The 72,089-nt window shown below is 37.2% G+C and overlaps 1 protein-coding gene across 1 annotated transcript; it reads right to left on the reverse strand.

The window, feature by feature from the left end:
• Positions 1 to 10,259: 10,259 nt before the first annotated feature.
• ostm1 (osteoclastogenesis associated transmembrane protein 1) lies at positions 10,260 to 52,853 on the reverse strand. The gene is made up of 6 exons (XM_039747894.1): positions 52,421 to 52,853; positions 44,177 to 44,291; positions 42,101 to 42,192; positions 30,964 to 31,077; positions 27,188 to 27,353; positions 10,260 to 10,722 (listed from the first exon to the last, which is right to left on the reverse strand). Exons 1-6 carry the CDS (start codon positions 52,742 to 52,744, stop codon positions 10,667 to 10,669), a joined length of 867 nt encoding a protein of 288 aa, XP_039603828.1. The 5' UTR covers positions 52,745 to 52,853; the 3' UTR covers positions 10,260 to 10,666.
• Between the last annotated feature and the right edge of the window lie 19,236 nt (positions 52,854 to 72,089).

The following is a 72,089-nucleotide window of genomic DNA, read 5'->3' on the forward strand; positions in this document are numbered from 1 at the left end:
GGCCATTCCAGATCAGTGATCCTCCTTTGATGAAGCCATTGCGTTGTTGATTTTGATGTATGTTTTGGGTTGTTGTCATATTGAAAGGTGAAGTTCCTTTTCATCTTCAGCTTCCTGGAAGATGCTTGAAGGTTTTGTGCCGAAACAAGCAGATACTTGGAGTTATTCATGATTTCATCCACTTTGACTAAAGCCCCAGTTCTAGCTGAAGAAAAGCAGCCCCAAAACATGAAGGTACCTCTGCCATACTCACTGGATATAGTGTTCTTTTGATAATGTGCTGTGCTATTTTTGTGCCAAACATACCTTATGAAATATTGGCCAGATTGTTGAGACCAAGGTTGAACTATTAATACATTTTTGTACATGGTTGTGGGAGACTGTGTATACCTTTTTGTCAGAGTTTAGCTTAACTTTAGTTTAGGCTTTCAGTACTTACCAGGAAGTCCTGCAGCTCCTTTAACACTGATGTAGGCCACCCCGAGTAGTTTTCCCCTTGACGTCTCATCCTTGGTAGAGTCAATGTTGAACCATATTTTCTTCACTTGACGAGGACCGTCTTCACTGTACTCCATTGGATGTTTACTGCTTTCAATGGTTTTTGTACCCCTGTCCTAATTGATACCTTTCAGTGATGAGATATCATTCTCATTTTAAAACCTCTTTGCAGACCATGGGTTAGAGTATGTTGCAACCAAGACGATGTCAGAATAATCCTACAACTAACTAGCGTTATCTTAGCTCAGTCAGAGCCACTTGATGTCAGGTGTATAGTAACTACTGCTGTTTGAGATGACACTTATTGTGATTCGTTGATTCTGAACACAGCCACATGCTTGATTATTGAAGGGTGTGCACACTAATACAACCAGGATTTTGTAGGTTTTATCCCTTTTTCACCTTATTTGTATAGATTACAATTTTGCAAAAAGGTGGAATAAGTTCTGACAGAATTTATCTTGGCTTCATTTTTTTTCAAACTCAAAATCAATGATTTTGGCAGGGGTGTGTAGACTTTTTATGTGCACTATACACACAAGACAGAATGCCCAAGCCTCAGCTGGATAAAACCACCTTGGCTTCCTGTTGATTTAAGATCATTTAAAGCCCTGAAATTAAATTACCTAGAATACTGTTCTTTGCTAAACTGCTTATTCCGTATAATCATTTACTAAAATGGAGGTCCTGTGATGTTATTTTTGCATTGTGGCACTCGCTGTGTAAAACTCCCACTCTGTCTGTGATGGAGACGCTGTATCCTTTTATTTATGACTTTCCAAAAATGTGTTTATATATAGAATCTGTTCCCCATTAACTATTTTTACATATAATGCATACTGTACTGTTTATATCCATTTCATTAAAATTTTTATACCCTCAGTTCTAATTTGACTGTTAATATTCATAGAGTTACAAAGGCCTGGCGCCTCATCCTGGACAGGTCCCTGCCTTGTGCCTGCTAAAAGAGCCTCTGGTCGCCATGGGCAGGACTCAATTAAACAGGTTTTACAATGTTAGAAAATACAGAGTGACTATCCTCAAGATTTTAATCTGCAATTCAACAGTTTGTTCATTGATTGAATATCAGAAGGACCTCTCCAGAATATCCTTGCATTGTAGCTCTGCAATTAGTGAACCTGAATAAGTGTTATGACTTTCAAACCTACTTAGCAACATTGTGTTCAAAAGCCACCGATTACAGTGTCAAAGCTGTCATTCTTGAACTCTGCTCATACAAGTATGCTGTGCCAGCAAGAATAAAAGATTGTTTTCAGCAGTTTGCATCATATGACTCGGCCCATCGATATAATACTATTAGAAGCACTAACTATGCTACTGTTGAAACCACAAAGGCAAAGAACGTTAAACTGATTTGATATGATTTAGCCAAGTAACTTTATCCCATACATCAGATGTAAAGCTAATTACAGCACTGGAGGATAGGAAAACACATAGTAGCCATGCAAATGAAAAAGCTACTTACTCAATAAGGGGTTGCACTTTCCAGGAAGCTACTCACTACTCACACAGGCAGCAAACGTTCCAACTTTAAACATTCAGATTCTAAAAAAGAAACACAACATGTCAAGTGATGTAAATACTATGGTTAGAACTTGTGCACTTACAGTACTGATAACAGGAGACGACCAACAAAAATACAAAAGTGAAGGTACAAAACAGAACTGGAATGAAACAGTTTGTAATAAAGAAGTATGAGAATTTGCTTTACATAAAAACAACTTTAGAAAACTATGAAAAGTGTACTTTACTGAAATGGTCCTAAAATACCAAGACATGTAGGCACTTCAGTAAAATGAACACGGCTTCCGTCATTACCAACCAACTGTAACACTTTAACGTATACAGTAATATTACTTTTAATGTAATATTAAAGTAATTAATGCAATTTAATATACTGTAGAGTTGGCTACCTTTGCAGCTTTACTGAGAAAAATGCTACCATAAGCATGTGTTGCATTTTCTGCTTGTACTGAATGTCTAAGCCTGCACATTTTTACCTGAATAGATCTTAAAAAATTGCATAATGTCAATGGCCATGAATAAATCAGTTAAGTTTGCGGTCTGTCATGAATGGCCTAATGCATAAACCACGCTCTCTGGCTTTAGGAAAAAAAAATAGTAAAAATGCAGTACTTTGCACAAATGATCTAAAAAAATTTTTCCGAAAATTATGCATCTCCATTTAAGATCCTATATCCTAAAACAGTCCAGCAAATCTGGTCTATTGGTTGCAAATGAGAATTTCAATACAAAAAAGCAAAATTATTATTATTTTTTTTAAAGAAAATGATTTAAGACCATGGTGCAAAAATGAGTACATCCCTATAAAGTCTTAGGAATAACACCTGATAAAATGCTAATGAACAGGAATTCAAGATCAGCCGAGTGATAACCACCAGATTACGCACAGTAAAATAAACTCCCATTCAAGGCTGATAATAATGGCACCACATGGAAGAGAAATGTCACAAGACTTGAGAAAGTGATTCAGTGGCCATGCATGTCACCCAACCTCAACCCCACAGAACACCTCTGGGGAGTTCTGAAAAGACAGGTTAAGTATCATTATCCATCCAGCATCCCAGCTCTGAAAGAGCTCATTCTCCAAGAATGGAGAAAGACAGACATGGCAGTATGTTGCCAACTTGTTCATTCCATGTCTAGAAGACTTGGTGCTACTCTTACAAATTATTGAGGTCGTACAAAATATTAGACTTGGTGTAGGGTGTATTCATTTTTGCAATACCTCATTTAAATAATAATAATTATTCTCTATACTAATGATGTTAGTGACCAAGCAATTATGTTGTGTGGTGAGTGGCTGGGGCTGCTACCCAGTCGGGACGCCCAGGAGAACCGGAGGAGGGCTTGTGTCTCCTCCAGACCATGAGGGGGCGACCGCCCTGGTTGCTTTGGGGACCACGGGTAAAGAGCTTGGAAGCTCAACCCTGTAGGGGCCTGTGGTCACCGCCAGGGGGTGCCCCAATGCCTAGAGAGCCCTGGACCTCAGCACTTCCGCCACACCCAGGAAAGTGCTGGTTGAGAGGATTGGGGACACCCAGAATGCTTCCAGGTACACAGCCGGTGTTTCCTGCTACACAGGGGAGTGTCAGCAGAAGATTACTGGAGGACACATGGAGCACATCCAGGTGGCTATAAAAGGGTCCGCCTCGATGGCTGGAGTCGGGAGAGAAGGAAGGACAAGACCTCGGAGGAAGCACGGAGGAGGCCTGAAGACAGAAAAAGGCAGTGCGAGGCCTGGACTTTGGGGTGAATTGGGTTGTGTGACACTTTATTCTTGTGTAAATAAACGTGTGGTTAGTGCTTAATACCATGTCTGCCTGTCTGTGTCCAGGGCTCATTCCACAGTTGTTAATAACACATATGTTTAATAAAACTCTGTTTTGCCAAAATTCTGCAAATTGTTCTGGTGTTCATTGAGAAATAAATTAAAAAATGACATTTTCAAAAGGGGTGCACTCATTTTTGCCAAGTACTGTAAAGATGCAGGTATTTTTAAAATCATACACCAAGAGCAAAATATGAAGACAAGACATCTAATTAAGCAGTAAGTTCAACCTACCAGAATTTGACCTCTGTTTAAGACTATTGCCACTCTATAATTTGATGGTTGACTTAACGCTACTCAAACAAACATTTCATTCTTCATTGGGAAAAAAAATATTGAATGTTTTTACAAATCTAGTCTTAATAGCACCAAGTCATTTGCCACAGTCTAATCCAGGCATGCCAAACACGCGGCCCACAAAAGAAATCTGTGCAGCCCGCATGACAGATCCTAGCTAGCACTAAACTTGTACAAAATGATTACTATCGTTTGTGATTGAATCATTCTGCATCTTCGGCGTTACTTATTGACTTTTCTTACTTCTGCCTTCTGACAAAAGCACGTTTTCCCATGGCATTACGGTACCGGAAACGTCATCTGCTAGTATAATTGCAGCCGCGAAGTCGCAACTGAAGTGCTAGGCTACGGTCTCGGCCGACTACCGAGCCGCGAGAGAACTGCCAGCAACGGAGACTCACTCAGTGAAGGGCTACAGCAAAAAGGCTGCCCCCTTCACTGAGGACATTTTTCAGTATGCTAGGCGGGTGGGGCTTTGCAGCGGCGCAGAGAGAGGAGAGACTGCGGTGAGAGAGTATTACAACATTCACCAGGCTAATACAGTGGAGCACTTTAAAAAAAACTGCTGAAAACACATTATTTTAACATGGCCTTCTCATAACCTCACTGTAATTTAATCCTGATACTCTGTATATCCAATTTATTATAACTATTCATGGTGGCTCTAAAATCTGTACTAACCCCTACTCTCTCTTCTCCATTTCTTTTTCCGGTGTATTTTTGGTGGTGGCGCACATGATGTTCCAACAGTGATAGATTAAAAGCTATAAGTCTGCATGACCATCATCATTTAGAGCGTCCGTGAGAACCCTAAATACAAAGAGGACTATTTCATTTATGTTAGGTAGAATGCCCAGAGGGGACTGGCCGGTCTCATGGCCTGGAACCCCTGCAGATTTCATTTTTTTTTTATTTTTTCTGTCTTCCCTGGCCATCGAACCTTACTCTTTTATGTTATGCTGTCTTATTTTAATTTATTTTGTCTTTTATTTTTCTTCATTATGTAAAGCACTTTGAGCTACTTTTTTGTATGAAAATGTGCTATATTAAAAAAAAACAAAACAAAAAAAAAAAGTATTTTTATGTTTCTGACAGTTTCCCCATATGACACGAATCCACAGAAATCTCGTTACTACGAAGTCCATTCAGCAGCAGATACTTTCATTACAATGAAGTGACCGTGAAATGCTTGAATGAATTATCCACAGAGCAGTTAGTTCTGTGGTCACAGCTCAGTTGTGGACATTTACACAATGATCCCCAAAAAGAAACATTGTAAAAAATGTTCTTTCTTCGAACATTAATCGTACTGGTTTTTTTTTGCTGTTTTTGTTTTGTGTGGTTTTAAGCGATACCTTTTCCTTATTGCTCGTCAACATTTGAAAAACATCCATTGGAATTTAACTCATTGTCATCCTACTATAGAAACGGCATACTTGCTATATGCAGAAAACAAGAAAAATCTCGGGTTGCAATCGAAATCTCGGGTTGCAATCGAAGACGCAGAAAAATCCGTTTTTATGTGGTTGCAGTGATGCTTGTTCAAGAAACATTCCTATTAATGCGGCACTCATTCAAGAAAATATGAGGTTTTTAAACTCTCTTGGGACCCGTACAAACAATCTCACACGTGGCAATAGTGCTTCGGGACGCACTTCAGCGTGTCGTTCCCGTTGGGTGGGGGGGATCCCAGATCCCAAAAGAGTTCAGAAACCTCACAATATGAAGAAGAAAAGGATAACTGTGCTGACCACAACATGCTTCCGCAGTTAGATAATGTTCACGTTGAATTCCTCCCACCCAATTGCACAGCAGTGCTTCAGCCATTGGATTTGGGCATCATTCGCAACGTGAAAGTGTATTATCGCAAGGAAATGCTGAGAAAAATTCTCGTCAGCATAATTTGTAGATAGGAGAAGATTAAACTAATGCGAAAGAAGCTGTTGAAGCTGCTTCCATTTCCAACATCCTATCTTTGTGATGCAGTGACAGCAACCAAAACGAGATTATGGAGTAAACTAAACATAAGCAACACACTTCGCGTGTCACTGTCTTCCATCATCCCCAGATGGGATCGTCTGGTTGCAGGAAAACAAGCTCAGGGCTCTCACTGATTCTGCATTATGGTAAGCTGTATAATTTCTATTACTATATTATAACTTAATAATAGAAATATAATGTAAATTGTACATAAAACAGCCCTACAAACCCTCCCATAATCACCCCACAAACTCCAACCTCCAACAACCCACCCGTCCCTTTTTGGTGTCAAAAAGGTTGCGGACCACTGGGCTACACTACTGGCTGGGCTGCTGAGACAGGCCACTGGGCAGAACTGACCATCATGAGCAGTATAGCTCGCTATTTTCACTTTTTTTGCTCTAGTTTTATGTAATTTTGTGCTAGTATTGTAACAAACAGTGCAGACTACAGCTGAAGATCTGAAGTGGACGCGAGAAGTTGGTGAGTTGTTTATTAACAAATTTTTGTGATTTTGAGTTTGTATAATTAGTGTAGGTCAGGGGGCTTTTAGCATATTGGCTTATTTTACAATATTAACTTTGAAGTAAACTTAGTAAAGTAAAATTAGATTTTTGGAGGATTTGTTTTCCAACATGTATTACTGAACAATGAATTCAGTGAGCGTTTTCACGATTTCAGTTCACACGAACCAGGACTTTGTGCTGTTTACGTCACCATACTCTTACAACGCTGAGAATGCGCTTGAGAATATCCAAATGGAATTGATTGAACTGACTATTTGTTTGGAGGAAATAGAGGCATGGATGAGGCTCAACTTCCTTCAGCTAAACAGATCTAAAACAGAAGCCATTTTAGTTGGCACACCATACCGCTTGCTCCACTACCATCACCAGTATCACTTTTTCTGGAAAAAAAATACCTCTTTCTACATTTGTTACAAACTTGGGTGTTAAAATGGATTCTCAACTAACTTTTGACACCCACATTAAACATCTCTGTAAGTCATCTTTTCACCATCTCAGGAACATTGCTAAACTCCGTCCAACAATTACCCTGGCAGATGCAGAGAGGCTTGTCCATGCCTTTGTCTCGTCCAGGCTGGATTACTGTAATGCGCTCCTCATTGGGATTCCTGGCAAGAGTATCCAGAGACTCCAGTACATTCAGAACAGCTGCCAGGATCCTGATGAGGGTGAAAAAGCATAACCACATCACTCCTATCTTGAAAACCCTTCACTGGCTCCCTGTACCACTTAGAATTGAGTACAAGGTTTCCCTCCTTACCCATCAGTGCATTTATGGATCTGCTCCCCTGTATTTACAGGAACTCCTTATCCCTCATACTTCCTCACGCACCCTCCGCTCTGTGCATACCAACACTCTTCAAGTTCCCAGAACTAAACTTAGCAGTATGGGTGATAGAGCCTTTTCTTCGGTGGCGCCGAGGCTGTGGAATTCCCTCCCCAACTACTTGAGAGCCCCACAGTCGATCGATGCCTTCAAACGAAACCTAAAACGTATCTTTTTAGAAAAGCTTTTTGTTAAATTATTTCTATAGATTTTTTTGTTTGTTAATTTTATTCTTATTTTGTAGCACTTTGAGATTGTTAAATTTAAAGCGCGATATAAATAAAATCTATTATTATTATTATTATAACTGCAGTCAGATTCTATTCTGATGGCAAAATATAACAAAGTTGGAGTGCCAGGCTTGTATACTTACCTGCCACCCTCGTATGTGCAGATCCATAAGTTGGCATCGAGAGTACTGTCTATGTTCGGAAGCACTTACCTTTGTGAGCAACTATTTTCGTTAATGAAAGCTACCAAAACCCCACATCGCTCAAGACTTACTGTCGAGCACCTTTCATCCCTCATAAAAGTTGCAGCTGCACAAGATTTCAAGCCTGATATTGACGAACTGGTTAATAACAAGAGATGCCAAATCTCACACTGTAAGACTCCTATATAAGCAATGAATATAATATAATGAATATAATATAATAATATAAGGACTTAGCTAAGAGGCTAAGACTCTAATTGTATGCTGTTGTGCAGAGATTGTATGGAAATAAATTTATTTTCTTTAAACTTTAAGTGTTACATTTTTTAAAGTTTTCAGTATTGGAAAGAAAGCTACAGTAACTTTGTATAATAGTATTTATTACAGTGCGGCCCGCTGACGCACATATGGCAGTCGAAGCGGCCCACCAATGGTAGCGAGTTTGACATGCCTGGTCTAATCTGTTCACACATTCAGAATAACATTAGAAAGACAAGAAGACAAACAAATATACATAAAATATAAAATATTTTATTGTAGACATCACTCTCCGGTATTGATAGAAGGGGAAAAAAAAACATACAAAATAACATTAAGAATATATTAAGGAAAAAACTGTCTATATTAAACAGTGAACCTATGGTGTCATATCTCAACTGCTTCTAATTCAAGCAAAGTGGTTATCAGTTTCAAATCAACTGATATCATTCAACAAAATAGTAAATGCTAGTTAGAGGCTTACCAGGGTGCTACCTTATAAATGTGCTTGTAAACATCCTAAATAATCACTGGATAAATTAACATTCATATTATTTATTCATAAAAGGAAAAATGTAATTGTACCTGTTCTAGGATATCAGAGCCTCGCTGGCTATATAATTGAAATTACAATGTTTCTCAGGGAATCTAATGATGTAAAATATTAAAAATAAAAATGGGCAACACTTTTCTTATTCTTTCTATATTCATAAATAGCAAGCATTATAGAAGCTACAGACCACAGTAGACTTTTTACACCTTGAAAAAAGAGTTGGTCAGCAGCTTTGTCTGACCAAGAAACTTCCATAATGAAACTGAAAGGTGCATATATCAGAGATGTAAAAATTAAATAAGCTCCACTAAACCATTTTCACAGTAGACTTATTAACTGTTTTAACAGTTATAAATAAACCCAAATTTCTAGTGATGTTATAAATGTTACAGGATTCAAAGATTGCAGAGCACTCTTCAAACAATAAACAAAAATATTTAAACCTGCATCAGTTTAAAAAAAATAAAAACTGCACCAATACTGCACATCACCTGAGAATACTGTACCACATTATAAAAACTGCAAAGCCAACAAAAAAATTTAAAAGGATTAATAATCAATAAAATCTGTTAATGAGGAGCAATTATTTTGTCTTAAATGCTACAAACAACATATGAAAAACACAAGCAATTCTTGGAGTAGAATATTTTAAACACCACATATATGATTTGGGATTGTCCCATACTATGACCATAGTGAGGAAAAAATCTTTTGCCTATCTGTCAGACACAGTAGGAAACACTATTACTCCTGATCCTTTTACAGCCATATTTGCAGAATTTCCAGATGGGATAATATTGTGTAACATCTCTTGACACATTTTATATTACATTTCTTGCTCACCAACTTATCATATTTATTTGTAAATTTACTAATCCAACCTCTATAACAAAGTGGGATAAAGGATGTCCTATTCTCTTTGAATTTTAAACAAATTTAAGATTTTCATCTCAAGAACTGACCAAAGCTTGTTTAGAATTTGGTAGGAATTTATTAAAGGTCTCCTTATGTGAGCATGCTTAGCCTCTGTTAACCATTTAGAAACTTAATACAGTATGTAGTTGTTACTCATAGATATTAAGCTATGCAGTCTCATAACTTTCAAGAAGGGGTGGGGATGTAAATTATGCTATTACTTAATGTTTGATCAATCATTCTGGATAAACTAATAATAATACATTTATATATAGTGCCTTTTCCATGCTCAAGGAGAAAGAAAAAAAACTACAGAGACCATAAAACAAATGTGTGTACTTACATAAGAAAACATTACAAAGGTGACACTTATTGCAATGCACCTTTAACACCAACTTAAACATTAAAATCTACTAACTTTCATTTAAATATTGAACAGCAATATATAAGTAAAAACAAGTGAAGTAATAACTAAGTTTTTTAATATCTGTATACATATGTAATGATTTAAATAAACAATCTTTAAAAAAAAATAAAGTTGACACAGAATTGTAGTTTCCAGAACTGGAAAATAACTTGATTAATAAAGAACTGAAAAATACATTTTAAAGAAGATTTTATTGGTATCATTTCATAATATTTAAGAATAAGTTGTGTGTTTTAGTCTTCCAAGACCCATTACTTCTTACACACTTCACACTTTCTTTACTTTGCCAAGATCACTTAATTTTACGGGATAAAACCAAACCAAAAAATTGCTAATATAAATCAATAAAAAATATAACATGAATGGGCTCATGTTTCTTGCTTTCTCATCATTACAGAATCAATTTTCAGCTTGTTCGGTACATAATAAGGCATTTCATTTAGCTCCCATCTAGCCCAGTTTACTGCTTTCTCAGCTCATCACAGACTAGGAAGCCAAAAACCTGTTTCTTCCATAAGCAACCCCTTCAAATATGCTTCATATAGTTTAGCTTGTCTTGTCCATCAATTTAGATTGTGCTCAGCTGTTCTTTTCTTGAATATTCATCAGATTACTACTCGATGCAGCACGTTTAGCTAAAAGGAGAGAAGAATGAGAACATGACTGTTAAAAACTGTGTGTGTATACAGTATATATAAAATGGTTTAAAAATGTTAGACTATATTAGACAATAAAATACACTAAAGACAGTTCAACAGGATTGTTTTTTAATATTACAAACTGTATGCAAGTTCCTTTTATTTTAAACCCAAACTCTAATTAATTAAAAAACATAAATGTACAAATAAACGTATAAATGACTAATTGCGATGATTTTACAATCCATCATCAATAATTAAAGCTACGTAGCTCTAATGTATCACAGGAACAATGACAAATAATATCCTAAGTGTATTGCATAATAACATTCTTAATTCGGCTTATTCTAATTCAGCAATGCTGGGGCCTGGAGACAGAAAATGATCATGGAGGTGGCATTTGTCGATCACAGGGTACACTCAAACATTCACAATGGGCCAACATGCAGCTTGCATATAAATATGCATGTAGAAGTAAAAACCTCCACAGTGATAAGGACAAGAACTGTACAAGCTTCACACAGACAGTGCCTGGGCTAGATCTGTACATAGAACTCTGGAATAATAGTATTAATAATCACTGTCTCACTCTGCTGCATAGCATTTCAAAACACGCATGTGTCTTCAAAATATATACCATAATGGCAAAATAAGTATTTAAAAAACATAAATAAATAAATACATAAATAAACAAACCGAGCATTAATTAATACAATTTTTGGCAGTTGCTCAAAAATGCATAAACAAAGATTTTATTCCTTGCATGGAAAGTGAGTGCTGAAAATGGATTACACAATGTTTGTGTATATACGCAAATACACAATGCCTGTAAAATGTTCACCCACTTGGAAGTTTTACTGTTAAACAACATTGAATCTCAATGGATTTATTGCGACTTTTCAAACACTTCACAGAAAAATTTCAAAATTAAAACAGAACCCTGTGAAATAGTCTAAAATATATCAAAATATAAAAACACAAAAAAGCTGATTGCATAAGTATTTACCTCCTTTATTATGACATGCCAATATAATTACTGTTGCAGCCAACTGGTTTAAGCCATCACTTAATTAGTTAACTGGAGATCATCTACCTGAAATCAAGGGGTTTTACATTGGTTGTGCTATAAATGCAATTGTATGAGGAAGATCCAATTGGTGTAGATTAAGGGTGTACTCACACTAGGCAAGTTTGTTACATACTGTGCCCAAGCACAATTGTCCACCCCCTCCCTACTACAGGCTTGCCTGCACTCATACTGTGCATAATGCTCTGGGCCCAGTCACGCTTTTGTCAAGACCATGTGACGTCGAGTTAAGCCAAAACCCAATCCAACATGAGTGACGGCATGTATATCAAAATAATTTTACTTATTTTGCGGTGGTTTGGAGTTGTGTAGAGCGGGATAATGCTCTGCCCTCGAACAGATTTGTTAAGTGTGCAGTGCAGCGTCTTGCCGTTAATAGAGTTGAACGTACGACATGATTTTTACAGCGACAAATGATGTTAAGGCAGGAATTTGCAGCTTCTCTTTCCAACTATAATTCACGCTCATGTGTAAGGCAAAAATAAAAACCTGTTTTTAACTGAAATGGTATTGAACGAAATAAGAATTGCACTGCCTGACTTGTCGCATCAATGACATCATGTCTGTTTTCCATGCTCAGGCATGCTTTTCCCTAATGCTACTGAACTGGGCTCGCCTCTTCCAAGTGGGCCAGGACAGGGCACTGTACGGTTGGCGCGGCACAGAGTGATCACACTAGTCAAATGAACCTGACTCTGGGGGAGGGGCAAAAGAAAAGATAGGAAAAGAGTTGGGGTTCCACCCTGTATATTGTACACACTGCAAACAAAAAACAAATAACAATTAGCTCCGGAGAACTGTCTGAGTCAGCGTCCCAATAGGGACAGGATAGGAAAGGAAGGTGCTGGGCTTTTATAGTTGCAGGGGAGGAAGAGGCGGGTCCATGAGGGTTCAAACTGAACTGAGGTCAGAAGGAGGGGTTGCTAGGAAGAAAGTGCAGGAACCTTAGGAGCTTTATGCGAGTTTCTGTTCAGGTGATCTACAGAAAAGGGAGAAGAAAGGTTTGTGCACTGCAATAATTCCTGACCTCGTTTTCTGCCCTTGATTAAGCCCTTTGCCTGCATTCCAAGTGCACGCGTGTGACTGGGGTTACATGTGGACAAACGTGCACAGGCACGGAACAAATTGCCAATGTGAGTACACCCTAAATCTACTGTGATTCAGTGTTGTATAATAAAAATATAAAATTCCAAGGCAGTGAAAACTTCATAGAAAAGAATATTTCATATAAACTTTATATAAGGAATATTTATTACAAAGAGTTGTTTAATATACTGTATATAACATAAAAATAAAGTCAGAACCATGACAGTGATTTGTGCTGAAATAGGACTACAGTAATCCCTCCTCGATTGCAGGGGTTGCATCCCAGAAGCGATAAGTGAAAATCCGCCAAGTAGAAACCATATGTTTGTATGGTTATTTTTATATATTTTAAGCCCTTATAAACTCTCCCACACTGTTAACATTATTAGAGCCCTCTAGACATGAAATAACACCCTTTAGTCAAAGGTTTAAACTACTGTACTCCATGACAAGACAGAGATGACAGTTCTTTCTCACAATTAAAAGAATGCAAACATATCTTCTCTTCAAAGGAGTGCCGTCAGGAGCAGACAATGTCAGAGAGAGAGAGAGAGAGAGAGAGACAGAAAAGCAAACAATCAAAAAATCAATACGAGCTGTTGGGCTTTTAAGTATGCACACCGCGATAAAGCAGCCGCAACAGAAGGGAGCAATGTAAAGGTAGTCTTTCAGCATTTTTAGAGTAGCGTCCGTATCTTCTAGGCAAACAGCCTCTGTGCAAACAGCCCCTCTGCTCACACCTCCTCCGTCAGGCGCAGAGAACGTCAGAGAGAGAGTGAGAGACAGAGAAAAGCAATCAAGCACCGCTTGGGAAGCACATTGCATATCACTGAGGAGTTTTATTTAATACGCAATACGTGCTCTGATTGGGTAGCTTCTAAGCCATCCGCCAATAGCGTCCCTTGTATGAAATCAACTGGGCAAACAAACTGAGAAAGCATGTACCATAAATGAAAAGACCCATTGTCCGCAGAAATCCGCGAAAAATCCGTGATATATATTTAGATATGCTTACATTTAAAATCCGTGATAGAGTGAAGCCGCGAAGGTCGACGCGCGATATAGCGAGAGATCACTGTACAGCAAAATCACATTTCACCCTTTTTGACAAATAAATAAACAACAATAATACTTGCTTAGGGTCTGTGTCATCACAACCAAACCATTACTTCAATAAGCTTAGGCCATAGCTCCCAACAAATGAAAACCAATGACAAAACATATCTTACACACATTGTACTTTCCAGAAATTCCTGTATATCAAATCATGGCACTTTTTAAAATTATTAGCTGTTCAAAATGGTGTCATTGTGTTTAGTGCACATTTTAAAAAATATAATGTAACAAATATTTTCATTTTAGCTTAAGAAAAACATGCTGTGCCACCACAACACTAGGATTGAAGAAAAAAAAAAAAAGCAGATATGTCCATAAAATACATGACAAATCCCTTTTTGCTCTAGTTATAAATCAATTTACTTTTTGAAAGTTTTGCAAAATGTCTTTCACTCGCATTGTAGCAGTGTCTAACTGTTGGAGCAGAACAACTTAGCTTCTTGTTTTACCTCCATAGGATTCCACCATGTCACAGTTTCTCAGTCTCTTTTAAAACATATTTGTCAATGCAGTTTATGACTTTTTAAAATTAGTCATATTTTTTTTCCTTTAATTGAGCTCCACAGACAGCCTCTATCAATTAGGCACTTGCTCTTAATAATTAAGATACATTTACATAGAACGTACGGCATGCTCAAAGCGCTACACAGAAACTCAGAATGAACAATAGGGTATATAAAACATTTCATCCAAAAACATCTACATGAAACATTAAGTAAAGATAAATACAAAGCTTGCGGTGGGTTGGCACCCTGCCCTGGATTGGTTCCTGCCTTGTGCCCTGTGTTGGCTGGGATTGTCTCCAGCAGACCCCCGTGACCCTGTATTCGGATTCAGCGGGTTAGAAAATGGATGGATGGATGGATAAATACAAAGCTTTGAAAAATAGAATAAACAGGAATACAATAAGAGACAACAAACCAGAATAAAAATAAAAAAATCTTAGATATCATCAAAACAAACATCATCATTTGTGATATAGACTAGTGCTGTCACAGAGCAGCAACATAATCAACATGGGCAAGTATGTAAATGTAAATCACATTTTCACCATCTTTCAAGTGGGCAAGATGGCAGCACCTAGTTCTTCTGCAGGCCTTCTGTGTAAAAGACACTGGACTTCTAAAGTATAGGAATACTACTATACAAAAGCCAAATAATATGGTGTTTGTGTACACTTTGTAAATATGAAATGGCATATCATAGCAGCACAACAGCAATAAAGGAACATCTAAGATGGAACCATTCTGGAGATTTTTTATTTTTTTTTTAAAGCAGACACCAATTCAGTGCTGTAAGCTCTAGTTACTTTTGTCAGTTCTGATTGGTGTCTCGCTGCATCCTACAGTTTGTTATATTCCTCAACATTGGACATAATAAAGAACTGGTCATCCAGTCAACAATGCAGTAGTTAGGCTAGTGCCAAGTAACAGGACAATTTATTTTTTGGAGAAAGTTTGTAATTAGCCAAAAATAATTAAAAATTAATCAATGGATGTTTTATTCAGTGACTGATTATTGTAAGTTTTATAATACATTATTCCCTTACTTAATGTTAGTTAGCAACTATTAATATATAATCATATACATACAGTATATATATTCTATGACTCCAGTGACAGAGAAGTGGCATAGAAACTGTAAAATATGCCACTAATATAGTATATTATTTTTAAGTGACAAGGCAAAGCAGTACAGTTGATTTTTTCCAAAGAAGAAATACTATGTGCATACCACAGATGGCTGCGGATTTCTCGAAAACAGCATCCTTCATAAATAAGGAAAAGAGCCCCTTGCTACTGTGAAGGGTGAGGGTTTCCATTTGATGATCAGCAAATTTCACCTAGGGAACACAATACTCTTAGGGCACTATTTTACAAATTTGATGGAAAAAAAATATACGGATACTCTACTGAGTATGAACGCAGCATTCAAAAGCATGGAATCGAATTCAAAAATCACATTCGCCACAGATGCCTGGACAAGAATTGCCACAGAGGCATAAATAGGCCGGGTTTATACTGCATGCAACGAGATGCATGCAGCTGTGGACGATACTGCTATGCAAGCAGTGTATGGTTTATACTTGCGCATGTACTTTATGTAAATATGGAGGATTCCACCGGGTGGCAGTGCATGATACCATCATGGTGAGAAAACAACGGTTGGCTTTGCTGTGTTATGAATATCCCAAAACATCCATTAAATCCCAAGGACACCTTTGTCACAATATCTCTGAAAAGAATGGATGCTTAATGATTACATCCATCAATTCAGGGACACACCCATTCCAGCAAGCATCGGGTGCGTGGCAAAAACAAACAATCCCTGGAAAAGGCATCAGCTCATTGCAAGGTGCATACAAGCACATACACACACTAGAGTCACTTTAGCATCACCAAAGCCCCAAACCTGCATGTCCACGGAAGGAAACCGGAGCACATTGTGGAAACCCACCAGGAAAACATGGAAACTCCAGGCTGGGAACACCAGGGACGAGACTCCCTGCGAAGCAGTGCTACCGCTCCTTTACTGTGCCACCCCCACACGTGTAATTATTAACTTCATTTAAATAAAAGCATGTATGTTACATTTTACAGATAAATCATTAACAGTATTAACACATTTCATTGTGAAAATGATATAAAGTATAAAATTTAAGAATTCTAAATGGGCAGAGAGCTGGAATATCAAATTTAAAGTGTTCTGTGCGGCAGCTATATCAATCAAGTAGTTTTTCAAATGTAATTTAAATAAAATAAGTGTTAGCATTCCTAAATATCAAAATACAATGCAGGGCATGGATTCTTAATGTGTCACAGAGGACGAGATTCCTCCAGTGTAACAAATGGAGAGTTTATAATCTTTGGTAGATTTCACTAGTGTCACATTAATTAAAATCACAGAAACTCATGTTGTTTTAATATTCCAAATCTGTTGTTGTTGTTTTTTTTATTATATATAAACATTTCTCCCAATTTTAAATCTTCCTGTGACAGCATTACATTCTTTAAAGTACCATTCAAATATCTGACACATGCTTTCACTTACTAATACTAATGATTTGTTGTTTGCCTTCAAAAGCCAAGAGAACGCCATAAATTCAGTGTTTGAAAATTTGTATTTAGCAAAGAAGTATGCCGTTTTGCTTGCTTTGCTAACTGCGTGTTTTGGTGATTAGGAGTCTCTCTTAACACAGTGGTTGGTTGGTTGGTAGGTAGGTAGGTAGGTAGGTAGGTACTTTATTAATCCCAAGGGGAAATTCACATACTCCAGCAGCAGCATACTGATAAAAAACAACATTAAAAAGAGTGATAAAAATGCAGGTAAAACAGACAATAACTTTGTATAATGTTAACGCTTACTGAATTGAACAGTCGTATATTGTGGGGGAGGAATGATCTCCTCAGTCTGTCAGTGTAGCAGGACAGTGACAGCAGTCTGATGCCGAAGCTGCTCTTCTGCCTGGAGATGACACTGTTCAGTGGATGCAGTGGATTCTCCATGATTGACATGTCATTCGAAGCACACACTAAATAAATTTTACTTTAATAATAATAATGATATTTTATTTACTCATAGGTGCCTTTCTAAACACTCAAGGACACTGAACAATAGATAAAAGTCACATTATAAACAAAAACTAAAAATACAAATCAGACAGAGCAATTGTAATCAAAGAGAGAAAGCAGTCTTAAACAGACAAGTTTTAACTTTTAGATTTGAAAAGTGAAAATGATTCAATATTTCTAAGCTCGGAATGTAGCGAGTTCCAGAGCAGGGGAGCACAGCAACTGAATGCTCTGCTCCCAATGGTGGTAAGACAGACGAAGGGGGCAGTCATGTGGATGGAAGAAGAGGATCTAAGGGTACGGGAGGGAGTGGCAACATGGAGGAGGTCAGACAGATATGGAGGGGCAGGGTTGTGGATAGCCTTAAGTTCTGCTTTGATTTCAAAATTCTCCTGTTACAATTTAACTAGAAACCAGTGAAGCTGCTGCAAGACAGGAGTGATATTGTGAATAGAGGGGGTTCTAGTAATAATACGGGAAGCAGAATTCTGGACCAGTTGAAGCTTATAGACGGATGTGAAGGTAAGACCAAAAATGAGGGAATTGTAATAATCCAGGCGAGAAATTGACAAGACTATGAACATGGATAGCAGTGGTGTGGGGAGTGGGGGAGGGATGGATATGATTAATGAAATGCTGGTGGAAATATGCAGACCGGGAGATGTTATTGATGTGGGACTGAAAAGACAGAGTACTGTCAAGGATAACACCCAGACTCTTAACCTGTGGTGAAGGAGAAACAACAACAACAACAACATTTATTTATATAGCACATTTTCATACAAACAGTAGCTCAAAGTGCTAAACAGAAGAATTAACAATAAAAAATGAAAAATTATCAGTTTTGGATAATGTTGATTATGTACCAATGAAGAGAACCTCAGTTTTATCACTGTTTAATTTAAGAAAATGTGAAGAAAATCAGAATTTAATTTCTGTTAAGCAGTCAATAAGCGGGGAGGGCGGGAAGGAAAAAGTAAGTTTGCTAGTGAGGTAGAGCCGAGTGTCATCATTGGAACAGTGAAAATTAATGTTATATTTCCGAAAGATATTGCCGAAGAGAAGGAGGTAAATAATAAAGAGGAGGGGCCCAGGACAGAGCCCTGGGGCACACCTGAAGTAACAGCAGAGGGCTGGGATATAAAAGTTTTAAGCTGAACAAAGTGTGGCCTAAGAAATGGAATCTGAACCAATCTAGTGGAGTACGTTTAATGCCAATCGAAGATAATCTATTGAGAAGAGTGGTGTGACAAATGGTGTCCAAGGCCGCACTCAGATCAAGAAGAATGAGAATAGTGATTAAACCAGAACCAGCTGCTATAAGGAGGTCATTAGTAATTTTGATAAATGCTGTTTCTGTACTATGGAGGGGGTGAAAACCCAGACTGGAACTGTTCATACAGATTATTATGAGATAAATGAGAAAGAAGTTGAATAGCTACTACTTTTTCGAGAATTTTGGAGATGAAGGATAGGTTAGAAATAGAACAAAAATTACTGAAATCAATAGGATCACCACCAGGCTTTTTCAGTATTGGGGTTATTGCAGCCGTTTTGAAAGATGAAGGAACAGTTCTAGTATTACGAGAGGAGTGAATTATAGCAGATATAAGGGAGGCCAGAGAAAGGAGGCAAGCTTTAACTAGAACTGTGGGAAGGGGATCCAACGGACAAGTGGATGGCTTAGACTTACAGATAAGATCTGAGATTTTTGAAAAAGAAGGAAGTTTCAAGGAGGAAAATGAGTGAGTAAGTGGACGAAATTCAAATGAAGTACTGGAGAAATCTGAACTGAGATACAGGTGTATCCTTTGGCTTTTTTAATTAAAAAAAAGACATAAGGCAATTACGAAAAACAGCCAAATAAAGGTGAGGTGGTAAAAAGTCTGGGGGTTGTGTCATATTACTAATCAGTGAAAACAGTGACTTGGTGCTACCTTTATTGGAAGAAATTATGCGAGTGTAATAGTTAGGTTTGATTTGAGCAATATAAACATTGTAATATACTATGTGATTTTATGCATCTCCTTGTGAACAAAGGGTCCAGTTTTTTTTTTATACCAACACTCAAGTTGCCAACATTTGGCTTTCAAAAGCCTAAGTTCAGGCATAAACAAAGAGGCAGACAGAGCAAGGGAGTTAAAAATACCATAGAGTCCAGTGTTACAGTGTGAGACCAGTTCTTCAGAAGTGGACAGATTATGAATGTCCATGAGGGAATCAAAACTAGATGAAAGAAAATTCAAATTAATATTAATATTATTAATTTACACAAGACAGGGAAACTTAGTAATTGAAAGAGTAAGTTTAACATTGAATGAGAGGAGAAAATGATCAGTTATGGGGAGTTCATCTGCTGTACAGTCAAGGGGGAAACTCCAGAGCAGCAGATCAAGTCCAAGATATGTCCTTTAGAATAAGTAGGAACATCAGTATGCTGCTGAAATCCAAAACTGTCAAGGCAAGATGTAAAGTCTCTAGTAAGAGGGACATTAATATTATTGATGTGTATATTAAAAACCCCCAGCAAAATTTTGTTTGGTGAGACAGTAGGTCGGTGTGTAAGAAAAGCAGCAAAGTTGTTCACTGGAGAGGAGTACTGTTACAGGCCCATTGCAGACTGGATAGCGAGCAACAGGACAGACCAAACAAACATGAACCAAACAAATATCCCACCAGTCTACACTGCAGGCGAGGACACAGGCAACCCAGACGTACAGATTAAAAAAACCAGGTCAGTCTCAAAACAGGGTTGGGCTGAAATTACTCCATGCACAACTGCAAAGAAGTGTCAACGAAGTCACCAGTCAAGCTAGAAATAACTGAAAAATAATGCTTAAAGAATAAGCCTGAAAACAGTTGGTCAGTCCATTAAATCATAAATTGTAAAAAAGTTAAAAAGTTACCGGCGTGCAGCAGCAACCAGTCTCGCCAGCATTTGCTCAACCACAAGTTGACTGTAATGACTATAATTTTGATATTAACTAATGCAGCAACTCACGTCATTGCTAGTACAGGCAAGACAAATAGCCACTTCAGCTGAAACTTGCGTTGATGTTTCTTGCTACAACTGTTATTTGCTCTCTTACAAATGTTTGACAATAAAAGTTAAATAATTACACCTCAATTGATCAGTGTCATTTTCATTATTTCACTCTCATGACATGCAGAAATCTGTTTCTGAATTAATATCATAACAGGAAAAAAGTGGCAATAATTTGAGCCAATATGTGCATTTTTTTGTTTTAAAAAACAAGTACGATTGCTGCAGTTGCACACTCCTCTACTATATTTTTTTAATCATCAACACTGAGACATTTTTATAAAGTAATTTTTATTTAGTTTTTCATCATGTGTTATTGTGCCTCCAGGAGTAATTTGTCTACTTGCAGTCACACATGAGTGTAGTATCACCTTTCTTGGTTCTGATACTGTTTATATAAAAATAAAAATAAAAAAAAACCTGGTGCTGTTAAGTTTTCATAACTTTAGTACCGAATTAGTACTGAATTTCTGTTTTTCGTGACACCCCTGCCTAAAAGTGTGAGATAAAGTACAAGCTCTTGCATTTCAAGCAAAAGGAAAAAGAGATCCAACCTTCTTCAGGCAAGTATGACACAGTCACTCCGCCAGTGTGCAGTCACAAGATTCAAATTGGAAATCCAGTTTTTGTTACAGTATGACTACAGAACATGCTTACATTTCCCCACTGTAATGCATAACTTCGCCCCTGTGGTCTCCATGGCTCAGGATAGCTTTGTGTCACATGCAGACACAGAAAACAGACTCCGTTTGTACGTTGATCTAATTCAGACTGTCCTAGTTTGTTATATAATACTAAGTATTACTTGCATTGATATTTGGATGTGTTTAAGTGTTAACTAAACCATCCTTTGCACTGTTGGACTGTAAAACAGATCACATTTTTGTGTTATTAAATTCAGATTCAAATAAACACCATTGTTAGTTGAACTTGCGTTTCTGCACTTATGTTTTGCTGCTAAGCATATCTGATTTGTTATATCTTATTCAATCTGCTCTACATTTGTTATCAAACCTTTATTCCTTAATTGGCTTTACTTTGATTTATATGAAAAGATTTTGATTCAGCATACCTTTTTGCACTTTTACACAACACAGTTATGACAATCTAATGTCAAAAGTGTTTGACGTTTGCTTTTTTATATATAATTACTATATATTTAATGAAGTAATCCAAAAATAATATATTGATTGTTAAGTTAGTCACTAGATTAGTCGACTAATTGAAAAAATTGCTAGATTAATTAATAATAAAAACAGTCATTAAATGCAGTCATAATATAGACACAAATCATCCTGAGCATTGGGAAAAAAAGGGTAAGCTGAAAGAAGGGTCAGCATGTCAGGGTAAGTTGAATGCCTTCCTGAACAAGTAAGTTTTTAGTTGTTTTTTGAAAGAATGAATTGAGTCAGCTGATCTCATTAAATTAGTGAGATCATCCTAAAGTATGGGTGCAGTGGAGCTGAAGGCTCTGTGACCTATAGAGCACAGTTTAGTTTTGGACACAATGAAATTGCCAGAATTGGTGGACCTTAGTGAGTGGAGGGAAGCATAGTGATAGAGGAGGTTAATTATGTACTTCAGGGCAAGGCTACTTATGGCTTTGTAGGTTATTAAGAGAATTTTATATTCAATCCTGTATGACACAAGGAGTCAGTGAAGGCGGTGTTGTGGGTCTGTGTAAGGACTCATACAGCAGAGTTTTGAACAAACTGGAGCAATGATAAAATATTAGAAGGAGCACCTTCCAGTAGGGAGTTACAGAAGTTGATGAGGGATAGAATAAAAGCATGGATAAGGTCAGCACTGAGCAAACACAAGATATGTTAAGGAAGTGTTAGTAAGAAGGGTTCTTATTGTGATCTATTTGGATACAATAAGAAAGGGAGGAATCAAAAATGGCACCAAGATTTGCAGCAGAAAAAGGAGGTGTGATGACATCATCAACAACAGTGATTGAAGAAGAGCCAATTTCTTTAAGCTGAGCCTTAGTGGCAATTAACATGATTTTGGTCACAAACAATATGGCAAAGGGAAAGCATGTAGATACACAACAGCAGAGGGCCAAGGACAGAATCTTGAGGAACTCCTTGTGTGACTAGCTCTGAGCCAGCCTTGCTGTTGCCAAGATTAACAAAATTTTTCCTTTTAGTAAGACAGGATTTAAACCACTTGAAGACAGTGACAGAGATATTCTAATGTCCACAATGGTGAACATTCTGTGTATTAAGCATGACAGCATCAAATGCTACACTAAAATCTAACAGAACATACTCGTTTGTCCAGCATCTACTACCATAATTAAATCATTAGTTACTCGAAGCAGAACAGTTTCACAGCTGTTAAGTATAACATACTATAACATACGCAATGCAATTCCAGACAATACTTTCTAGTTTCTTTGCTTATGTTCATGTTTAAAACCCTGTTGTTTATAGCTGGCTTTCAGGATCATTAGGGAACATTGCCATGTGGTGCATGGATAGTATCAGGTTACAGTCTTACTTGTTGACTGCCCCTTCATTTTCACCAAGGAGTAGGTTGACGTAAACAGCATTTTTTTTTCAGTTACATTACCTTTTAGCACTACTTACTATTTGGAATTTAATTACAGTGGGATGCAAAAGTTTGTGCAACCTTGTTAATAGTCATTATTTTCCTGTATAAATCGTTGGTTGTTACGATAAAAAATGTCAGTTAAATATAACATATAGGAGACACACACAGTGATATTTGAGAAGTAAAATGAAGTTTATTGGATTTACAGAAAGTCTGCAATAATTGTTCAAACAAAATCAGGCAGGTGCATAAATTTGGGCACCGTTGTCATTTTATTGATTCCAAAACTTTTAGAACTAATTATTGGAACTCAAATTGGCTTGGTAAGCTCAGTGACCCCTGACCTACATACACAGGTGAATCCCATAATGAGAAAGAGTATTTAAGGGGGTCAATTGTAAGTTTCCCTCCTCCTTTAATTTTCTCTGAAGAGTAGCAACATGGGGGTCACAAAACAACTCTCAAATGACCTGAACACAAAGATTGTTCACCATCATGGTTTAGGGGAAGGATACAGAAAGCTGTCCCAGAGATTTAAGCTGTCTGTTTCCCACAGTTAGGCACATATTGAGGAAATGGAAGACCACAGGCTCAGTTCAAGTTAAGGCTCGAAGTGGCAGACCAAGAAAGATTTCGGATAGACAGAAGCGACAAATGGTGAGAACAGTCAGAGTCAACCCACAGACCAGCACCAAAGACCTACAACATCATCTTGCAGCAGATGGAGTCACTGTGCATCGTTCAACCATTCAGCACACTTTACACAAGGAGATGCTGTATGCGACAGTGATGCAGAGGAAGCCTTTTCGCCGCTTGAGGTATGCTCAAGCACATTTGGACAAGCCAGCTTCATTTTGGAATAAGGTGCTGTGGACTGATAAAACTAAAATTGAGTTATTTGGGCATAACAAGGGCGTTATGCATGGAGGAAAAAGAACACAGCATTCCAAGAAAAACACCTGCTACCTACAGTAAAATATGGTGGTGGTTCCATCATGCTGTGGGGCTGTGTGGCCAGTGCAGGGACTGGGAATCTTGTCAAAGTTGAGGGCATGGATTCCACTCAATATCAGCAGATTCTGGAGACCAATGTCCAGGAATCAGTGACAACGCTGAAGCTGCGCCGGGGCTGGATCTTTCAACAAGATAATGACTCGAAACACTGCTCAAAATCCACTAAGGCATTCATGCACAGGAACAAGTACAACGTTCTGGAATGGTCATCTCAGTCCCCAGGCCTGAATATAATTGAAAATCTGTGGTGTGAGTTAAAGAGAGCTGTCCATGCTCGGAAGCCATCAAACCTGAATGAACTAGAGATGTTTTGTAAAGAGGAATGGTCCAAAATACCTTCAACCACAATCCAGACTCTCATTGGAACCTACAGGAAGTGTTTAGAGGCTGTAATTTCTGCAAAAGGCGGATCTACTAAATATTGATTTCATTTCTTTTTTGTGGTGCCCAAATTTATGCACCTGCCTGATTTTGTTTGAACAATTATTGCACACTTTCTGTAAATCCAATAAACTTCATTTCACTTCTCAAATATCACTGTGTGCGTCTCCTATATGATATATTTAACTGACATTTTTTATCGTAACAACCAACGATTTATACAGAAAAATAATGACTATTAACAAGGTTGCCCAAACTTTTGCATCCCACTGTATATGCATAAGAGAGCAAACTTGAAAATGTATATTTTAAAGTGGCATGTTTATTTAAACTGTTTACACATAAACAATGTATTAATTCACTGAAGAAACTGAAATCTATATGTTTCACTTGGCCAGACGTTTAAAGCATTGCACAGGCAACTCAACTGTATACTTTTTTTAACAGTGCATTATACAGTATGCATCTAGGTTATTAATCATTCAAAGGTTATTTAAAATCACTAAAAACTCTGTATTGGCATTAGAATCAAAGTCACTGAAATGTCTTCTTTGAGCAATGGCCATCAAAAAAGCATTTTTATAAATGATTTTAAGTGTGACAAGATATGGATTGTTAAATTAGCTGTTCTTGCTATAACTTAGATATTTTTTTTTACCTAAGCACTCAAAACTACCTGTATAACAGCCCAAAAAAAATTTGCTTTCAAGAATTTCATTCGGCTCTCTAAATGCTGGAAACAGGCATGTCAGTAAAATTAAATTTCAAAATTAAGACTTTTTATATGTCCTTCTGCAAATTTAATGTATGAATACGATGGAATTATGTGACTGTAGAAAAATGTAATGATTAGAAGTAACAAAAGTGTAGTAAAAAATTAAAGCAAAAATGCTTAACTGAATCAGGTCATGGTCAACCACTAAAAATGTAAGATACATACTGTGCATTTAGTACATTTCCAGTTTTATGACTAAATTACAGGTGCCAGAATAAGCTGCAATTATAAAAATAAAGTAAAAAAAATTAAGCAGAAATACAGAACAATAAAACTAGCAGACCACTTTCATGTAAGACAATTTTCCATTGACTGCCAATCACGAGTACATAATAAAGCATAACAAAGCGTCTTGTCTTTTAATGCAGGGTGCTTGGTCTCTATGTGGTGAAGCAGTTTTGAAGGCTTCATGGCCTCACTGGACAGCTAGTTGCCACATATTATACAGAGTGGGGTTGGAGCATGTGAATCGCCTGCCGTGATAACCCTGGAATTTAAGTAGAACTTTCGGTATTTTCTGTTAAATGCAGCTTTCTTTTTGTTGCCAATCTTAAGAGTCTTTTCTGTCTCATCATTGGGTCTTTCCCCTTTTTCAAAGAAGCTCTCCAAAGAGGTTTGTTTTTTTTACTCGTTTTAAGTAGGGTTAGCTTGTGGGCTTAATTTATCAGGTATCAAAACTGTGATAGAGACAAGTGTGAGAAATAGGCACAGACGGAAGTGGCGGGGAGATCTTTGAATGACAAATTGTCATAGTTATTGAAAGATCAAAGGTTCATTGCACACCACAAACAAATCAATCTGCATGCACAGCCAAACATTACTTAATACTGCCACCTCTCCAACTTCCTTAACCATAGTGGCTGTCAAGGTGCATAAACAACAGATCGTAGTCGCTGTTCTACAGAAATGATCTGTCCAATTTTCAAAATAAAACACTCTGCAGACTCTGATAGTCAATACAATGCAAATAAAAAAAAAGTTTTTTTTATGCTTTCTGTCCGGCCTGGTATCAAAAAATCCACAGCGCTGTGGATGGTGGCCACTGAATAAAACAAAAGATACATTAAGACATCGGCATACACTGCAGTAAAGCTACCTGAAGGACAAGAACTTAAGGATTACAAGTTTATGAAAGTGCAACAAATGATCACCAATCATCAACATAAAATTCATCTGCATTATTCCAGGTTGCTTTGTCACAAGTGGGGTTAAATATAAAACAAGCTAAGCCACATTAAATAATTAGCAGTTAGCATGTTTTAGGTGTAATGTTTAATTCAAAAAGTATTTTATTTCACTTTTCTATAGGAAAGGGGAGAAAACCTGAAATTACTTTCCTAATAAAAGAAAAAAAAAAAACAATTTGCTTCATCCAGCCACATTCAGTCTACATATACAATGAAGGTCCACATTGCTCAAAAAAGACATCTTCTTTATTCTATTAGTGTGCTCAATAAATATGGGCAACAAAATGATTTAAAAAAATAATTTGGAAAGAACACATTTATATAGTGCTCCTGAATCTGAGATATTGGATAAATCTGTTGACAACATTCAAACATAAGCCATTATTTCAAGATAAAATGAAGAAAATACAACAGTATGAGATAATTTCATTAATTTTTGTTAACGTCATATCAACAGCTCTACTCAAACTACTTGAATCGTTTACAACAATAAAATAATTTTCGTAATCATTTGAAAATCTCATTTGGACAATACAAAGGATGACAGTGAAAAGTGAAGGCTTATTTTGAATAAGTAGTTGTACAATGACTTTTATGTTAACTAGCAGGATTTTGCATGGAGGCAGTAAGCTGGTTACTCACGGAGTATTAGTTTGCGTTTCTTTTGTTCAGAGTGAAGGAAGCTGCTCAAGTAGAAGATGATGGGAAGAAAGAGCATGAAGCTGGATACTGCAATGACAGGGACTGCCTCCAGTCGAGAGAATGAACAATTAAAGGTCTTGCTCCACATTTTGCGGGTCATATTCATCTGAAAACATTAAATGCAACAGGTAATGACATCACTGTTTCCAGTAGCATTTAGTGTAGTTTAATGTTGTATGTTGAAAGCAATTAGTCACAGCTCTTGCTTATAAAAAAGCACTAGGCAAAATTAAAATCTAATACATTTGAATTACCATTTTAAGGAAGCCACATTAAAAACAGTTACCAAGAAATTTTTTTTTCTTTTCTTTAACTCCTGTAACATGTAACTGCATTCACATCCTTAACTGAAGATTTGGCAGATGCAAAGTAAGTAAAGTCTGACAAATACGAATACAATAGAACTGCGTCTAATTTGTTTTCTGGGAAAACAGAAACACAGACATGAAAACAGATTACAGGTTTTGGAAAACAGAAATTACATGCCAATTGTTATGACAAAAAAAGAAAAATCACTTTGCAGATGAAAAAAAAAATTACATTTCATTTACACTTTGTATTGTTAAGACAAGAATACTGGGAAGCAAAACAGGCATTAGCCATACTAACTTTTACAAAACATAATACATTATCAGTCAAATCATTCAGGTTGTTTTTATCATTCCTCTTGATGTAATATTCTTCTACCATTAAACCGAGCTAAGTAAGACTTTAGTTTTTCTGTTACTTAACAATAAGAAGCCTGTCATTATCAGGCAGGTACCTAGTAATTAAAATTGCAAAAGCCAAGATTTGTTTCTCATTTTAAGCTTATATCTTGAATGACCCATCATAAATGCTGTTTCTCCCACATTTCTGATAGGATTTCAGCATTATAGGAGTTTGGCTTTAAAAGATAACAAATTGCCTTGTCAGGATGAAATCTAATCCTAGGGTGATGAAGGGGAAAAGGTAGGCAATTTGTAAATCAATACAAGAGAACAATTTGAAAGAGAAGCTCTATAGCAACAGCATAATAGAAGAATGTCATTTTGGATTTTATAAAGGACAATGGTTTTCAATAGCATTCTTGACTTCTCTGTGGAGGCTGCACTCCAAACAAGAAATGAAAAGTTCCATCTATTCCTCCATTTTCCATATAATTTAATTGTACAATAGTTTATAAAACATGTAATAACATAATTGAATAAATTAGTCAATGTCTATTGCATATTATGCACAAGATCAGCCCATGTCAATACATATTTGTAGCAACTCATTTTGCAGTATTTAAAAAAGTATACTTTTTGTGCAAATGAAATGTCACTTCAAAAATTATAAGAGGAGAATCCATTTGAAAGTATTATAAATAGGAGAGATTCAAATAGATCTTCAAGGTGAAAGATCTATTTGAAAGGTGTAAATATAAAGTACCTTATTGACAGGAATAGGAGTTTGCATAAAGCCAACACTTTATGCAAAGTGCCAGAATTACATGTTATATACTGACCATATCTATGCTGTAATTTGCTTCCGGAACTAATGGTTGAACCAGTGTCACACTAGTCAGAGATGGGGACCAAAGCAAGGGAGGAAAATCCACACTGGAGATGGGGATATACATCAACATACCAGCGCAGAAAGGAGCTTACTAGTGGCAGTTTTAAGCTAAGAAACTGTAATGGATTACAGTTACAATAGAGGACAGACAACACTGCTCTGAAACACAGTCCAGAATACCTCAGCCAATATGGGCCATTGTACACTTTTTTAGACAGAAGAAGCATTTTAATGGGTACACAGGAGGGTGCAAGGGCACTAGCGTCTGCCTGAAATCTAACTCCAATGCAATCACAAACCTAAGTAGTGATTCAAGTACTAGGTTTAGAAATGCATCAAGGGAGAAGTCATCAGTCCAGTACTGAAGTAAAAACATCTGTGTGTGAAGGATAAAAGTAGTAAGTACAATAGTAGGATAATTGTATAGCAGGAAGGTTACATCACCTGATACAAAAAGTCTATGTTTTGAGGGCGTAGAAGGCAAAAAACATTTTGTTTTGTTCTCTATTTTACTTAATTTATGCTCAATTTCTTTTTTTGTGGCATGTGTGTATTCTTCTTATATCTATGCAAGTTCCTCCAAAATTCCAAAGAAATGCATGTTAGGTTAACTGGCAACTCTAGAATTGGCCTGGCTTGAGTGTGTGGGTCTGTGTGAGAGATCAACATTCCATCTAAGGCAGGTTTGTACCTTCTGCCAAGGGCTGTACAAAAAAAGAATCCAACACCTTCACAATTATTATGGATAAAAAAAAGTTTAGAAAATGTATGAATGGACAAAACAACTGAGCTGGGATGGTTTGCAATCTAAAATAAAAACTTGGTTGTTTGATTGGTTGGAAGAACAGCAAATACATAGCTGATTTGTTAGATGAACACAACTGAGCAAATAATACATAGCTGGTTTGCCAGCTTTAAAGAACATGTTTGCAATTCATTGGTAGCTGGATACTAGATAAAACAAGAAGAAACAGAAATCTGAATCCTTACGAATAAATGGGATAAAATTAAAGAAAGAAAAAAAAAAACACAACAGACAGAAACTAAAGACATACAATGGATTCAGAAAGTATTTAGACCCCTTCACATGTTGCACTTTAACGTGTTGTAGTTTTAATTTTAAATGCACAAACTGTCCAACTTTTGCTCAACAATCTACAATCTATTACTCATAATGGCAAAGTGCATGGCTTGAAACTTATTTCTGAAAACCCAGAGTTTTAAAAAGCACTTTGATATTAATATTTCAGTCATTTTCATAGCTTATTCTTTATGATTTTTACAGTAGTTTATAAATGTTTCAGTAGATATAAAGTTATCTTCCAGTCTTTAATGTAATTGGTTATTTCTGCTGCTTTAACATTAAATAAATATTTTATTTTGCATGTAGAGATGTCCACTCATATTTAGCCAAAAAAGCCAGAGTTATAATAGAAAAACTGCATCAGCAGAGCAATACAAAATATATATATATTTTTTGTAATACTATACTGTTTTTCCTGTCAGATTATAAATTTTTCTGTAGCTTTAAGACAGCTGAGCAGTCATATGGCTCTTAAGTGTGAATGTAGTTATCTTAACAAATATGAGATATATAATTGAAATATAGTGAACATATTCTTAGCTTAGGTGGCACAGTAGTGCACAATGATTAGTACTGCCACTTTACAGATCCAGTATACTATGCTAAAATCCACAACCTAATTTTCTGCAAGGAGTCCACATGTTCTGCATGATTCCCTGTGCTGTTCTTCTGGGTACTCCAGTTATTCTCCTACATGCATTACAAAACACATTCTAATAGATGATGTATTACAAACAAACACTGAGGCCGAAGTCGATTACTTAGATTTCAACCCATCTTAGATGAGCAGCACACCTAGATTAAAATTAAATCTACAACACAATAACATATGCAGAAAGTAAAGGGATCAGAATACTTTCTGAATTCACTGTATGTACACTAAAAGCTGTAACAAAAAGTATCTTTAAAAAGCTTCATCCAAAGATAAACACACACATTACTGGAAACTCTTGAAACTGCACAGGCCAGATGTATAATTATACTGTATCATAAACATTGCTGAAACAAATACCTGTAGCTACTGTGGCTCGCCACTACAAAAGTCATACATATGTTAAATGAAAAGTTACTGATATTTAATATTACTACTCACCATATCTTCAATGTCTATGCAAAGAGTGGAATTTTTACCCATCTTGTTGTATACTTCATTCAGATGGCTGTAATTTTCTTTGCATTGCTTACAAACATCAGAATAATTGCCTGGCTAAAAAAAAAAAAACAAAATATGGGAAAATGACTATCAATAAAATTCAGGACTTTATTGCACTATATTGTAAAAGGATAATGTAAAAAAAATATTGCCAATTTCTAGTAAAGACAATGAATAGAAAACTTAATACGTGCACCATATCAATGATCAAAAGAAGATAATTACAAAGTTACAAGCAACTATGAACTTATTCTATGCAGGTTAACAGATGTCACAAGCGGCTGGAGGGCAGACCCAGCCAGAACGCCTGGAAGGAACGGGAGATGGCATGTACGCCCTGCAGACCACAAGGGGGCAACCACCCTGAACTGGGAGAGGACCACAGGAGAGGAGCAAGGAAGCTCAAGCCCACTGGGGCCTCGTGGCCACCGCCAGGGGCACCCCGAGACTCAGAGGGCCCGGGAAACATCTACTTCCGCCACACCCGGGAACATGGAGGATGATCCTTCCAGGGACGCCCAGAGTGCTTCCGAGTTAGCTCCTGACACTTCCGCCACACCAGGAAGCGTCATCAAATGGAGCACCTGGAGCACATCCAGGTGGGAATAAAAGGGGCCGCCTCCCTACAGTCGGGGAGCGAGAGTCGGGAGTGGGAGCAGGATGAAGCTCCCGTAGACAGAGGAAAGGCGGCCCAAGGACAGTGAGAGAGAAGTCCGGAGTAGGGGTGATTGGAGCTGGGAGCACAGTGTGCTGTGTAGGACTGTGTTAATAGGACCTTAATAAACATGTGTGTTTGATAAAGATGTGGTCTCAGTCTGGTGGTGTCCGTGCATTTCTCACACAGAACATTATACTCATTAAAAGGACAATTCAAGGTACATGTTATTTCCCACCCTGTATTATTTAATCTTTCAATCGTGCCTCTGTATATATAATAAATATTTTACTTTTTTTTTTTTTGAAGCACAGAATATAACATGCAATAATTCTGAGAAAAAACTGCATTTTTTAACCATTCAAACTTATGGAAATAAAACATTCCAAGAATACATTTAAAACACAAATATCCAAAAAAATGATATATTTTTGTCATATTCAGTATAAACAAATCTATTGACAGATTCATTAAACTGGCATTATGCACTAGGCTTGGAAAATAACAATTATAAGAAGTTATAAATTCACTTTACGCACTTCCAGGTACCCCTTTAGAGTTGCAGTAGTTCAAACATGTCAAAACCAATGCCCGGACCAAGAGTTGTACTGCATACTCAACCATCAGATATAGCCTCATCTTGCAGATGTTGTATAAAGTGAACTGGCATTAATGAGAAACTGCTGCAACGTGGTCAGTGAAGGACCACCTGGTAAATTCTAACAAAAATTACTTTGGCTTTCTAACAACTAATGAACATCACAAATTTAGTGTTTAATGATTAGTTTTAAACAATCATATATGCCATTTGGTAAATTATACAATAGCTGAGCCAAACAAATGTCTAACTAATGTAGACGTTTTGAAACATTAAATAAATATGCACATACTGAACTGCTTAATTTGAATAAGGTGTGGACTAGCCATGTGTGCACAGATAGACATTCACTGAAAAGTTGCTGCAACAACTATAGTTACATTGCCTGTGAAAAGGATAAAATGGACAGTCCAGTATTCTACCACAACCTAAAGGCATGTACTGTAGATTACAATTTCTAATAACTCTAAATTGAGTACATGTGGATGTTTATAAAAAGGAGATACCCCTCCCTTAGTGATATGGCATTAAGAAATCACATACCATGCTTCCCCGAAAATAAGAGCTACTCCGAAAATAAGCCCCAGCATGGTTTTCAGGCTGCTCTGTAATATAAGCCCTACTCCAAAAATAAGCCCTAGTCAAGATCATCAGCTGAAAAGCAAGGCGCCTAAGGCCAGATTTTTACTTTACGTGATGTGACGCATGTGCCTGAAACATCCATTAAATCGCACAAATACACTGGCGTCATTGTAGCTTCACCAAATCCCCAAACATTCATGTCTTTGGATGGAAAACTGAGCACACTGTGGAAACCCACCAGGAAAACATGCAAACTCGAGGCATAAATCACAAGGGACGTGACTTCCTGCAAGAGAGCAGCGCTACCGCTCTGCCACTCCATATGTGTAACAATTAGCAGTATTTATTATTTAAACAAAGTTAACGATTTACCTATCTGTAAAATGTAACACACATTTTTAATGCATTTCATCATGAAAGTGATATTAAGTATAAATCTAAGAATTATAAATGTGCAGAGAGCTGGATTATTATAAATTTAATGTGTTGTGTGTGGCGATGCTGCTCTCAGGTCAGGAGGGAGCCCCAGAAGCACGTATTTTCACTGCAACCACAGCATCTATTAATTCTAACATTGGTCTAGTGACAAGTTTCAGTGGTGCCACTCTTGATATTCCTATAAAAATTAATGATATCTCTTGTGTTTTTGTAAATTAAAAAGATAAGCAGTGTCATATCCATCATCAGAGGAGTCTCCAAAATTATGCATTTGTGCAGATTTTATGTGTCCAAACCCTGTGGGTTTGATGCACCTGCTTACATTGTAATCCACAAGTAGCTGCAAATTGTCCATCCATTCAGTCTTTTCAAAAGTTGAACTCTGATCAGCTAATGTGCCAAAGCATGCGATCGATAGATACTTTATTAATCCCAAGGGGAAATTCACATATTCCAGCAGCATACTGATAAAAAAATACCAAATTAAACAGTTATAAAAATGCAGGTAAAACAGACAAATTACAGTGCCTGTTAAGACTTTCAAGTTGTCGATGAATTATTTTGTTGTGAGTCAATGTAAAGATTAAACAGGTAGTTTCAAACTAAAAATGCAGCTGTGCCTTTTCCAGGTTCCCAAATTCAAGAAGCAACTGAGTTGGTAAAGTAGGATTTCAGCATGAGTCAAATGTGTGTAACAAAAGAAATTTCAGTACAATAAAGCTTGTTTTAAAAAAAAAGTTTACTGAAAACTTAAAAAGGAAGAAATCACAAAAATTCAGAAAAAAGTTACACATGCAGAATAAAAGGCATAAAAGGAAAAAAGGTTTCCTCTATGATTGTTTCTAATGTTAAGCTTCAGTTACTTTCTATACTTAAAGGTTCTGTTATTTCTCAATGGCAAACTTACATAGGCTTCACTTAGTACATTCCATACTAGATATACATTGCATCCGGAAAGTACATTTTGTTATGTTACAGCCTTATTCCAAAATGGATTAAATTCATTTTTTTCCCTCAGAATTCTACACACAAGACCCCATAATGACAACGTGAAAAAAGTTTACTTGAGGTTTTTGCAAATTTATAAAAAATAAAAAAAATTGAGAAAGCATATGTACATAAGTATTCACAGCCTTTGCCATGAAGCTCAAAATTGAGCTCAGGTGCATCCCGTTTCCCCTGCTCATCCTTGAGATGTTTCTGCAGCTTAATTGGAGTCCACCTGTGCTAAATTCAGTTGATTGGACATGATTTGGAAAAGCACAAACCTGTCTATATAAGGTCCCACAGTTGACAGTTCATGTCACAGCACAAACCAATCATGAAGTCAAAGGAATTTTCTGTAGACCTCCGAGACAGGATTGTCTCAAAGCACAAATCTGGGGAAGGTTACAGAAAAATTTCTGCTGCTTTCAAGGTCCCAATGAGCACCGTGGCCTCCATCATCCGTAAGTGGAAGTAGTTCGAAACCACCAGGACTCTTCCTAGAGCTGGCAGGCCATCTAAACTGAGCAAATCGGGGGAGAAGGGCATTAGACAGGGAGGTGACCAAGAACCCAATGGTCACTCTGTCAGAGCTCCAGAGGTCCTCTGTGGAGAAAGGAAAACCTTCCAGAAGGACAACCATCTCTGCAGCAATCCACCAATCAGGCCTGTATGGTGGAGTGGCCAGACGGAAGCCACTCCTTAGTAAAAGGCACATGGCAGCCCGCCTGGAGTTTGCCAAAATTCACCTGAAGGACTCTCAGACCATGAGAAACAAAATTTTCTGGTCTGATGAGACAAAGATTAAACTCTTTGGTGTGAATGGCAGGCGTCACTTTTGGAGGAAACCAGGCACCACTCATCACCAGGCCAATACCATCACTACAGTGAAGCATGGTGGTGGCAGCATCATACTGTGGGGATGTTTCTCAGCAGCAGGAACTGGGAGACTAGTCAAGATAAAGGGAAATATGACTGCAGCAATGTACAGAGGCATCCTGGATGAAAACCTGCTCCAGAGCGCTCTTGACCTCAGACTGGGGCGAAGGTTCATCTTTCAGCAGGACAACGACCCCAAGCACACAGCCAAGATATCAAAGAAGTGGCTTCAGGACAACTCTGTGAATGTCCTTGAGTGGCCCAGCCAGAGCCCAGACTTGAATCCGAATGAACATCTCTAGAGAGATCTTAAAATGGCTGTGCACCGACGCTTCCCATCCAACATGATGGAGCTTGAGAGGTGCTGCAAAGAGGAATGGGTGAAACTGGCCAAGGATAGGTGTGCCAAGCTTGTGGCATCATATTCAAAAAGACTTGAGGCTGTAATTGCTGCCAAGGGTGCATCGACAAAGTATTGAGCAAAGGCTGTGAATACTTATGTACATGTGATTTCTCAGTTTTTATTTTTAATAAATTTCCAAAAACCTCAAGTAAACTTTTTTCACGTTGTCATTATGGGGTGTTGCGTGTAGAATTCTGAGGAAAAAAAAGAATTTAGTCCATTTTGGAATAAGGCTGTAACATAACAAAATGTTGAAAAAGTGATGTGCTGTGAATACTTTCTGGATGCACTGTAGCTATACCGCCTTTCTGATGAAAAGACACTTGACCATGCAACCACAATCCTGTTTCAAGTTTATCCTTCTCCTTCTCTCTCATCTCTTTCCAGAGGGCCTTCTCTTTGCGCTCATTGGTTTGTGCCAATTGCTCCCATTATGCTATCACTCTTGCTGGCCGTCCTCAAATACATAGTCAGTTTGTGTAGTCACCTTCCAATCAGGTCTCGGTGCTGCACCGCCACATGCTCTTTAGATCATTCCCAAGTCACTACATTATTACAGCAAATTATGAGCCAACGGTGTGTGGGAACATTACTTTAAAAAGTAATTTAAATTACTGTTTTTGTAATGCGTAAATGTGTTTTGGAGTTACATATTACAAAATATAATGCACTTTCTGTTGCAGTTTCTTTTTTTGTATAAAAAGATGAACATTTCAATGGCAAGCATTTGTTACTGAATCCTAAGTCCACTTAGGATCCTTAAAAAAAATAACCAAAAACACAGACAAATCTGGTAAATTTGTTGCATTTTAAAAATTCGTTTAGTAATTCATATGAGGTGAAGCTTATAACATCCATTCCGTTTTTCCATTCTCAAACATATGCCCCCAGAGATTTACAATATCAACACTAGTTATAGAGTCACCAGATCACACTTTATCCAAAATATCTGTAGCAAATAGCTGGATGACAATTTGACTGATTTTTTATAATAAAGTTTTCTGTTATACCGGGCATCCACTGCGTTTTTTACAAATCGAGAGCAAGTGACTATTCACACTGCACAATTGCCAGTTTTGTGTGTGTGTTCACAATGCGTAAGCACACTTGGTCCGATTAAGACCTCATGACATGGGTGTTCAGACTATGTGTACATGGCCCAGACATGTTTTTATCCATTCCAAAAAAAAAAAAAAAAAAAAAAAAAAAAAAACACCACAACATATAGGCCACAGGTTTCTTAAAAATTTAACATGTCAATGGACAAGTGGATAGCGGAGGCACAGAAAATGCAGAATATTTAATAGAGATAATTAGAGGTACTGATGTATGTGTGTATTTCAGGTTTTTTCAGTAAAGGTCTCCCAAGATACTTTTGTATTTTGGTATTTAGTTTTATGTGCATTGCAAAATGATATTTACGACTTCTAAAACAAAATGTGAACATGAGAATGACAATGAAAATGCCCACTGTACCATATACTGTGATCAATGCACAATGAAATTTTATAGTGAAATCAGAAAATCAGGTTGCGAGACAACAGAGAGAATCACAGTACCAGACAGCCAACTGAAATTTCTGACATGACAGAAATTCCTTCTATTGTAACACAGCCCAACTGTGAAGATGGCATTGCAACCCCTCTCATACTGTATGTGAAATGATGGTTGATGAAGTTGAAATGAGGGCCGGCTTACAAAAATCACTTGCTGACTGCAAATTAGTCTTAAAATCATGCCAAAAAATAAATAAATAAATAAATAAAAATCACACATTATATGCCTGGCTGCACAATTCTGCCAGGCAATGAATTAACGTACCATGTTTATTTTTGCCTTACACTCAGTGCTGCTGTAATAATCACTACCTCCCTGTGATCCAAAAACAAGGCAGTTTAAATGAATCTCTCAGCACATGTTGGATTAAATGTATACCCAAGATTTTTATTTTCCATTTTTCTTTTTTTAATTTGACTGCACACTAAGTAAGAACATAACTTCTTCCTCACCGTCAACAAACAAATGGAATGCACATGTGCGCAATGTTATGCAGCATTAGGCAACATCTTAAAAAGGAAATACTTGTGTGATATAACAACTTTTCTATTTTTATAAGTGCTTACAGTAATGCAGCAACAAAACATTTTCTTTTTATGTATTGTGTTCAAAAAGTAGCGTTGAGAACCAATTTCATTTAAAATTTCTACAATGGGCATTTTTTCATGGCATCCTGGTTAAAAATTTAAGGGTCGGCATACTCATGGATGGGTTTATCTGTCAGTATGTAGGTGAGCAGTAAAAGAATAAACACTACAATTGAAACTGACAAAGTAATATTTCGATATTAGAAGAGTGAAAAGAAAAAACAAACTACTATTATTACCAGGTAAACTCATGATGTATGAGCCACACTGAATACTTCTAGCACTAGAAACAAATGGGTGTATGCAATATAGAATGAGAACAGAAACACACACTGTAGTTTAGTAGTTTCATGCAGCATCAAACAGAAAAGGAAAATCTCCAGGTTTGCATCTCCTCTGAAAGTTTTGTCAAATTGTTTTAATAATGAAATAATTAAAAACCCACAATCTTTATCATTATAGTAGCCATAAATTATATCGTTATTAGTGCTCTTTTGAAAACAAAAATCTAAAACCTATTATAAATAGAGTTAGTAACAGAATAGAATGTTAAAGGTGTTAAAAATGCTTTCTATGGTAAGACCATACTTTGTTTGCTCAGAAACAGACATTGGACCAATTTCGAATTGCCAAACGCAAAATACATGTTGTTGTAATGTTGGAGGAAAACTGGACCACCTAGTGAAAAACTGGTATACATGGGAAAACATGCAAACTACAGACAGATAAGAAATGTGTGGAATAAGAACCCTGGAGACTACACTAACAAAGCAGCAGTGGTGAATGCTCTGCTTGGCCACCCAAAAGAAAAAAAAAACAAAAAACAGCTATATATTTACAAGAAAGAAGAAAAAAACGCCAAATAAATGTTTAAAGGTTTTAACAGAAGTAATTAATGTTTTTTATTACAATATAGTAAGACTGTGAGTTTACTAACAACAAACAATATGACCAATCAGTCATGGCTGCAAAGAAAACTCTCTAATTTAGCCATGTGTTCATAAAAAGCACAATTTCCAGTGAAAATGTAAAAATTGATTTCTAAAAAGATTTTTTTGCAGTAGGAATACAAAATTAGGAATGAAAATTATCTACTTAGGCATCCCTTTAATGTAGATACTACAGTATAAAAATGTACCTATTACTCAAATTGTCATGTGACAAGACCTTAACAAAGGCTACTTTTGGTCTTAACCACTTTACTGATGTTTTGAAAGTGTTAACAAGATCAAAAGAAACCATTATTAATGTATTTTTACACAACAGAATTAGAGCCATAGATGCATCTTTGCAGTACATACATTAAAGTGTTACCGTTACCTTTTGATTGACCTAAACCAACAAATATTAATCTCATTTTGCAAATACAATATAACTTGGATCCTTCAAAACTGATCTGTGAAATATCAGAAATTAATATTGTAAATCCACACACTAAATGGTTATCTGAATCACTGGCTCCTCTATATGTTAGGTAAAAGACATTTTCAAACATTACATTTCTGACTATTGCAGACAGACCTCAGTATGTGTGTCTCGGGAACTAAAGGTCTGACATTGTGGTCAGCAGCACAGGAGCACCGCAGGGGACTGTACTTTCTCCAGTCCTGTTCAGCCTATATACATCGGACTTCCAATACAACTCGGAGTCCTGCCACATGCAAAAGTTCGCTGACAACACTGTTATCGTGGGCTGCATCAGGAGTGGGCAGGAGGAGAAGTATAGGAACCTAATCAAGGACTTTGTTAAATGGTGCGACTCAAACCACTTACACCTGAACACCAGAAAAACCAACGAGCTAGTGGTGGATTTTAGGAGGCCCAGGCCACTCCTGGACCCCATGATCATCAGAGGTGACTGTGAGCAGAGGGTACAGACCTATAAATACCTGGGAGTACAGCTGGATGAAAAATTGCACTGGACTGCCAATACTGATGTTTTGTGCAAGAGAGGACAGAGCCGACTACTGTAATCCCTCCTCGATCACGGGGGTTGCGTTCCAGAACCCCCGCGATAGGTGAAAATCCGCGAAGTACAAACCATATGTTTGTATGGCTATTTTTATATATTTTAAGCCCTTATAAACTCTCCTACACTGTTTATAAATATTCCCCGCATAGTTATACAGCATAAACCTTTTGTATTCTCATAGATATTAGGTAAGATTCATTGAAATTATGTATGTAAACACACTGTTTATATACAGTAAAACCTAAATATTATTTTAAAGATATCGAGTGTCTCCGATATCACATATGTTATAGACATTACGATAGACAGGCCACCAGCAATAAATACGTATAATGCAAGAACAAAATTGTATACAGTAAATGTGTGTACAGTGACACTAAACGTACGTACATGCACTAAGTACTGTAACTAGAAAATTAATTATGGTTACTCACCAACAATGACACGACGACTTGTCCGATAACAATGAGTTTAATTTTACTGCACAACAAAGGAGGATGTTACAGCCCTTCTAAAGGAGCCTCTTCAGGCGACTGTATAGCACCGCCGTTGTTCTTCTTCCGGCAGTCTTCAATCCAAATCCCTAAAGCAGATTCCATCTGGATTACTGCCTTATTATGTCCACTTACAACTCGTTTTGCGCCCTGGTTAAAAGGACACTACGGCCGCAGATCTTATATTCTTTTCCTCCTTTTTAAATAAAAAGAATCGTGGACTCATTGATGACGTAATGGCATCCTACAGCGGTGTAGTTTTTTCCTTCCTTCAACATATCCAAAACTTTTACCTTTTCGGCAATCGCTAGCATCTTCCATTGGCGCTTGGGCACGGCCCCTGAAGCAGTAGCAGGAGCAAATTGTTTTGGAGCCATAACGAAGGGCTTGACTACGCACAAAGATAAACACAAAAGAGCACAAAAGTTAACTCTTCACGCAGCGAAACACATTGATGCTGAATGAGCGAGACGAGATTTCCTGGTTAACGCCGCGGAATTAAATTCGACGCTCCGTCGCTGAGCCAGTGAGCACACAGGAACTTAACTGCATGTTCTGATTGGTTAGCTTCTTAGCCATCCGCCAATAGCGTCCCTTGTATGAAATCAACTGGGCAAACCAACTGAGGAAGCATGTACTGGAAGTCTACAGAACCCGCAAAGCAGCGAAAAATCCGTGTTATATATTTAGATATGCTTACATAAAAAATCCTCGATAGAGTGAAGCCGCGAAAGTCGAAGCGCAATACAGCGAGAGATTACTGTATACTTCCTTAGAAGACTGGTGTCCTTCGACATCTGCAATAAGATGCTGCAGATGTTCTATCAGACGGTTGCGGTGAGTGCCCTCTTCTACGCGGTGGTGTGCTGGGGGAGGCAGCATAAAGAAGGACGCCTCACCCCTGGACAAATAGGTGAGGATGGCAGGCTGGACAGTTTGCCATCCGTGGCAAAGCGATGGGCGCTGAGCAGGCTCCAGTCAATCATGGAGAATCTACTGCATCCACTCAACAGTGTCATCTCCAGACAGAGGAGCAGCTTCAGCAACAGACTGCTGTCACTGTTCTGCTACACTGACAGACTGAAAAGATCGTTCCTCCCCCACACTATGCGACTCTTCAATTCCACCCGGTGGGGTAAATGTTATTACACAAAGTTATTGTCTGTTTTACCTGCATTTTTATCACTCTTTAAATTTAATATTGTTTTTTTTATCAGTATGCTGCTGCTGGAGTGTGTGAATTTCCCCTTGGGATTAATAAAGTATCTATCCATTTTAACAGATTACTTTTCTATGAATATGGTCTCAAAGCCTTAGGGAAATGCGAATATGCTAGTCACATCAACATCTGAAACTTAAAATGCTGGCACAAAATTACATTAACTACTATGCCACCACTAAGAATTGGTTTAGTTTTCATTGTTGTTTAGGAGTATTCTGGTTTTACCTGGTTTAAAAGATCTACCGCCACATAGCTATTAAGAAATAATGTGGTTTGCTGTAATGTGTACATTATAAATATTCTCTGTTAAAATATTTTCAAAGAAATGATTAAAACTTATTTGGTATCAATGAAAACAAACTTATAAGAATTAAGGTATTCATAAATTTAAAAACCACATAACATTTAAGAACTTGAAATATTAAAATCATAACACCTGGAACTTTATATATAAAAAAAAAAAAATAAGAATTGCCATTGTAAGATGTACAAGATTAAATGTACTTGTTTTTATTGCTTGACTAAAAGTTTCACAAAAACATTGCCCTAGAACATATTAGTTAAGAAAAATGTTTAGGAATATTATCTTCAAAAACTCGATTAGACAAAATAAAATTTGGTATTGCTAACCCACATAAGGAGCCAAATATAAATAAATAAATAAATAAATAAATAAATAAATAAAGCACTGGGCGATATAGGTTACCTGCTGATAAGTATCAAAGCAGCTCTTCGTAATCTGAAGAACATTCAAAAAGTAAAGTGTATCATTCTTTATCTCTGTGTCACTTACACAATCTAAAAAGATAAAAGTACAAATATAAATTAATGTATTTTTATCCTGGAGGATGCTAAAATATACTTTACATTATAAAATAAATCCATACAAATAAGAAATTTCATTACTTCACAAGTCCTGGAGTGTGTTTTTTTCTTTTTTCTTTAATTACAGAAACAATATTCATTTGTGCTTTGTAATACAGTACTACAATTAAATATATTAGGCACAGTACATACCAGCTACTTTAAAGGCAAATTTATTTTTATTCACAAAAATTATAAAGCTAGTTAAATTTATACAAATATGACATAAAAACAAATAAATTAGTACTAGAGGTATTATGTAGTACACACGCTGTTAGCATGTGATGTTTTAGTAGTAGTTGTATTGTGACATGTACAGATGAGTGCAGAGGCATGCATTATTCTTTTAATATTTGTTTCTAGAATGATCTATTTTGTTGTCATTGAAATATATTTTTGGTTACAAGGTCTGAAAATATTTTTCCTTGATGTCAACCTTTTTATCACCAAAAGCGGGAACAGTTCGTAAAAATCTGACATTCTCTTTAAACATCCGGATTTTTGTAAATTTTCTTTACAACAACAACATTTATTTATATAGCACATTTTCATACAAAAAATGTAGCTCAAAGTGCTTTACATAATGAAGAATAGTGAAAAAGAAGACACAATAAGAAAAAAAAAATAAGTCAACATTAATTAAAATAGAATAACAGTAAGGTCCGATGGCCAGGGAGAACATAAAAAACAAGAAAAAAAAAAACTCCAGACGGCTGGAAAAAAAATAAAATCTGCAGGGATTCCAGACCATGAGACCACCCAGTCCCCTCATGAGACCGCCCAGTCAACAATGTACTGTATCTATTAAGCATTCTGCTTTTATTAATCAACAATCATAACAGGACAGCTAAATTTATTGAGTTAGCATGTAGTAGAAACTGCCTTGTCATGGTGCTGGACCTGGTTGCTGCCTTTTCAAAACTTAAAAAATTCCAAATTAATAACATAATATTTTCGTAAATTATCTCCATCATACAACGTGTATGCAGACACGGAGACCAAAAGATGACCCTCTGCTTTGATTATATGAGAAAAGACTGATACCTTGAGGAGAACAGTCTTGCCAATCCAGACATTTTCTAATTTCCTATATCCTCTTTGTAATCAAAGCAAACCCCTCCACCCGCAACAGCAATGATGCACCACTCCATAAGGGGACCATGTGTGTTTACAGAAACAGGAATTTGTCCTGAAATTAAGTTTCTTTTTTTGAAGCACTCATGTTATTTTAACTTGCATGTAACTGCGGATGGTTAAAACAGAACACCTGTATTATATTAACAGAACTGCTGCACAAACACATTCCTTAGTGGACCTTAATGCAAATATCTAGGCGGTCTTTATCAGGCATTATGATGGTAAGATAATGAACACTAAATAATCTGCAACATGGCTGCAATTCTGCATGTATTGTGCCAAATGCAGATAGTGAGGCAGAGGACAAATATCCTAACAAAGCACTTGATTTGTATGCTGTTCTACAGTGTTGGCCACATCTAAGATCATCAACTTTGTATAATGACCAAGCAAATGGGACAGGCACTACAAATGTGTAAAATGAGTTTCTTCTCATTTACAATAATCATTTATTCTGCATCACAAAGAAATAAACTGGGATCCAACTGAGATGGATTGAGTGTTTCATAAGAGTGCTCCCTGGATATCTCCCATATGACTCACTTTAAAAAGGTAGGACATGATGGAGGGTATTCAACTTTCAGGTGGGCCAGAAATTTCTCGGGAGGCACTAATGACTGATGCTGAAAAGCCGGTTGTGCTATTTAATGTGTTTAGACCCTCACCAGGTCAAACAGAAGAAAGAGAAAGTGCCAAAGAAAACAGCCATTGACTCATTCGAAAAAGTAGCAAATTTTTTATTCAGCTAGTCTGTACTTTTGTTTTAGAAACTTTAACTTACTTTCACACTCAGATTCTTCCCAGAGCATATGAAAAAAATCATTGAAGACCACAAAAACCTGCAGCCGATCTGACTTTAGAAGGATTTGACTGCAGTTGTCTGTAGATCCTTTATCCTGAAAAACAGAAATAAATGTCAGTATACTATTTTTTAGCAAGTGGCCTAACAATGTATAATTGCAAAGAGCAAAATCAATTAAAAAATATGCAGTATTCATTAATATTCAGCACAAGGCAATACACTTAGCTCATGATACAATTCAAACTGCAATTCAGGCTTCACTACCCAATATACCCAAAATGTCATTTTCATAAAATAAATGTACTGTATGTCTAATAATAAGTAACGCTATACATTCATAAATCAAACACTGAAAAAAAAAATGTCAATACATTGTACAAATGCACAAAATTTAACAAGTTTTTGTAAGCTTTTATTATTTCAACAATTGTAGATATTAATAAAAAATATCTGTATTGCAGATACATGGGTCACATGTGGATTAACACAAGCAAGAAATACATTTCAATGTACTGCACTTGTGACAATAACGACACTATCTATAAAGCTAATGCAGCACAAACCCATATTATGTTTTCTACATTAACATCATACATTGTCCCAAAAAGTGGCTGTCCTTTTACTTCCTGCTTAAATGCCTTGCTGACCTGTTAGCTATGGGACCTGAATGGATCGATAAGGAACTTATGTTACACTTCCTTTAAAGAAAAATATAAATGACAATACTATGCAGGACACTGAGGGCTCAACACTGTGACAGTATCCACTGCAGTTGAAAACACTCTATTAAGGTGTACAAATATAACAGAGACAGACATATGATGCGGCAGAAAAGTAATCATTGCATATGTGGATACTTTCTCTCCCTATCATACCGTTTAGAGCAATCCAAGACACAGTATTGTAAAATTCCTTGTTGCTGTAATCTACCACCTGTTTCTGCGTATTTATCATAGGCATATCAATCTCTCAAGAACTCATTCTCACATTTGTGGCTCACGAGAGCTGCAGCATGATGCTCCTAGTTGCTTTTGAGTATATCATGAAAACTGTCCCAATGCGATATGTTTGTGTTTTGACAGTCCCAGTAGAGCCCAATTTTTAAACAAGGTTGTGGATGTACTTCAGAAAAACTGCTTTGATTCACCATACTTATTCAAGGAGGCAACTCAGTAAGTTTGTGCAAAACATCAAACCTGCTGTTCCAACCCACTTTCATGTACAGTAATGTCTAAGTTGTATGCCAACATCTTTCACCTTCACATCATTATACTGAATGCGAATAACAGTTCAACCAAAGTGCAATCAGTTTGGCATGTTGCAACTTAGCTCTGCTTCAATCAGATTTTTAAATCCCTGTTTTCAACCAAAGACATTTACGTTTGCCTTTGTGATTCATTTTAGTCATGTGGTTATGTATTAGCAGTATTTTGTAAAACTAAATCCCATACAATGAAATTGTATCTCATATGTATTAAAAATAGCTTTCAAAATATACATGATATATTCACAGAAATCATTTGTTCTGTGGCATTGTAATAAATTATGAATATTATTCAGATGACAAGTTTTACAGTATTTAGTAATGCTTCTAAATAATGCTTGCAACTAGGTAAACTGCAAATGAACATTAGGGGCAGTCTAATGTTGTGTACGAGTGAGCACAACCTGTAATGGACAGGCTTTGTGTAACACCAGCATATATAAATTTGCTTCATTCATACATTGTTACATATGAGTTACCCTTGTTTCTTATTGCAAACAGGAGTAATTAAAGAGAAAATGTATTTTATACTGATTATTAGAAAAATTAAAAGATCAAATTTAAAAAAAAAAATTTGTGTTTTTTGCTCATTTGTTTGTATTTTAGTAGCTGAAAAACTGTCTAGTTATCAAAAATACTAGAAACAGCTCATACTTTTCTGGAATTATTTAATAAACTATTATTAGATTTTCTGAATAACTGTTTTGAACAGTTTCATTTGCCAGGCTGGAGTGTCCATTTTGTATACAAAACTAAAGATTGACTTCAACATCCACAGGATATCTATAGAATTAAAATATTACGGTTTTGAGGTGTCTCTGTATCACTGTCTCTTAGAGAACATGGCAGATAGAGTTCAAGAACAGACATTTAAAGCAATTGTATTTTTTGTCTTTTATTATTTATTTAAATAAACAACCGCTTATTAGGAAAATAAATTAGATTTTTCTTGCCAAGCATGGCACCAACCGTTTTTGATAAAAACATGTTCATAAGGAGTTTAAAGTACAGACTAAGAATTAGAAACTCATAATCCATTGGAGTGATGCAGATACATGTCCAGAGGCTATCATACAGTTAAGAACACTGAAATGCACAGGAAATGATAAAAAAAAAAAGGATTTCACAAAAGCAATAATCAAAACAATGACATTAACACTTAACACCACAAAAAACAAGAAACTAATTCTGGACTTGAGAAAGCATAGCACAGAAACTGTTCCTCTTTACATCAATGGAGACCATGCGGAACAAATGAAGACCTTCAAATTCTTGGGAACCACATTTCAGGGATCCTCTCCTGGGGCTTCATGCATAAACAGTGCGTACCCACAGAAATGTTGCATAAGAACGGTACCACGTTCAAATCGCGATGTACTGTATAAAACCTATACTTGGCGTAAAGCCAAGCACTTTTCCACAGTACCTCATACCCTGTCGTACGCAGGTTCTCCACTCAGTTTTGCAGACTGGCGGCACCCAGCGTCAAAGCAGTGCTACTGTTCCTGTGTGCTTACTCTTATTTCTTAGAACCACATTCCTGCCGCGGCTTTATAAATACACTGAAACTAACCGCATATTGTTTATTAGTGTAATGCATCTGATTGTAATTAACTTGTAACAATATAACGGTCCAGGGAATAGCCATAGTATTCCAAATACCATAACTGCTTTAGCATTGTTACTCGCACTGCACCTTTTTTTGCTTCTTTCAGCTGCTCCTGTTAAGGGTTGCCACAGTGGATCATCTTTTTCCATATTACTGTCACTGCACCACTCAGAGTATTTATATCACTGTATATGAGTGGAGAATCACAGCAGCAGATCGGAAAGAGAATTATCAGTATACAGCATCAAGTACACGCTTGCCGTTCAGCCATGGCAAAACGTTTCAAAGCCTTTCCTGTACGGACCTCGTGGTTCTGAAACAGTTTCATCCCAAGAACTTTAAACAGTCAATCAGTCCATCAAGTGCTCCTTGTAGAACTGTTTGTACTTATAAGTACAATCACCTCACTGTAAACTTGCACTACAGTTATAATATTGCACAACCTGCGCCATTTTATAAAGCGCGTATTTACATACGAGTACGATATCATTTTTAAGATGAAATGCAGCAAAATATGTTGATTATATAGATAAAACTTTAACTTCATTTAAATAATCTGTATCTACATATATAATTCACTAAGGGCACGCAAGACAGTGAGCGCAAGCAAGGCAGAGAGCCCCGCCAACTCTAAGACCATGGGATATGCTCGACAGAGCCCGCCCTAACCCTAACCCTCCTACCAAGTCATGGGATAAGCACGACAGAGCCACACACGCCAACTGTAACCGTCCTCCCATGTCCACTGTCGCTCTTGAGGCATGTGCACTGCCTGCTCACGTGCCCGCACACAACAACTCACCAAACACAGCCTCAGTCGCTTTCGTCTGTGCAAAAGTCCACATGCACCGCTGAGCCACACTGACTTTTCACCACACGCAAGACAGAGAGCCACGACCGCCAACTCTAACAGAGCCCTGCCCATGGGTTACGCATGAAAGAGCCATGAACGGCCATTCTAACCCTCCTCCCATGTCATGGGGAAAGCACGACAAGGGTCCGCCTGCCAACTCTCACCCTCCGCAGGCTTCCAACATCGCTCTCGAAGCAATTATATGGCAAAATCGACTTCTCAACTGTCACTCTGGAACAACTCAGTACGCGAGCTATATTAAGCGTCACCAACGAAGACTCACTACACCTAAATGAACAGGTGCTGAAACTTAACCCTAATGACGAAGTAACTTTCACCAGTATTGACTCCATCATCACAGACGATCCTGCAGATCAACTTGCATTCCCCGAAGAATTTCTTAATAGTCTTACTCCCACTGGCATGCCTCCGCATAAACTCAAAATTAAAATTGGTTCTGTCATCATGCTTCTCAGGAACCTCATGCCAGCAAAAGGTCTCTGTAATGGCACTAGACTTTCTGTTACCAGCATTCACTGCAATGTACTGGAGTATAAGACTATCAAATCTGCTACCTCACAAACTGTCCTTATTCTCTGGATTTCCCTGACCCCATCAGATTCTAATTTGCCTTTTACTTTTACACGCAGACAATTTCCTGTTAGACTGCCGTTTGCAATGACTATTAATAAAGCACAAGGACAAACTTTCAAAAAAATATGCCTGTATCTGCCAAAACCTGTTTTCACTCATGGACAATTGTATGTTGCTCTCTCCAGAGTTCCATCTTTTCATTCACTGACAGTTGTATCCTCAAACCCTGCCCATTTGGACAACTGTGTCTTTCAGGAAGTGTTCACTCATCAATAAATTATTAAATGCGGCATATGCTACGCCGGGGGTTGGCTAGTTGTTAATAATTAAACATGAGGACAAGGTTCTGCAGCGCTAGCTAGTTCACTGATTGATCCTACCTTGTGCTGTATTCTTTCTTGGGCTGTCGCGACACTGGAAGGATAGATGGATGGAATAATTAAACATGTACTACAAAGGTATTTCAATGTTCCTTAAAAGTTTTCAAGAATCGTCGTTGTAAGCTTACAGATGGCTTAACGTCTATTACAGAGCTGATTGTGTGGCGATTGGGTATGTGAAGAAAGAAAAGTAAGGACAGGAATTGGAAGTTAGTACGTTTGAAAGAGACAGTACTGCTACAATAAATTATTTCGTCGAAGGTTGCGCATAATCACGCACCATGTTTCCACGTTTAATAACATGCTTTAACTCCTATCATCATGAAAAAGATATCACGTATACATCTCAGTATTTTAATTATTCAGAGAGCTGTAATATCACGAATGTAATGGACTCTGTGTCCTGTCGGAGAAAGAGAAAGCACGTAGTGATTCACACACATAAAGCAAAAGATCAAATACAAAACAAAGCATTTAACGTGCTACTTTAATTATGATGTGATTTGAGAAACTGGTTAAACGATTTTAAGATGAAGTTTATGATGTTCTACTTTAATGACAAAATAAACTACGTAATTAAAGTGGAAATTTCGAGATTGAAGTTGACATTTCGTGCTTTGTTCCCTACTGTGTGCCTTTTTTTTCTCTGTACCCTAATAAGCTTTCACATGACACTCACGACGGTGGGCTACAACTCACCTTTTCACAGCAATTTTGATATGTTATTTTGGGCACTGTTCGACTTTGTGAACTTGAGCTTTCGAGTTTCTCCGACACGCTATATCAGTCGATCAGCTTCCTTTTGTTGTTTATACCACTGTTTAAACCAAAAAATAGTACGTTTTTCTTTGCCTCCACTTGGTATTTCGCTGAAATTCTTCCATTTTCCCTCTTGCTTTTTCCATTGTCTTTTCATAGAACACTGAGCTTAAGAGCTATTTATATTGATATCCAAAGAGGCGTAATTCTGGGAGGAGACGGGGTGGGACAGCAAGCACATGCATGAGCATTACTTTTCACGCTGATCGGGATTTATGTAGCGGAAGAACGCGGAAGTGGCCGAACGCACAGATTCCTGCATCTGGATTTTTCTGTGCGTAAGCACATTTCAGCTTTTGTGCTTACGTCATGTTATAGAATTATGTTATAACTAGACATTAAGCCCGTTACAATAACGGGCGCTAGAACAGTAGTGCATACACATTAGTAGGAACAGTCTATATTAAATGGCAAGGGACCTTGTATGTGGCTGTAATATGCGTTACTGTATTGTGTGCCTTTCATTTTCTCTCTCAGCAATACTGGTTTGTATTTCCATAAAATGCCTGTAATTTTGTCTGACAGTAATACAGTAATTCCTCGCTATATCGCGCTTCGACTTTCGCGGCTTCAATCTATCGCGGATTTTAAATGTAAGCACATCTAAATATATATCACGGATTTTTCGCTGGTTCGTGGATTTCTGCGGGCAATGGGTCTTTTAATTTATGGTACATGCTTTCTCAGTTTGTTTGCCCAGTTGATTTCATACAAGGGACGCTATTGGCGGATGGCTTAGAAGCTACCCAATCAGAGCATGTATTACATATTAACTAAAACTCCTCAATGCTATAAGATATGCTAGAAGATATGCTTCCCGTGCGGTACTTGATTGATTGATTGTTTGCTTGTCTCTGTCTCTATCTCTATCTCACCCTCTCTGACATTCTCTGCGCCTGACGTAGGGGGTGTGAGCAGAGGTGCCGTTTGCACAGAAGCGGTTTGCCTAGTGGATACGGACGCACCTCTAAGAAATGCCGCTTTATCGCGGTGCTTCCAAAAGCACACTTATTGATTTTTTGATTGTTTGCGTTAATCTCTCTCTCTGACATTCTCATACTGTATCACAATATGGTACACCGGATGCACAGCACCAGACAAGAAGACTCTCTAGAGAGTCATAAACATAGCACCAAAAAAAAAATAAAAAAATTAACAAATTGTTGTCTGCCCTCCCTGGAAGATATTGCCCACTCCCGCTACCTCACCAGAGCCACAAACATCGATTAAGAAACCTTCACAACCTGGGCACCACCTGTTCGAACTGTTGGTCGGCATTACAAATCTTTGCTGGATTATATTTGTTGGATTCAGAAACAATTTCTTTCCAATAACCATAAATACACTGAACAAAAATAGGAAAATTAAGGAAGTTTAAATATATATATTTTTTTAGTCATTGCTGGGAAATAGACAAATACATGCTCTCATGCAGCTACTCCCCATCGGAATTATATTATTTTACCAGTTCCATTGTTATTTTATCTCATTTGTTTTTAACTGTATTTTTACATATTGTACTACTGCTTTTTCCTTGTGTTGTAGTATTGGTTGGATTTCAAGAAAAGTAGTGTAATTTTTGCTTTTTGTACAATGACAATAAAGGCTTTCAATTCAAATATTTAACTTTAGGTATAAGCATTCATAAATCACCGTTTACAACTTGCAAATACATTTGCAAGAGAGCTGACCCTAAGGACACTGAAAGAATGGCTACAGAAAAGTGGGGCTTTACAGTCATATGTTAAATAACAAATTACAACAGTTCTTTGAAGCAAGACAGTGGCAACACCCAAAAATGTCTTGGTTGTACTTTTAAATCAATGTAATGGTATCTTGACAATTAAATATATCAGTTTCTATCAAAAACCATGCAAATTTCTGGGAGTGTCTAAACGTTTGACTAATTTACACACTGGTAAAGCTTGCATCTTTACTAGTTTATATTGTTTGTGATGTGTGCATGTGTTCGCTTAGGAGGCAGATACTGCTCTTATTCGGGACTTTTCACAAAGAATGGAATCAATTACGAACTGATGGAAGTTGTGTACACTAATCCTACAATTAGAAAATATAGTTACTGTCTACGAATTGGTTTAAAAGGGGGGCCTTGAGGAGCCAACGCCAGCGATTTTCAAATAAATATGGTCACACAAATGAGACAAGTAAAAGTAACTGAAAGCAAATGATTGAAAACTACATGCTTAACCCAAGTTAATGTTGAAATAACACCGCAAATCAGGTTGACGGTTTTCATTCTAGTCAGTTAATTAAAATTTTGGGATTTATCAAGACAAAACGAGTAAGACTGACAGATCGACCGAGCTACTTCTGGATTGTGGAATTGGATCCATAACTTTAGTTTGCGCGCTTTCGTGTATATTTTTTAGCTGTATCGTGATTTGCACTAATGGAAGTTTTAAACGATGCAACACGGGATGAGTCAGTGTCATAAGCAAGTTTCTCATCTGCGTTATAAAGAGGAACAGTTGATCTTGATGGATTTCGCTAATGGGAAGTGCTCGGACCAACTTTACCAAAGTATCTGACTGGGTTATTAAAAGAGAGAGAGAACCCTGCCGAATCATTTGAATAATCTCTGAAAAAAACACCATTGGAGTGGTCCTCAGTCTATAAAAGTCAAGAATCACGATTACTTTTTTAAAAAATCAACGCTTAGTTATTCCGTATCGAGTGGACTTACCTGTGAAGAGATGATGCCGTACAAGGATTTGTAGTCATAAAACTCCTTGTAACAGTTCAAACAGACCCCGACTGGCTGGGCATATCTCAAAGTACAGTTTACAAATGCGTTGCATTTTTGGGTGAAGTTTTCGGACAAAGCTTGACAATGGCTGTCGTCTATCGACAAAGGGGAAGAGTCAGAAAAGCCAGTTGCTGAAAGGCTCAACTCTGACAGAGATACGCGTTGTCTCCACTCCGCTACAGGCAACCTGAGTCCGTCAGGCTGCAGCGCTTTTGAGATGCCTATGTGCACTGCTAAGATAATAAAGTCTGTAAACCGCATTTTACTCTTGCCTAGACAACTGATTTGCGTTGCTCAGTGCTCTGAGAGACGCAACTCAGGACAGCATCGATATCAATTCACTTCCTGCTTTCGAGAGGCTCGTTTTATCACGTGAACTCTTCGAGCAATCATGAGACCGACCATGGGCGGAACCACGTGACAATCCTCTACAGAGCCTCTGGGTTTCTGAATTTCTCTCTACTGTTTACGCGCCTCAGGCAGATGTATTAGATGTAGATCTTTCGCTTTGATTACAACACTCGCTCATTCAGCGTTACTGTTATCACCTTTTTCAAATTTAAAGCATCACAATAACATTTTTTATAAGGTATGGTGTTTTATCTAGCCATCCTTCGAACTCCATTGAACGTGTGTTTTCACGGGGAAGGGGTCTATTCCAGCAACACCGAGACCAACCCGGAACAAACACTGACTACGGGCACAATTAAGAGATGCCTAAAAACCTTAACAGACACAGGGAGAACACGCATACTTCACATCAAAAGTCACTATGCCCTAATTCATGTTCAGCCTCCTCAAGATGTGAGGCAGATCTGCATAATACTGTCACATCATTTTGATCTGAAGCATATTAACATAGTTTTATACTCATTTTTGTGACATTTCACTGTGGCTCTGATCAGTCAAATCGAGGATGGTCAGTTGCTTCTGCCACTTACATAGTGGATTGCTGATTAAATCATCCTTTGGGTTTTAATAAACAAGCACTTATTCTAGCCATTCATCACTTTTTTCAGCAGCTGACTACTTACATCTTTTTAACTCTCATGCCTGGGTTTTGACACCGTGAACTTCTAATCCATTGGAAGCCCTGTTTGGAAAGTGCTAGCTGAGAATAAGGCTGTATAACAAATGAACAATGCAAGAATGCCACCAGGATTGATGATAAATCCATTGTGAGAGAAACATATACGTTAAATTGTTAGAATGCAAATTGGGTTTTACAGGTTGACTACACAAGTAATCATATACAATACTGTACTTCATTTACAGTCATGAATGGCACAATCAGAAACAGATTACAACAAAATCTAAACAGAAATTTCAAACTAATTTATAACTAATTTGTTTATTAAATGCATGCTATTATATTTAAAATTATATGAAAAATATAATCTAGTGCATTTTTCTGCAAGTTGTAACTACCTGTGTATTAATTTGACTAGATAGACAGTACCTGAGCTTGTTTTGGCATGGTCATTGGCTATAGCGAGCAGTTAAACACAATCAAAACATCATTTATTCTTTCAATGTTTGTGCAGACTAGTGTTTGCGTGCAGAATTTTACACATGACTTATGAGGCATTTATACTTACACTAGCTGTGTTGTCTGGTTTCACCTGAGAAACTGCATAAGACAATGGGCTTTGGTTATAGTGCCATCAGATTTACTATGTAACAAAGTATGTTTTGTTTTTTTTTACAAAGGGCTAATATTATCATCAGGCAGTATGGTGTTATGGTTAAGGCTTTGGACCTAGGAGTTCAAACCCTTCAGTTGTGGGTTCAACTAACAAAAGATTCCACTGAAACTGTGTGGCCACAAGCCCATCACTTCACTAAACTGAGCATCAACTGCAAATATCAATTGTAATTTAAGTGTTGTGAGTCACCTTGGATAAAGTCATCTGCTATGTAATAATAATATTAGGTTACTGGAGCGGCTTACTCTTGAACACGCTATATACAATTGTCCATGAGGAAAATATTCCTACCATAAATTAATTCTTGCTTTTTCTGATTTTCCTAGTGACTTGGCTTTTGTTGATTGTCATTGCAAAACAACTTTGCAGGCAATCAGCTAGAATAATATGAAATCTGAGTTTTATCATTATTAGATATTCTCTTGTTTACATTGTTCACTCAAGTATTTCTTTTTGTATTTTTCATCAGTTGTATTTTTTTCTTGCCATAGCCATAGGCAGACAATTAAGTTCTAACACATTACATTTTACTTTGACTTATTACAAATAGCAATAGTGTTTACAGGCTGCACATTTAGGCAGCCCAGGTAATGAATTGAATGTTTTCACTTTTGGTGCTGTTTTGTGCTTGAAGTGGAAAAAAATAACTGCCAGTACTGCTTCTTAAATGAACTGGGGTCCCATTTTAAAGTGTGAAAATGCAAATGTATATGTAAAGAATTTTGGAGAGCATAGGGGTCAGGCAGTTTGGGGGGTTTATTAACAAATAAAAAACATGAAAAATGCAAGTCTTTTGGTCTTGTCCATTTTGAGAGATGGTCATCTGAGACGGAACTCTGTTAGCAGCTGTGTTATTTTTCCTTTTTTAAATAAAAAAAAATTAGATATCCTGTATATACTCAACCTGAGTGGCTTTATTACAGCTTATACAAGTATATCTAAGCATGACTGGCAGAAAAAAGGCTCAGAAAGAAATGTAAGAGACAGCTAAAGCTTCATCTAAGTCTAAATAGGCCTTTTGTTCAAGTTCAAAATACTTTTTGGCAGAGACTGACCTGGAACAGATAGGCAAAACAATGGATCTCCTAGGACCTGACGCTGCAGCATCACTTCCACCCGAGAGCAAAAGTGGTAGCAAAAATGCAAGTTAGCTGGGCCAGGAGACCTTGTTGATTTCAGAAGGTTCATTGGAACTGAAAAAGGCCTTCCACGCTGCCAGCTACCCATCAGGGGCATTGACTCCGACTAGGCTTGCTACTCCATTCACGGAGCAACGAGAAGATCAAAATGAACAGTTCGAGCTGAAGGTAAAAATCACTGCAATAACTACTACATTCAGGGAGGACATAAATGAGATAAAGAGCAATATAAAGAAGAATACAATGGATAGAAGGAAAGACAATGAAAGGACGATGAAAGATATAAAGGACATAAACATGACAAATTAGAAGTTGTTTCAGGATAGTAAAGACTTGGAGAAATAAGTTATTGCTTTGAGGTAACATTTAAAGCTATGCTAGAAAAATAGAGGAAAAAGTAAAGGAAAATGTGAGTAAGAAGAAAGATGGTAAGCTAATTCTGATCTATCCTTTTCATCCCCACAATTGTAAGTGCCAACACAACAATAGGCTTCATAGCCACAACTTTCTTACAATATTGGAAATTAAGGTTAAAGCTATCCTATGTAATAATGTACAGCCTTAATTTAAGATTATAAAATGACAACAAAAGTTCAGAAGCAATGTCTCTGTGACCAAACAGTAAATTCTGTAAGCTGGAATGTCAAAGGTGTCAATCAAGAATTAAAGTGAAAGAAAGTATTCTCTCACCTAACCGCTCTAAATGCCAAGATAGTAGTTTTACAGGAAATTCACTTAATCAACAAGGATCAGTTTCAGTTGCAAAGAGACTGGACTGGCCAAACATTCCACTCCAGCTATACAAAGAAAACTAGAGGTGTGAGAATCTTAATTCACAGAACAATTTAATTTGTAGTATCAGGTCCTGAAGGGTGATATGTGATGGTTAAGGGTAATTTATTTAATTGTAAAGTGATTCTGATAAATATCTATGCACCTGATATGGACGATAGAGACTTCATCCAAAACGTATTTGCATCCATTCCTAACTTGAACACTCACAAAATTGTAATGGCTGGAGACTTTAATTGTGTTTTATATCCAGACCTGGATAGGTCTTCAGCTACAGGGCTGACAACATCTAACACTGCAAAAATAATCACACAGATTTCAATTGTCAATGTCAACGGCAAATTTATTTATATAGCACATTTAAAACAACATAGGAATGCTGTGGCCAAAGTGCTTTACAATAATAAAATTTAAAGAACATACAATTAACATGAATAACATAAATAGAAATAAAATAAATGAACATAGATAAAATTTATACTAATAAAAGACAAAGCCCTCACTGACTGACTGACTGACACTAATTCTCCAACTTCCCGTGTAGGTAGAAGGCTGAAATCTGGCAGGCTTATTCCTTACAGCTGATTTATAAAAGTTAAGCAGGTTTCATTTCGAAATTCTACACGTAACGGTGGTCGACAACATCCACATGTTGAACTTTCTTATTTATGGCCCCATCTTCACAAAATTTGGTATGCAGTTTCCCTGCGCTAACCAAAACCAATGTACGTACTTATTTCGGTGGTATGACGCCACTGTCAGCCGCCATATTGAACTTTTCAACGGTCATTGTTACTTATGGGCCCATCTTCAAGAAATTTGGTACGCGGGTTCCCAACACTAACTGAATCCTACTTATGTACATATATACGTCCACAGCCTGCAGCTCGGTCACCGTGTGAGGCGGCGTTGGGTCCCCCATCCCAACGCCTCCCACATTGTTGGCTGCCTGCCTATATAAGACCGTCCGTCGCTCTGGTCTCTACATTCCCTTCCTTGCTTCGACACGGTATTCAAGTCTCCCTGCTGATAACTTCAGCCTTTTTATTTAATCCACGGCTTCTCCGCTGTTTTACTGTTCGTTTATTACGATTATAGTTATTGTGTAGGTATTTTAGACTTACTTTACATTGTTCAGGTACCCATTTCCTTTATCGTTCCAACCGTACCCCCATTAAGATGTCTATCGAGGTGATCACCATCGATCAAAGAACTGTCACTTACCGAGTGGTTTCCATGCCTAGAGATGGCACCTGCCTTTTCCATTCTCTTTGTTACATATTGCACGGCCATATCAGGCTCACTCTTGATATCCGGAGGAACATTGTGTCATGTATTGAATGACTGGGACAGGTTCAAGGTGTGGACTGATGACGGTACAGGAGATAATTATACTACACAGGAGCACTATAAGAGTGAAATGCTTCAGCCCTTCACCTATGCATCTGCATGTGAGTTGATGGCTGCCGCTGAATTGTTCAGTTGTCGCTTTAAAGTGTACCGAAATGGCCAAATATTTTACACCTTTCGACAACCGCCTTTGCCTCTTAATCATCTTAGATTCACAGGTGACAATTTGAGTAGTGGACACTTTGATGTTTATGAATGTTTAAACTCTCAAAAGCTGGATGTGAAGTTATCGATGAAACCAGATGTATGCTTACAATGCTTGACAGATGCCAAATGTCACATGAACACAAGTCCTGCAAATACTGTCGTAATTGAAACAAACCATGAAACTCAAACCGATTATGACAGCAGCAATCCAAGCTGTGAGATTTGAGACAAGATTACTGTTCACATGGCCAACTGTACGTTCCATGCTCAAGAGTAAGCTCAGCGCACAGCTTGGTCATATTATAACCGGCAGGCAGAACTGATAATGTGGTATACAAAGAGATCCTTAACAAATAAATATTGGTATATTTTCCCTCAGTTTAAAAAGGTTTAATTTTCTTCTTAATAAAAATTTTAAGGCAGTACTTCACCGCTGCGAAGTGTGGGTATTTTGCTAGTAAATATTAAATAGAAGTAATGTTACATAATCACAATGAGGAAATCATCAGTATTACTGAAGGTCACGGAATGCAAGTGAATAGAAATGAGTCTTTAATTGATCATAACTTATCAGACCCATGGAGATTTCTAAATCCATACTTAAGAGCATACTCCTCCTTCTCACCAGTAACATCATTGTTACTCAAGAATAGATTATTTCCTTAAAGATAACAATTTGTTTCCCAATTTCTTTCCCAATCAAATCTTGCAAACATAATGCTATTGTTATCTCTGACCATGCCCCTCTGATCATAGAGAGCAAATCACTATACCCTACACACTAACCTTGTAGCTGGCATCTTAACCCTCTGCCATTAGTTGACGATAACTGTACAGAATTTATTTATTTATTTTTTTACAGACAAATGCATCCTCTGAGGCTTCTGCAGGGATACTCTGAAGGCATTTTTCAAGAGGGCAGATTATCTCATATCTTTCCCACAAAAATATAAATATTAAACCAATAAGGCATCAGAGTTAATCAGTGAAATTACTAAAATAGAGCACTAACACGCCATGTCTCCAATGAGGCATATTTTAGGAAACAACAGGCTTTGCGATCAGAGCTCAGCCTCTTGACAACAAAAGAAACAGGACAACTCATTTTTAAATTGTGACATTATTACTATGAACATGGAGAGAAGGCTAACAAGATCTTAGCACAACAAATCCATAAGTGGGAAGTTCGCAATGCGATATCAGTATTCAACAACACTGACGGAGATAGAATCATTGGCCATGAAAATATAATGCACACATTTAGAGACTACTACAATTACACTCCAAATTTAATCTACCATCAACACAATTTTTCCATTATTTCCAAATTAGAAACTTTGCTAAACAAAATCTTCCCAATTTCACTCACCTCCCACCTATTTCTATTCCAGAAGAGATACTGATTAGTCTTGGGGACTCAGACAGCATTTTTATAATATATAAAACCTTTTAAAGTCCCTTCCATTTAAAGATTACAGTGTACAGTGGGAAAAGGATCTCTTATTCAAAATTTCAGAAACGGTGTGGAAGGCAGCCACACACAGAATTCACTTGAGCGTCATATGTGAAAAGCATTCAATTATTCAACTCAAAATGTTTTATTGAGCACATCTATCTCGCTTAAAATTGTCCAAAATGCTTCCAGGGCAAGATCCAACGTGAGAACATTGCAATTGAGCTCCACCTTCACTGGGTCACATGTTTTGGGCATGTACCAAATTGACATCATTCTGGACAAACATTTCAAAATGCCTATCAGACAGCTCTTCTGTCACAATCAATCCTAAACCAATAGCTGTGTTTGGTGTACTCCCAGATGGGCTTAAAGTGGAGAAGGACAAACAAACCATAATTGTCTTTACTTCAGTACTAGCACGTAGACTTATCTTGCTCAACTGGAAGAATTCTAACTCTCCTCTTTTAAGTCAGTGGGTAACCGATGTTATATACTATTTGAAATTGGAAAAAATCTCATTCTCACTTACAGGATCAGTTCAAAACTTTTCTAAAACCTGGCATGACCTAATCAATAATATTTTAGAATAAGTATTCATATTGGGGGAAAAAACTCCTTTCTCTCTTTATTGCTCTCAATTGTTTTACTGTGGCTGTTGGCCTTCCTGTCTTTCTCATGGGTGGGAGTTGATTTCAATTTAATTTAGTTTTGTTATTTTTTGACTTGATTTTATGGAATGTTATAACCATGTGTATAAAGTGAATTGACACCTACACCAAGAGTTAAACCTATAAGATTTTGATATAGAGTATCTTAAATAAATATGAATGTTTGTGGTCTTAATATGTAGACACGTAGTTTGTTTACCTTTCAAAATTTCTGATGGCAAATAACTAATTTGGTCTTTCACTTTTTTACTGAAATGAAATGTTGCAAAAATGTGTGCACCATATTGACAAAAACTTGGGTGCCTTCGCATAAAAGTTTCACGATACATTTTCAAGGTATATAAAGTCCCACTGACTTATAAAAAGCTTTTTTAATTTTCACAAAACTATATAAAAAGACACTTTTCTAATATAATTAATTCAAAAATATTTTATCTTTACAAAGAGATGAACATTCTTCCATTCTCAATTCCGGTTTAGCTGCATTGTTACAAAGTGTTGTTAATACACTTGCTCAAGTGTAAAAGTTAAAAAGTTGTCTTAGAAATAAAATATAAAAATATCTTAAAATATATTAAAGATACACATATAATAGAAGACAAAGGCTTTCTAAATGATGTTGCTAGAATTTTTATTTTTAAAGGTAAACACCAGCATCATGTTGAAATAACAGTTGTAATGCAGATAGAGTCAAATTGTGCCCTGGGTCCTTCTTTCTTTCAAAACCAAATATTTAAAGCTTGCCTTGATTAATGTTGTAGAGTCAGAATCTCAAACACTTCAAAGCTTTCTCTATTTTCTACCAAGATATTAAAACCATTCACATTTACTTGCACTTGGACCCAGTCTGCCATATAGTAGCATCTCTCCTGTACAACCTGTTTAATGCAGTTTCACACATGTAAGATACTGTATATACTGTAAGTGATGCAGACTTTAATGGTTCAGTAAAAAGTGGGCATAAGAGAACAATGAAAGATTCTAAGTACTTGACCTCACCTACTCCCAGTAAACAACCCTCAGATATATTAAAGATGCAAGCGCTTAGTCAAGACCCATTGCTTTTTTTTCACACTGTCCTCTCATCTGGGTCAGTAGTCTATGTGACCTTCATTTTTTTCAAGGAAAATCACAAATTCTGTGGTGCAACATATCCCTGGCCAATCACAATCCCTCGTGACCCATTGACCATTTGCACAAAATTCCTGTCCACCTCTGTTCATGGCATGCCATTTTCCATTTCATACATGGTCATCTGGGGCAGTGACCTGCCTCATACATTAATCCCATGACTCAAGTCACTCATCCACTTCATCCATTGCTCATGATTTGTGTCGCTGCCTGTCTCCCTGCTACCTTATCCTTCACTTTCTTTGCCAGACCCCACCTCACTCATGGGTTTACTGCATTCACCTTCTTTGGGGGTGGTAGGTTTTGGTGTATGTTGTTTTCAGCAGCTGCAGTGGGCTGGTGCCCTGCCCGGGGTTTGTTTCCTGCCTTGTGCCCTGCGTTGGCTGGGATTGGCTCCAGCAGACCCCCGTGACCCTGTAGTTAGGATATATAGCGGGTTGGATAATGGATGGGTGGATGTTTTCAGCAGTTTCAGGGATGTTACAGGTCTTCCCATGTCCACAGAACTAATAAAATTCATTTGGGTGTTTTTTTCTTACCAGACGAGTAGAAGATCGAAGCTATGGCAGAAAACACATATTGGCATTCCCAACCTTGGTTGCAGGTTCGACACCCGTGCATCTCCCTCGCCTCACTTACTCCCCGAGAGCGCTACCGCACAATGTGACGTGCCCAAGCTGCGCCAATTACACACAAGGGAGGGGGGAGTCCGCAGAAGCCACTGAAGGAAGCAAACCCGAGGAGGAACATACGGAACGCAGAGGACACCCAAAAGCATCCAGCATCCAACCCTGAGCTGTATTATAGATGAAGCAGACTGGGCAAAGCCATGGCCATATGACGAATGCAATTAATTACACTTTCAAAAATAACTGTGCACGAAACTGAGACTCTAAACACCCAATTAAACTGCCTTTGCCAAGCTGCGCTTTCATTACGCTTTCTATTACAACGCTTCTAGTCTTTTGGATTTAATGCATTTAACTTGATAAGCGGGTTAGAAAATTGATGGATAGATCTGTGTCGAGTATAACCGTGGGCGTAATATAAAACACTTGACTGCCAGTGTGAAACGATAGCATTTGAATGGCGAAAGCTAAGAACTGCCATCATTTTTCTGTCCCCGAAGAAGTCATCTTTATTATCTTAGCGGCTTAAGTGCTTATACTCCACATATTTCGACAAAGACTTTTCTGTCTCTTTCACTTTTTAGTATCTCTGTGTTAAACCCAATTGTGACTAAAATATAGCAAATGGAAATAGGTGGAGGAATTATACTGTGCAACAGACGTTGATAAAAAGAAACGTCACTGCTGTTCGAGTCGCATTTCTGTCTGATTTAAATTGTCAAATTAATATAAAGTATACTTTACTTTCAAATGTGTGTTTTTGTGCTACTGTGATGTGATGCACATGCCTGGCTGCAGGTACAGCATCTGTAACTGTAGATGGCAGAAACTAAGACCAGCGAGTTATTCTTTCTCTTCGACCGGGAACAAATTCAAGAGGAGACAGTATCGCGATCTCTGGCATTTTAGACACAACACAGTTTAGCGCTAGAAATTGTGTTATGCAATTAAATTGAAACGTCTGCTATTACTAAAGCATTTTTATGACATCGAGCAATGCACGCCATTATACACGTGGGGGAAGTAAAATGACAGGATGGAAGGTCGTTAAAGTCTTCAACAAACAGGAGTTTAAACTTTGCCTCTAAATATACATATTGGAAAGAACTGATGCAAATCATACTAACATATCAAAAGTCAGACCCTCAAATGGACAATTCTTGGGAGCAAAGCGACCGTCTTACCTCACGTATTTACCAATTGTCTTTTCCCTACTGACGACAATTTTCAAATGTGTGTACGAGGGGGGAACAATAATTACACTGTCGAGCCAAATGATCTGGGCTCAAATTCTGATTGTGTTAATTGTTCAAAACCCTTGAATCAACCCATTGCAGTCAATTGTCTCTTTAATGTGAAATTAGTGGCTCTTGATAACTTACCGTCCGTCGCAATCCTCCAGTCATCATGTTAAGTAAAGGATGAGAGTAAATTATTCTGATGTCTTTCTAAAGTACCCCCTAGGCACTGGGAATAAATGCCTATGTTACCTTTTGCGACTTCTGATGGCTCTGTTTTCCATCTCTAGCACGTCTGAAATGCGACTAATTGAATTATTCACGTTTCTGTCAAACGGATTCGTCCATATTTGACATATTGAAATATATACCTAAATAGCTGACAAAAAAGCGCATTCCGCACTGCGAAAGCCTTTCAGACGATATACTCTTTTCACAGATAATGGAAAGTAAAACCACGTGTCCTATTTTAAAACGCGGATAGTTCTAAAATAATATTTCGGCACATTTGTCTGAAGATAACAGAGTAAAAACTTTGAAAATCATGCTAAATACATTTTATGTGAAGAGCTCGTTAGTTTCAATATAATTTTAATGAGCTTAAGAACACAACATAGTCGGATATTAGCCGCTATTTTACACATACAATTTCAACAATATTTATATTTTAAAAAACAAAAATTAAAGTACACTAAATTTACAGCCTGTGTTGTCTAAAAATGTTATTGTACACGCGTCTTTTAATTGCGCCGATTTACAATATGTTTTACGCCAAAATTCATATCAATGAATCGTATGTGAAGCAACCTGACTGTAAATTAAAAAAAAAAAAAATTATTTGAAAATACTTTCACTGCATTTTTTAAATATAAAATGATAGAAAATCCATTCCTTTTCATTTGCAGTTTTACGTAACATATAAGAGAAGAAGCGGTTTTAATAGTGTCAGGCAGGCACAAGGCACCGGGGTAAAGTTTAAAGCACGTATTAACTTTAAATATCCGTTTGAATTAATGCAATTACAGCTTCTTTCTTCTCGTATTTATTAGTTTGCTTTATCAATGGTAGAAAGGCGGAAATAGAAGCACTAAAGAAGCTCTCTAAAGTCTATAATGTTCATTCAAAAATGCCTACAACTTTGACATCACCTGCTTATGGAGAGATGCTACAGTTTGATCTGAAGATCTCTCTGATAAATAATCAGCATGCAGAAAGCTTTCAAATTTTTTTTTCCAGTAGTTTTTTTTAAGCCAATAGAGTTTTGAATGCAGCTTTATCATTTTTTATTGATTAGAGTAATCAAGATAAAAGATAGCTGGGTTAAGAGAAGTTCGGCATATCATTAAAGATAACAGTCAGTTAATTTTGATGCGGTGGTAATGGTGGCTGCAATGAAGAGTTCATTTGCATGAGACGCTGAGCCCAGTAACAAGAGGACAAAAATCACTAATTAGGATTGCAAAGTGTCTCCATCTTCTCAAGCACCCTTTAAGAGAAGGGATGATGCAAAGAACCCACTTTTATGTAAATCCGAGCAAGGACATAACAATTCAAAATGTTCCAAAAGGAGTGATTATTTTAATAAAAATGACAATCTGAATATTAGGTTTTTCTACTTCATCTCAAAGAAGACATTGATTTTTTAATTGATTAACTTCCTATGCCCTTAAAGATAATGCATTTCAAGAGAAAATGACAATATAGGAGATTTGGCGCCCGCAGTATGTATTTACTAAATACAAGGCCGCATCTTCTTATATTTCGTTAAAAAGGAGCATTATTATGGTAAACAGGATCGTGTGTCAGATGAAAGCTCATTTAGACACCGTTCTCATTTAGGGCTGTGTAAAATTAAGACTGCATTTTGTTTTTGCTTTTAAGATGAAGCAGCTCCTCCTAAAAAGGCAACAATTGATTTATAATGCATCTGTGATTTTTTTTGTTTGTTTGTTTTTTTGTTTTGTTTTGTTTAAGCTAATGAATTTGTGACAAATGATAACAAAAGGTAAACCCGTACTGCGTGCAGAGAATTGTACAGGAAAATATCAATTGTTTGTGATGATCGCTTACAGCAAAATCTACAGCGTTATATTAATACTTTAATCGTATAAATCGATCTAAGCTTTTCATATACAAACTTTTAAGAGTTACTTTGACATTGTGCAGGTTCATTTTATACGGGCGATTTAGCTGTCTAGGGACGTAATTAGAACGCTCAACTGAAAAATCGGTTACTATAAATAAAATACATATATATTATATATATACGATATATATATTCACAACTCTTCCATTCCCGCGTAGTTTTAAAAATGCGATTTATTAAACAAATCAACTCAGAGAACAGAGTTAAGTGTCGCTTTAAAACATTAACTTATAGAACATTTTCAGTTAGTTATAGGAGGTTGATTAATATATAATTAAGGTACTTATTATTATGTTCTGCTTAGTAATTATGAAAATGTCATAATTCTGTCCAGTTCAAAGTGCTGCCGCCAGCGACACAATCATGGGGGATATATGGTGCAATACTTACATCTTTTTTATGCGAGCTAAGACAGGCGATGAAAGTTAATCCTACATTTGCATTACGTTTGTCACTTCAGAAAGCATTCTGTGAATTGAATCCTGCACCTCTAAAGGTCAGAACAACACACACACTATTCTTTCTCCTCACACTCACACACATTTACACACACACGCACGCACACACACATTTATTACAATTACTATAGCAGTTAAAAGCATATTAGGTTTGAGCACTAACCAGCGTCTTTTCTTTCTCATCATTTTCTTTAGGGGTTAACTCAAAACCTTTCTTGCCTTTTCCTCCAGTTCTTTCTCAATGGACAAAAAAGAAGAGGGGAAAAAAAGGAAAAATAGCAGTAAAGTTATGCAGAAGTTATTCTATATCCCCTTAGCCAGTCTTAATCCCCGAAAACCTCTTTCTTTTATACCAGAACTGTGCCTCTTTTCTTGTTTTTTGCTTTCCATACAAAATAAAGTCAGTCTGTATTTAATGGTTATGGCTGGATGTGAGGGGGATTTTGCAAATGCGAGGCCTTTTGCTCTGAAATATTGCTCTCTACGTCGTGTGAGTCTACCAACCCACCACGACCTCATATTCTTCCTCGGGTGTCTGACTCGAATGACAAACTAGCTGATTTTTCAGTACATAGCTGGGAAATGTAGTGAGTGATAATAGAGATTTCTCTTTCATTTTTTACGCTTGACTTGGTTATTGTTGCTTTTCTTTTCCCGTGATTCCTTCAGAGGATTAGCTCTGACTTCCCCACTACTGGCGGTCAAAGTGGCCCAAACTCTGGATGACAATTGATGGGGATCAAGGGATTGCTATTCTGCGCCTATAAGAACTGATTTGTGCCGGAGAAACTCATCAAGACGAGGAATAATAACGGCATGTGGGGGAAAAGAGGAGCGCATTCACTTAAAGTGGATGCTCCCAACTTTGCTTTTATCGCCGGGTGAAAAAAAAAGACAAATAAGAATAACGAATTGCTTTTGGCAAACAGCTTCTCATTTTCCTTCTGTAGAGTCGAGTATATATGTATAAATATATAAAAGAGGAAGTCGGTAGGAAAAAGTTAAATATGAGAGTCACTTTCCAAAATGGGTACATACACATTCACTTCACACTTTAGAGTGGCTTCCCTAATACCCTGCTCTCGGGCAAAGCGATCGAGACATACCATTTATTTCTTTTATATACATTTGTAACGTTTAAACTTTCTGAGAACGTGACGATTGTTCATTTATTTTATTTTTCCCGAGACTGTTTGCAGTCTTTCTTATATTATCTGATAATTCCGGTTCTCAGTTTACCTCATTAGGGTCCTGCTGTCCCCTGAACGGAGTTCGTGCCTTCTCCCCGTATCAGTACTGATTCTCTCTGGGGAATGTGGTTTTTCAGAAGTAACAAGTAGTGATGAGATTTTACAAATCTAATTTGAATCGGGGTATGGTATGATAGTTTGGCAGGGTGTGTGCACGAGTATTGCTGCGACTGATTGTCATCCAGGCCGGGGTTGGGAACAGCCATGTACTACTCTGCATGTCGATTTCTGTGACTATGTAGTGGAAATAAAGAAAGAAAGGGATGGGATGATGACAAAAGATATATCAGAAAACGGATGGATATTGTAAGTTATATGGACAATGCAACATTCTGAGGCAATACTGGACGGAAAACGATTAATGAATAGAGTTGATAAACTGGAAATAGTGATGCAAACCAAAACACACGTTTCCTTCCGTTTTGGAGACATATGGTTACTTTAATTTCGTGACTATAAATGTGTGTACATCGTATGGAATCTCAATTCATTTCCACTGTCAGCTGGCACAATTCTGCCTTACATATCTAAAACATCAAATCAGATGATGTGTTAATAGAATCGCAGGTAACCGCGACATTGTAGTGTAATTCCTCGTATAGTCGGCTGCAGGTTCGGATCTTTGATCTACTCTCACAACGGATTTGTCTGATTGATAATTCTCTGTGATTGGTTAAGGGGGATATTTAAATTTTATGCTACGAATCCCGACCCGGATAAGTTTATACGTATTCTGTTCGTACCCCCGTTTTCACTTCGGTTCTCCAAGGACTTGAAAGGATGATCAATGTAAGACTTGTAAACTGAGTTTAAGTAAGTGTATGAATTTGTCCGGCTGAGGATCGGCGAAGCTCGTTGTTACTACCAGAAACTGCTCTATAATCCCCCTCTCCCTTCCCACCGCTTCAAACCTGAACAGGATTAAGCGGACCCGATAATAATAATAATAGTTGGATATTTCTTCATTAGTGCAACTGTCCCACTTATCACTTGAACAGTCGTTTAATCTATTTTACAAAACAACGTATCTCAGTGAAATGAAGCAAATAATTCGCAACTGTCAAACGATTAATTGCATTCCATACAAATAACAGTGGATGCAAGCATCGACGTTTAATGTTTATTGCGCATTTCATGGCACGCCAATCAAAAATGCTTTCCATCATTTCAGATAAGCGATGTATTTCATTAATTTGGATTACAGTCGCGTCCGGGCTCTGTGTGCCGCAAGTGTAGCAGAATGAAATTACGTATATCTCATGTGCTTCCAGAAGGTCTCGTCTCGTTCTATTCTTCGAAAAGCATCTCTCAGCTAAGGTCTTATATGGAGTGGGTAACACGGTGCCGCAGTGCTTAACTACTCTTTATCTGCCTTTGCGCAACTTCTCACCGTTTTAGCGTGCTTTTCCCGAATCTTCCGGTTTTTCTACAAACCCCAAATGATGCGCTTTCAAGTTGATTAGCGTCTTTAAATTGAACGAACGTTGGTGACTGCAGGCGTGAGTAAACGGGAACTGCGATATGGGGGCGTCCTTGGCTGATTTCTGCCTAAAGCCCGACGATGCAGCGTTTGGTACAGATCGACAGACCAATCGTAAAGGTGGTACTGGTCTAAGCAGGCTGTGCAAGTGGATGGATGTGTAGTTTTTATTACGTTCGATTTTCATACATATATGTTAGTAAGCTGATGAAAACCTTTTGTCACATCTACTAGAATGATCGTGCTCCTGCAAACACACTGTTGTAAGAACAGTCCAAACACTTCACATCTGCATCATGTTACCAAATTCATCATTACAGGTCAGCCGAGCAGAATATTTGCCAAAAATAAGAAGGCTGTGGTGCTGCTCGCTGCCGCAGCGAACCACACTGTCACCTCACAATGTTTTAGTTCGATTCCCATCTGTGGTTCCTCCTGTTTAAAACCAGCATTTGATCATTGTGTTAACTGCCAAGATTAACGACTCTAATGTTCTAGCTCGTGCTTGTTAATGGTTGCACTAAGTGATGCTCTGTCTAAAGCTGGTTCCTTACTTTTATGTTATGGTGCCATGCCGTACTTTAACTAAATCTTTCGGGAAAATGATGCCGGCGTGAATGGAATAGCCCACAAACTTCCCAAGAGTTGACCTTTCAGTCCAGTTGTCAAAAGTCGCAGACGTAATACTGTAGTAATAACCTCAAACGTAACAGCATTTGAACCCTCAATTGGCGTTAACAAAATCTTAGAATCAATGCAGGGAACATTTATGAAAGGAAATCTGCTGATTTCCATTAATTAGGTTGTACACATAAAATCCAACCGTTTGTTAAAATACTGGCAGACTGTGCCATTCATGTTATTGACAGGGCAAGTAAAATAATGTTTTGTGATTTTTTTCTATCGCCGTAACCATACAATTTGCACTCAATAGTCAAAATTAATCGAATACAATAAAACACGTTTCGGGTGAAAGTGCAGTTAATGCGACGCGGGTACGGAGCAGCCGGCTTTGGGCTGTCTGTGTAAACTGGGTGGCTCGATCTGTGAACACAGACTGGGAATAATTAACAAACACGCAGCCAGAAGAAGCGACACAAAGAGGGCTTTGACTTCATCACTGCTGGTCGCCTCCAGAGATGGCATAGCGCTGATACCGCCCGACATAGTCCTGCATCTATCACCTCTCACTGCTCCTTAAACAACAGCCAGAGACGTCTTGTTTCATAACAAGACACGAAGCTGACTTCTTTCAGCTCCACTGAACTGAAAATAAAACCTCCAGTGATTGGGAAAAAAGCTTTGGGTGGTTGAGTGAGTGGGTGTGTGCCAGGGAAACCAGGGAAAATAAAGTTGTCTCTCCGCAATATAACGACACCAAGCTATAAAGTGAAAGATATATATATATATATATATATATATATATATATATATATATATATATATATATATATATATATCAGTTGTCAAAGTGTAACATCTGGATGTTACTGAGTTTTTTGTAATCTTTCCACAAACAGCAGAAACATAAAAAATAATTACAGCTTAGGTGAATTTACTGTAGGATTCTATTTCTGAGCTATTTCTAATATTTAAAACGAGACCGACAGCTTTCAATATACCTGCGATTAATCAGGATCCTCGTACTCACAGCAGATCGGCTATAAAGACCAAATTGACTCAACTAACGACAGCCAGGGTCTTGCACGATAATGAACAATGGTACGGTTATTATTATTATTATTATTATTATTATTATTATTATTATTATTATTATTATTATTATTATTATTATTATTGCTACTATTGGGTATTTAGTTGTTGTTGTTGTTGCTGTTGCTGTTGTGGTGGTGGGTGTGATGGTGGTCGTGGTTACACACCTGCGAGAAACTCAGGTCCACTTCTAAACTAACCTTCTTTGCACAAGCACTTTACATGAAAATAATATTCAATAGCATAAAAAGTATACGTTTTTTCTTTATATTGTGAAAATATATACACATTCTGTTAATCAAGAGAGTGGTGAGATTATTTATTTATACTTATGTTTTATTTGGAAAAGAAACATGAAAACCTTGATCAAATATATTAGTATACAATTTAAGGGGTTGGACTAGGGACTTCAAACCTTGAGTTTGTGGGTTCAAATCCCACAACTGACACTGTATGAAAATAAGAAAATCACTTCACCTTCTGGACAAAATAAATATATATATATATATATATATATATATATATATATATATATATATATATATATATATATATATATATATATATATATATATATAGAGAGAGAGAGAGAGAGAGAGAGAGAGAGAGAGAGAGAGAGAGACTGTATTAAAACATCCAAATGCAAAACTTGTTACACACACATATATAAATAAATATGTAACTAATTCTATTTGAATGTTGTATGTCGCATTGGATAGTCATCAGCCAAATAACAACAATAACAATAATGATAATACACAGTAGAAAAACAATGTATAGTTAAATTATAGTTACTGCTGCATTAAGGTAACCTGTCTCATTATTGTTTAAGTTGATATACTGTAGTTGATACATAGCTGTAAGTCAATTTCTGTGCACTATCAATAAACTCACTTCATGCATTAGTATGCTTATTTTCTGGGATACCAGAAAGAAACTGATTGGATGACTTTTAGAGAAAAAAAAATCACATCAATAAATTTGAATGTTGTTTGTATACTTACTGACAATTACCATTGGTACGAAACTTACAAAGTGTTTTATTTGATTTGGAGAAGAAGCAAAATAGTCTTAAGTGCATTCATATATTTTTCTTGTTAAATTTCTATTCTACAGTGATTATTTTTGGTAGTGATAATAATATTAATACAATAATCATTTTAAGACTTAGGTATATACAATTGATGATGAGGATGATGATGATATATACTGTATATGTGTGGCATTCCCTTTTTTCAATTGCTGTATGAACACATTCATTTCAAGTATGGGACATTCTTATCATAGTTAATATTCTTGTACATTTGAAATATAAGTTGTTATGACTTTTGGACAAATCAGTTAAACCCATTGAAATTTTATGAGCATGTTAAGAAATGCAATATTTGACAAGTGGAAGGCAGGCCTCAGTAGCCTGATACAACACTCAGGACTTAGTACGCAGACTTTGCCTTTGTTAGCCTTGTTGGGAGTGCCTTTAACGTGGTCCCCCTTTTAAAATCCCCCATACCTCCTTGTTAGTGGCCAGCTCTGAACTTTTGAAGAGCATTTTTGTGTGAGTCAGGGCTCATTCACTCGGGTTCTTTTGTAGGACTTTCTTCTTTTCAGTTCTCAGTGTGTTACACCAATTAAAGGACGACGTGCTGTAAATGTAATGGCCCGAGGAGTGATTGTTTTTGACAAGCAACAAAACACATAGATCCACCCCTTAGATTAGACTGTTGAAGGGGGGTTCATGCCGGTCAGTTGACTGAATGGTTCATGAACTGTAATTCGGGGACTGTGTGAAAGAAAGGTCCTTTTCTGAAAGGAAGAACGAGTAGCATCTAACGGGATGAAGGGCGCTATTGGACCTGCCATGTCATTTAAGAAATAGATGTCAGCTAGTTGCTTGCATGATACTAAACATACATGCTGAAAAAAAAGTTTTCAGCTCCAGTGGTCATGTTTGTTAACTAGTTGCCTCAGACAGCTGACAGATATGGACAAAAACAGAGTCACACATTGCCTGTCCGTATTGACAGTGATTTCTAAAGCAAAACAGTGTGAGAGAGACTATGCTTCTTCTGAGAACAGCCTGCCCTTGTCATGTACAACCAACTAATGCATTCCCATGGAAGCTCAAAAAGCGCTCATACCAGGCCTCTATTTAGCAGGAGCACACAGTGGCTTTACGCTTGAATTTCTGAAAAGTCAACTCATAAATGCAGACACACACACACACACAGAGAATACACAGTCAT

Source organism: Polypterus senegalus, chromosome 3 (assembly GCF_016835505.1).
Source record: "Polypterus senegalus isolate Bchr_013 chromosome 3, ASM1683550v1, whole genome shotgun sequence".
NCBI classification, from domain to species: domain Eukaryota; kingdom Metazoa; phylum Chordata; class Cladistia; order Polypteriformes; family Polypteridae; genus Polypterus; species Polypterus senegalus.

Coding starts and splice junctions, on each gene's coding strand:
- ostm1 (XM_039747894.1), bottom strand. CDS start 52,744: ATGCGGTTTACAGACTTTATTATCTTAGCAGTGCACATAGGCATCTCA. Junction 44,292..52,420: donor ACGGCATCATCTCTTCACAG/GTAAGTCCACTC, acceptor TCTGTTTTTCAG/GATAAAGGATCTACAGACAA. Junction 27,354..30,963: donor GCATAGACATTGAAGATATG/GTGAGTAGTAAT, acceptor TAATGTTTTCAG/ATGAATATGACCCGCAAAAT.